Genomic DNA, 72,089 nt, shown 5'->3' with positions numbered 1-72,089 from the left:
ATTTCCGACAACGGATTTTGTTGTCGGAAAATTTTATCTCCTGCTCTCCAACTTTGTGTGTCGGAAAATCCGATGGAAAATGTCCGATGGAGCCCACACACGGTCGGAATTTCCGACAACACGCTCCGATCGGACATTTTCCATCAGAAAATCCGACCGTGTGACCGTGGGGCATTAGAGGCATTAGAGGTAGTCTGGTCTCTTCTCATCGGGGCTCACAAGAAACTTCAAGGGCCATGGTGGAATCCCGCAAGCACACAGTGGTGGCAGGGGAGTGGCTAGTTGCATGCACCCTGTCTAAAATTCACAAAGAAAGCTTGTGCAGCTCATTAATCTGGGAACAACCCAGGTTTCACGTCCTAATCATGCCACCCTAGCAGACCTGTACATAATGCCCCATCACTGTGTCTCAGAGGCTCAACTCAGAATAGAGGCTATTTGTGATCCACTACAAGCAGCCATGTCTTGGGCTTATATCAGTACTTGGATGATATCATTATTTTTATCAAGACCTTTGAGGTTCACATCAAGCACATGGATTGGGTGTTGGTGAAAAATACCAAAAACAGAGAGGCAGTAAGCTAGAGCCCAAGTGGGAACATACTTCCTATCAGGGGAACAACAGCCCTTTCCTCCAACTTCAGTATGTGACCTGGTCTCAGAAGGACCCAATCCCGTCAAGAGATGTCTGCACTGCAACCTGCTGAGGTCCTGGGTCACTGGTGAAGCTATCTGATTGGATGCTGCAATCCCATGTGGCTAAGGCAGTCATCTTGGGTCAGGCAGAGCCTATTTAGGGCTCTTGCTCCCAAGCTTGGCGCATTGGATATTTTGTGTGGGTAGTGTAGGGATATGTCACCCCTCTGGCAAGAACAGTGATGAGCAGCAGGGTGAGGTTCTAGATGAGTACGGAAAGGATAAGGACATGCCATCCTTCCTGGAGATCTCCCAATTTGGGGATGGACTGGCTAGGCCGCATTCTGCCCCTCAAGACAGATGCTGTCGGCACATCTGAGACCTGCTCTGCTACACACTTCGGTTTTTGTCAGGGTTCCTGGCTGGGCTCTTTCCCTCTGGGCTTGTTGTGAATTATGGAACTTTGACATTATAACAAGTTCTAAACTCTGCAACGGGACTCTGAGTGTTTACTGCCGCCGCACCATGCTGCATCTCCCCACATGTTTCTCGCATTATAGCCTTCCTGCAAATAGTTATTGACCAGAATCTAGCTCTTATCACCCTAAAAGGGCAGGTGTCATTCTTTTCAATCATTTTTCAAAGGCCTTTGGCTTCCCATTCTCTTGTAAAAAGCTTTATTCAAGGTGTTTCTTGTGTTAGGCTCCACTTGCAGCACCATTGAACACATCAGGGATATTCTGTCAAATATGTTCTTGAATTGGCCACCCTTTCCTGTAAAAAGCCTTTTTTCATACCTGTATGTACTTGTACCCAAGACCATTCTTTCTTCCAAAGATTGATCAGTATTCCATCTCAATAAATATATTGTTCTACTATCCTTGTGCCCTGCTTGTAAGTATCCAAAGGATGTCTCTCTACATTGCGTTGACATGGTCAGGGACGTTAGATTGTACCTAAAAGCTGCTGCTTCCATTAGACTTCAGGATTTCTTGTTTTTTCTTTTCTCTGAACCTTGGAAAGGGAACTCTTTCTTCAAAATCCACCATTAGAAGAGCCTATGCTCTTAAAAAAACTCCTCCTGTGCTGTTATGTGCCTGCTCCACCAGGTCTGTTGGAGTATCCTTAGGCTTTTTACACCAAGCCTCTGGTGGCCAACTGTGTAAAGCTGCCACCTGGTCCTCTGTTCATACTTTCTCAGAGTTTTACCAGGTGGATATCCAAACTTCTGTGGAAGCAACTTTTCACTGCAAGGTTCTTGCATCACTCTGAACTTGAGTCTTTAACCCAGGGCCGATCCTAGGGTCAGACGCCTGGGTGCAGAAATATTTCTGGCACCCCTGCATGGGCGTGGTCATCTTGCTAACTCCTTCCCTTTACAAATGTTTCTATGGCAATGACTCAAACACAGAGATGCTCCCCTAAGAAGTCTTTGTTACCCTGGGATCTTCCCATGACCTTTTAACAATAAAGAAAATACAGGAAGAGAATACACTAATGGGACCTGGAGGGGAGTCTCTCTGATGCACACAGAGAGGGCTTCTGTTAGAGAGTCTGTTAGAAAGAGCCTCCAGACATACTGCAGACATAGTACAAGAGATGTCAGAGACTGCAAACATACTAAAGGAGAGGGTCAGAGACTGCAGACATACTACAGGAGAGGGTCAGAGACTGCAAACATAGTACAGGAGATGGTCAGAGACTGCAGACATATTACAGGACATGGTCAGAGACTGCAGTTCCTATGGATGCCAGTAGATAATGGCTGACCGACCCTCTCACCTGACCCAGCGATACAGCAACAACGGTTCTTCTGATCAGGAGTCAGCTCACTCTGGGTTGCCCGTAGCGACTCTGCTAGGTAGCGCTCAGATCTACATTCTGGCAATGACTCATTCCTTTCTTCACCAGGGATGGCGCTAAGCTGTGTGGCTTTCCCTCTAGTGCAGGGCAGCGAGGTTCTCTCTCTGATGGCGTCCCCTCAGCACTGTCCTCTCCCTGGAGTCCTGGGTGCATTTCCCTGAAAACTTTCCCGAGCTCCTGGCTCTCTCTCTCTCCCTCTCCAATTCTGCTGGGCATGCTGTGTGAGCCACCAGTCCTCGGGACTATATGTCCCACAATCCTCTTCTCTGCTCTTTTTTTATTGTATTTCTTCCCTGTCCAATATGAAGGCGGGAGAAGAAACATAGTGGGTGGCTGTGCTGGCAAGTGCCGCTCTCTAGTACAGCAGCGCGAGGAGGAGAAGGAGGGGAGAAAGAAGAGCCTGCGGCTTCTCTCTCTCCACTCGGAGACACGGCCGCTCTGATCTCCGACTGCTTTGCTCTCCTCCTCTGACTGGAGGAGGGAGGGGGATGGGCAGTAAACACAGAGAGCCCTCTTCCCATTGATAACAGCGGCAGCACAGTTTCTCCTCCTCTGAACCGCTCCTGTCAGTTGCCGGCAGAGAGAGTAAGCGGGATGGGGACCCGCAGCACCTTCTACATGCACTCCACTTCTGGACACAGATAATGAGAGGAGGAGGGAGGGGAGCACTCTGGAGCTTCGGGCGCCCCCACCTCTGCGGCGCCCAGGTGTGATGCACCACCCTGCACACCCACCCAGGATCGGCCCTGCTTTAACTCCTGTTGTGTTTTGGGCCTGTTGGCACAGTTCCGTTTGCTTACTTGCTGCCCACCCTTCGTATTCATTGCTTTAGAACTCCCCATGATGTATGAATAAGTTACCTGTTACCCTGTCCTGCAGGGTACAATTAACATGATGGGAATTTTGAGTGTCCTCGAAAACTTGCGGGTGTCAAATCACCTGAAGGTACAAGCCTATAATCCATGGTGTATGAATAAGTTGCCTGTGCCCTGTGCATTACTCCAAGATTTGGAATTTACAAGTCAGAATTCCTCCTATCTGACACCAATATCTCCCCCTCTGCCCCAGGCAGATTTGCTTCAAGCTTACCCTAATACCAATCGCAGAGATATATGACAACATTGCATGACAATAACTGGTTAAGCCCTCATCTTGAAGCATCCAGAGGATGGATAATATTATTCAGTTAAAAAAAAAAAAAAAAAGATGTTATATTGCATGTTGAAATTTATACTACCAAAATAGTTTTCCTCAGACCTTTCTTTTCCAGTCTAAATAAATCTCCCATATTGTATATAAAGTGCTGGAGATGGTCACTTATCAGTGCAGAGGAAACGCACAGCTGTCGGAGATGTCCTCTGTCATGGACGGATTTCTGTTCCTCATTGTCCTCTCCGGGTTGGTCTTCTTCCTACAAGGAAATCATTTCATTGCCTCTACAACTGCTGTCTATGTACCTGTGTGCCGCCTCTCCCCTCAGCAGCCGTTGTTTGAATATGAGTATTACCGGCTAGGAGATGTGATCATCGGAGGACTCTTCTCTGTGCACAACTCCATACAGAAGATACAAGGAAGAAATTGTGTACATGATTTTCTGTATCACTGTGAGAAGTAAGTATATTGTCATTGTATTCTTGTTTTCATTAAGAGATTATCTTAATAAATACCTTGTATACTGTATGTATTTCTCTCTCTTTCTCTAAATGTATGTACTATGAACCAAGGATTGGTAGGGGCTGATCTGCACTGACGGTATGAACACTAGAGTTGGCACCTCATCCCTTTAAACCCGAACACCTTTGAATCACACGGGTTCTGAGGCTAATTAAATGCAGATAAGGCATCTATTTTAATTACCACCTTAATCAGCCACAGAACCTGTGTAATTAATATGTGTTCGGGTTTAAAGGGATGAGGTGGCAACCATAATGAACACACGTATGTCAGATCATAGTTGCAGACTTCATTCGGGTGTGTGGTGTACATCATGCTGACTGTCCCAGCTTCAGATACACAAAGAGCTGACAGATCAGGGGGGAGAAGATTAGGGTGCTGAATATTTAGGTTATAATGGTATCCTCTCTATTATATAACACAATAAGTCCCCTCATTAATAATTGTATCACCCGTATAATAAAACACTATTATCCCTCCAATAATAATTGTATTCCCTCTATAATATAACACAATAATCCACTCATTAATAATTGTATCACTCCTGTAAAAAACAAAAATCTTATTATCCCTCCAGTAATAATTGTATCCCCTCTAAAAGAAAATCATATTATCCCCCCAGTAATAATTGTTTCCCTTAATAATATAATCCTATTATCCCCATAGTAAAAATTGTTTCCCTTTTGAATAAAGAATACATGAATAAAATAAAAAAAAATTGTTTCCCTTAATAATATAATACTATTATCCCCACAGTAATAATTTTACCTCCCTATAACAAAACCCCTAGTAATATTTGTATCCTTCCTATAATAAAACCCCTTTATTCCCCCCCAGTAACAATTGTTAATAAAATGCTATTATACCCCGTTAATAATTGCATCACCCTATAATAAAACTCAAATTTTCCCGCAATAATAATTGATTCCCCCTCTAATAAAACCCAATTATCCCCCATTAATAATTACACTATATTACCAAAAAGTATTGGGGCGCCTGCCTTTACACGCATATGAACTTTAATGGCATCCTAGTCTTAGTCCGTAGGGTTCAATATTGAGTTGACCCACCCTTTGCAGCTATAACAGCTTCAACTCTTCTGGGAAGGCTGTCCACAAGATTTAGGAGTGTGTCTATGGGAATGTTTGACCATTCTTCCAGAGGCACATTTGTGAGGTCAGGCACTGATGTTGGACGAGAAGGCCTGGCTCCCAGCCTCCGCTTGAATTCACCCCAAAGGTGTTCTATCGGCTTGAGGTCAGGACTCTGTGCAGGTCATGTAAGTTCCTCCACCCCAAACTCACTCATCCATGTCTTTATGGACCTTGCTTTGTGCACTAGTTCAAATAATTTGGTAGAGGGGGATTATGGTGTGGGGTTGTTTTTCAGGGGTTGGGCTCGGCCCCTTAGTTCCAGTGAAGGGAAATTTTAAGGCGTCAGCATACCAAGACATTTTGGACAATTTCATGCTCCCAACTTTGTGGGAACAGTTTGGGGATGGCCCCTTGCTGTTCCAACAGGACTGTGCACCAGTGCACAAAGCAAGGTCCATAAAGACATGGATGAGCGAAGTTGGGGTAGAGGAACTTGACTGGCCTGCACAGAGTCCTGAATTCAACCCGATAGAACACCTTTGGGGTGAATTCAAGCGGAGGCTGAAAGCCAGGCCTTCTCGTCCACATCAGTGCCTGACCCCACAAATGCGCTTCTGGAAGAATGGTCAAACATTCCCATAGACACACTCCTAAACCTTGTGGACAGCCCTCCCAGAAGACTTGAAGCTGTTATAGCTGCAAAGGGTGGACCAACTCAATATTGAACCTTATGGACTAAGACTGGGATGCCATTAAAGTTCATGTGCGTGTAAAGGCAGACATCCCAATACTTTTGGTAATATAGTATATATCCCCCCCTATAATAAAACCCTATCAATCCCCAATAATAATTGTTATAAAAAAAACTGTTTCAGGGGTTGTATTTTAAGGTTTTCATGGCTGCTCTGGGTTTTTATATGGCCTTTGGGGTGATCAAAGCAGAGCATTCAGTTATCGGCCTCTTGTTCTCAGAGATGCCCTTTGTTTGCGTTATTTGAAGAAACTGTGCACCTAAACTAAATCGCATTATATTACACACCTTGTCCCTATAGATAAAATAAAAGTTAGGCATACATAGGTTAGTTCTACTATCCCCAATTAAATCTGTCCTGCTTTTGGCCAATTTGACACTGCTGTATCCTTGGCATATCTTAAGTCTTATAGCAGAGCCCCAGCCTAAGATTTTTGTCTCTAGTACATTTAGGCCTAGCCATTCTCATTCAAACTGACCTGCTACAGGCTAATTTTACACTGTTGTGTCATTTGTATTTTCCTAATTTTTGTAGTAAGTAAAAAACCCACTTGTACTCTTTTTCTCTAGTAATTTTTGGCCGATTCTCCCAAATTCAAATTGTCCTGTGTTTGGCCAATTTTACATTGCTTTATCCTCTGCATTATCTTAATTCTTGTAGCAGAGCCCCAGCCTGAGCTTTTTGTCTCCAGTACATTTGGGCCCAGCCTTGCTCATTACAATTGTCTTGCTACAGATAAATTTTACACTGTTGTGTTATCTTCAATCTCTTTTGTGATAAAATACCTGCTTGTACTTTTATCCTCTGAATTATCTTAATTCTTGTAGCCCCAGCCTGAGTTTTTTGTCTCCTGTACATTTGGGCTCAGCCTTGCTTGGATAGTGGCAGGACAGTTTTGCATCGGTGAGAACAGAGGCAGCCACAGTGAATTGACCAATTTCTATCCACCAGTCAAAGTGGCCCTATTACCAGCTAAAAAAAAAGTATGTTGCCGCTAAAGCAACTGGGAAAAAAACCTTTTTTTTCAAACTGCAATAAATCAGTTCAGGAAGCTGCGGCTGAATGGAAGCCATGTTAATTATAAAAGAAAACAAATCAATTCCACAGTCAAATATGCAGTGCCGGTACTAACTGCCATTGAGACTGTTTGTGAGAATCGTACTGTTCAATAACACCACATACCGCTTTAAAGTTAATTTCCACCTTTGCAGCCAAATTTGATTAAAAACTACTTTGTATGCTGTAATGTTAAGGAGAAAGCTCGGAAGTACATGTTTGCCATAATTAACCCTGCCTGTACTGTGCTGGCAGATCTCATGAACCATTGATAAGCTAGATTTCAACACTGTCAGTCCTAACAAAGTGGTAAAGATCCTGAGGATTAAATTTAGCATTTTATGTTAGGAGTAGGTATGAGGTGAACAAACAGTATCTGGCTTCAGTTCGCTTACTATAAGGTTACTTAAGTGTGGGTGAGGAATACAAACCTTCTTGAAGTCAATGGGTGTCACATGGTAAAAAACAGTAGTGGTGTGTAGGCTAATAGACAAGGCATTGCCAAACAAATGGCATGGAGGGCCTAGATAAAGGTCTTGCATATTGGGGACCCCCTCAAAAATAGAGCAGGTGGGGTTACCCCCAAAAATACATGCCAGACCCTTATTATCCTGATATGGCTGTCAAGAGGGAAGTGATATTTGAAAAAAAGGTGTGGGGTTCCTCGAAGTCCATATCAGACCATTTGGGAAAGTGAGGGCCTCTTCCCCACAATCCTGGCTTGCACCCCCCCCCCCACAGCCCCCTTTAACCCTTTCACTACTTTCACTACAAATGTAGTAATAAGCAAAACAATCTGATCAAAAAAATTCAAAACAGTCGGATTGACTCATCGTTCACGGAACAAATGTAAACATCTGTAAGCCACACCAACATTTTTTTTTTAGCTACAGAAGGAGCTGGCACCATGGAAAAATCTTGGAATTTATTGAATAATGATGTACACAGCACAGACTAGTCATGATTAAGGCTATTTGAAGCTGAAACATGTTGACTTTCTGTGCTGCGTACACCATTATCTATAACTTTTCAAGCTATTACTGTGGTTTACCATGGTGCAATCTCCTTCCGTTCCCCACTCGGTCTTTATCCTATACACAGTTTAGCAGGGCTGGTGCGAGGAGCAGGACAGCGAAGGCCTCAAGGGGTGGGCAGGATGACATCACACAGTCTACACAGGGCGACGAGCGGCCCAGGAGACGGAAGCCGTGGGAAAGGAGAGCAGCAAGATGCCAGGAACAGCGGGCACAACGTCCCCGGCGCCTCCCAGAGAAAAAGGACGGGCATGAAATGCAAGCAGCCAGGGACCGCTACACATCACATCATAGATCCGATCATAGATCATAGATCCGATGGAAGGAACAGAGCACCTCCTGTCCTCACCCAGAATGAAAACGGGTCTTGCCAGCTGCTGGCCAACATGGACATCTTATTGGTATGCAAGGGACCGTACTGGGCATTACACACACCACTGGGACATAGGAGCACTTGAGGGACTGCAGACAGGGCTAGGGGGTCCCTCTCTCTGACCCCCCATCACCCCTCTCTGTCACCCCCTCTCTCTCTGTCACCCCTCTGTATTTTTTCACCTCCTCTCTCTCTGTCATCCCCTCCTCTGTCTCTCTCTGTCACACTCCTCTCTCTTTCACCCCCTCTGTCTCTTTCTGTCACCCCCTCTCTCTGTCACCCCCCTTCTCTATGTCATCCTCCTCTGTCTCTCTCTGTCACCCCCTCTGTCTCTTTGTCACCCCCTCTCTCTGTCACCCCCTTTTTCTCTGTCACCCCCTGTCTCTCTCTGTCACCCCCCACATGTATGCAGTCACTTAGAGTCTCTTGTGCCATGTCCGCAGTCTCTTAAAGTCTCTTGGGCCATGTCCGCAGTCTCTTATAGTCTCTTGGGCCATGTATGCAGTCTCTTATAGTCTCTTGAGCCATGTATGCAGTCTCTGACAGTCTCTTTGGCCATATCTGCAGTCTCTGACCATCTCCTGTTCTACATTTGCAGTCTCTGACCATTATAATGTGATAATGACATTGTCAAAAAGGTTCAGAGCATGGGTGACCTTAAAATTATGCCCCCCCCCCCCCCCCCTGAAAAAAGTTCTGCGGACGCCCATGGCCATTTAGTGAACCGCAAACAACTAGAGTTCATTGACATGAACCCAACCAAAAGCTCATCCCTAGACACAAGTTTTATAATCCATTTGCTCACTTCACCAGCTTTCTACAAAAGTATTAAACCTAACAAAGGGACCCTAACAGATCCTGAAACCTTCCATCTTTCATAACTTAAAGAGGAACTTCCCTTAAAAGGGGATGTGCAGCTTGTTAGCATCCCCCACCCCTTCTCTTTAACTATTGGCAATTTTTGGAGGAGGGGGTGGAGCAGGTACCTGTTTTTTTGCCACGGCAATCCGAGCGGAAGTTCGGATCCCCTCCATCCCTCTGAGCCTTCTGGTACACATTACAGGTCCCAGAAGACTGCAGGACCATTCACAAAGTGCAGCAGTGGGAAGCCAGATGTGAAGTCTTAAGGTTTCACTACCGGTTCCCCTTAGTTAAGATACCGATGCCTGGACCCTGGATTGAAGAATCGGCTCGGGTAAGAACAGTGCTGGATCCCTGGACAGGTAAGTGTCCTTATATTAAAAGTCAGCAGCTACAGTGTTTGTAGCTGCTGACTTTTAATTTTTTGGGGAGGAGACTGAAGCTCCTCTTTGAATTAGCCAACGAAGGGTATCACTTAAATTGCAATCTTCCTGCAGAGAAATATTGGCAAAGACAAAAGTGCTAATTTTGCTGAAAAATCAATTTACTCATTCCTAGTCTTTTTAAGATAACCTAAAGCTAATGGAATTTCCCAACAATGAAGATATAAATGTTAAGGGATATGTAAAGGTTTGTTTAAAAAAAAAAAAAAACATGTCATACTTACCTATTCTGCGCAGTTTGTTTTGCAGAGAGTGGCCCCGATCTTCCTCTTCTGGGATCCCTCAGCAGTGCTCCTGGCTCCTCCTCTTCTCGAGTGCCCTGTAGGAGGGCCGCTCTCCCTCGGGCACTCGCGCAGGACAGCAGGACCCAGCCTCGCCCCCGCGTCATTGGATTTGATTGACATGCAGCGGGATCCAAGGCTGCGCTGCTATCAATCTATCCAATCAGGACCCGAGACACCGGCTGGAGCTGGTGTGCTCGTCCCCATCTCGGGAAAGATCGGGTTCAGGTAAGTAAAAGGGGGGCTCTGGGGGGCAGCTGCATCAAAGGAGGTTTTCACCTTAATGCATATAATGCACTAAGGGGAAAAACATTGAGGGTTTACAACCCCTTTAAGCAATATTAACCACTTCCCACATGGCGACTGTATATATACGGCCGGGTGGGCGCTCTCTCCTGAGTGGACGTTCAGGAATGTCCTTCAGAAGAAGGGGGATTATGCGCGTGCCTGCCCGCGCAGCGGCGTGATCCTGATGCGCTCGTGTCACCCAGACACGACGCATCTCCGATCGGCAGGAGGGCTCTGTGATTGGCCCTCCTGATCATGGCCGTGTCCAATCACAGCCATCATGTGATGCAAACAGAGAGTCGGTTGCTAGGCGATTGGCTCTCCTCTCCTCACACAGAAGTTGTCGGTGAGGAGAGGAGAGCGGATCGCTGCAGCCGGCTAGTGATCAGTGAGTATAAGCTGTTTTTTACAGCTTTTTACACACTGATCACCAGCCCAATGTCCCCACACATTTAAACACACAAAGTCCCCAAAACACATGTCCCCACACAATAAAAACACCTTTCCCCCACATATGTAACAGTAAAATCACATGTCCCAATGATTATCTGCACACACATGTACGTGATCATTTGCACACACGTGTCCGTGATCACACGAACCAATTATTATACACTTGACAGGATTTTTTTTACCAAAGACATGTAGCAGAATACATTTTGGCTTAAATTTATGACAAAATTTGATTTTATTGGATTTCTTTTAAAATAGAAAGAAGAAAATATTGTTTTTTTCTTTCCAAATTTCCGTTCTTTTTTCGCTTATAACGCAAAAAATTAAAAATGGAGTTGTGAATAAATACCACCAAAAGAAAGCTCTATTTGTGCGAAGAAAATGATAAAAATGTCATTTGGGTACAGCATTGCATGACCGCGCAATTGTCATTGAAAGTGCGAGAGCGCTAAAGGCTGAAAATTGGTCTGGGAAGGAAGGGGGCGAAAGTTCCCAGTATTGATGTGGTTAAGAGCTGTACAGCCCCCCCTAAAATTCTTCAGCACATAGAGCCCCTCGTTAAAGTGTAACTTCACTTTTTTTGAAAAAAAAAACACATTCCCCTCTGGGTGATCTATGTATATTACAAACTTTGTTGCAGATTCCTACCTTTTGTCATTTTACACATTTGTTCCTCTGTGCGGAGTGGGTCTAATGGAAGTGGTTTCATTATTATCAATCAGCTGTGCACCTGCAGGGCTCTAATGAGGAAAGCTGCTGGGCCTGCATCCCTTTAGACGTGTTCCTATTGGGAGTATCTCACTAAAAATTACATTTTTGTTGCAGGGGATGCCTGAAATCTGTCTTGTATCTTAGTGCAGATTTCTGGGAAAATCAGTGAGCCAATCACACAAGCAGGAAATTACGTTTTGGGGGGAGTTCTGTACACATTCTGTGCACAGAACACCTCCAGGTGGCAATATTGCATTTTCAGAAAATTACAGCGGCTGCAGATTGAAAAGGAAAGGTATTTTTTAACCACTTCCGGACCGCCGCACGCCGATATACGTCCTTACTTTGAGGAGGAATATCGTTGTTATGGCAGCACCCCGTATCCTCTTGTTCGGCTGGCAGTCCGCTACAAGATAAAAGTGGCCTCTGTGGTGGATTTGCCGCGAGATCACTTTTATCGGCGGCGGGAGAGGCCCCCCTCCCGCCGCACCCCGGTGCGGCCCGCTTACCAGAGCCGTCGGCAGCGGCGGAGGTGATCGGGTCCTCTCTGTGGCTGTGCATGGAGACGAGTGAGGGGAAGATGGCCCCCACCCGTCTCCATGACACTGCAGGGTGTAAGTGACGTCAGAACGTCACTTTCGCCCATATATCTTAAAGGGCCATTTTTTTTAAATGACAAATTTTTTTTGTTTTATTGCATTTTAGTGTAAATATGAGATCTGAGGTCTTTTTGACCCCCAGATCTCATATTTAAGAGGTCATGTCACCTTTTTTATTACAAGGGATGTTTACATTCCTTGTAATAGGAATAAAAGTGACACAATTTTTTTTTAAAGAACAGTGTAAAAATAAAAAATAAAAGGTAAAATAAGAAAAAAAAAATTTAAACGCTCCCTGTCCCACTGAGCTCGAGTGCAGAATCAAACGCATACGTGAGTAGCGCCCGCATATGAAAACGGTGTTCAAACCACACATGTGAGGTAGTGCCGCGATCGTTAGAGCGAGAGCAATAATTCTAGCCCTAGACCTCCTCTGTAACACAAAACATGCAACCTGTAGAATTTTTAAAATGTCACCTATGGAGATTTTTAAGGGTAAAAGTTTGTTGCCATTCCACGAGCGGGCACAATTTTGAAGCGTGACATGTTGGGTATCAATTTACTCGGCGTAACATTATCTTTCACAATATAAAAAAAATTGGGCTAACTTTACTGTTATCTTATTTTTTAATTCAGAAAAATGTATTTTCATCCAAAATTGCGCTTGTAAGACCGCTGTGCAAATACGGTGTGACAGAAAGTATTGCAACGACCGCCATTTTATTCTCTAGGGTGTTAGAAAAAAATTATATTTATATATATATATATATATATATATATATATATATATACACACAAATCTCATCTCAAAATCTCAAATCTCAAAAAGAGGCCCGGTCCTTAAGTGGTTAATAACATTCCAGTAGGACTTGTGTCGCAACTGTACACACTATCGTATTTTTTTTTTATTTGCTATTTTATTCCCCACGAAAGTGGAGTTACCCTTTTATTGTTAGTGATAGGTTTGTATTCTTTCTCAGGTAATTCAGATAATGCTGAGTAAAATTACGTTGCTAAAAAGGGAAATTTAGCAACGTGGGAAAGTAATTAGTAAATGGTATGTTTATCTTTTTTTTTCCTCTAAGCATTTTACAGTTTGTACAACAATAATTTTAAATGTGTGCACAGTCCATCATATGTGAGATTTAATGGTATACTTTCTACAGTTTGGATACAGTAGAATATCAAATCTTGATGGCATTTCTCTTTGCAATTGATGAGATTAACAAGGATCCCCATCTCCTTCCCAACATTACTCTGGGCTATCACGTGTTTGACACTTGTGGGTATAATATGAAGGCGATAGATTCCATTATGAAGATACTCGCTGGTTATAAGCAGAGAGCTCCAAACTACTCTTGTATGGAAATCCCTGAAGTCGCTGGTTTTGTAGGCGATTCCACTTTCCCACCAACACTTGCTGTGGCTGAACTCATGAACATTTACCAATACCCACAGGTAGATTGTCTCTGCCGAAAAATGTCTTGAGCATGATTTATTTAGAACAGTATGGTCATGCAGGATGTATCCAAACAGAAGAGGGTTTCGAAAAGTCTTTGCTCAAATATGTGGCCTCTCAGCGATCGGGGCCCTTGGCGCAGAGGGGCTGCATATTTGCTTGCATTAGCGCCGATTGAGCTGTGTTGAGAACATGCACCCTGTGCGCTCCCGGCATGGTGACCGGCGGCTTACCTGCCCCTTGTATTGCACAATGGCCACCTTTTCACTCTCCCTTACTTCCTTCTCCCCCACTTTCTTTTAATGTATTCTCTTTGTGTGTCACTTTTTGTATTTTTGTGTTGTACACGTTTTGCACTGTGTGATGAGTAGGGTTGCAGGTCCTCGGGCCTGCCCTGAAAGTCTTGGGAGGGGGTGGACATGGCCTTCTGGCTTGGTTCACCCTCTCTCATGGGGTCTCCCTTCGGGGGAGCCCCACCGTGTACTTGGGGGGGGTTTGTTTCGGCAGTCCCTAAAGAGAAAGGGGTCCGTCTGGTTTCGGCCAGATGGACCAAGTGTAAGTACCCTTGTCCCCGACAGGAGCCTAACGCCCCAGGGGATTCAGGGCAAGGTCCTCTGATTTCAGAGGACTTGTGTACCCTTTGCACTTTTTTGTGTTTCACTCTTTATGTGTGTGCACATTTTTTTGGCACCAGCTGAAGTTTTTGAGTGTGTTTCACGCACCATGGGCTTTAAAAAAAAAATAAAAAATGGTGACCGGCGGCTCGCAAAAATCTCTCGATCACGTCTTACAATCCAGAGTTTTCCGATGGTCACAAGCCCCGCCCTGCCTCCCTGAATACCATACCCCTTAAAGGGCCAGTGGGAGCCAACGCCAAGGGGTTAAACAACATTCACCCTTTGAAAATTCCATCAAACAAGATTTATTAGTGTGAAAATTGCATCAAATAAGATTCACCCAACATCTGTTCTTCAATAGAAAAGTGTTGTGCTGTACATATCATCCTATTTATCACTCAGTTAATGCAGATTTTTTTTCTGAAATTCACCCAACATTTGCCAGTTTTTCACCTTCCACTAAATGTAAACTGTTCCCTGGTTTGGAGTGGGTTGGTAATCCCATAGCAAAGGAGCAGTAAGCATTGAAAAGCTGAATGGCCTCCCTGCTATGTTTATACCAGCACACATGCACTTCATCATTAGGATTGTTTGAATGGGGTTCCCCCAAAACACCCCTTCCCGAAGCACTGGTGCAATGGACTCATTGGTACCACTAAATCCCAGAAAGGGGTGCAAGCAAAATTGAGCTTATATAATATGGGCAAGTACGTAGTCACCCCTTCCCTGGTGAACTGTTTTATGTTTATCTGTCCCTAACTAGTACCCTGTACATGCAAATATCATTAACCACTTGCCTACTGGGCACTTTCACCCAGTGGCGTCTCCAGCTTTCATATTTGGGGGGGCACATGGGGGACGGTGAAGGTGGGGTTTATGTGCCGCAAATATTAAGCCTTAAACGTCTGAAAGATAAACAAAAAATAATGGTGTGCTGTTCCTTTAAAAATGTGAACAAGCCCTGGCCTCAAGCCGATTTGGTATCGAGCTGGCTCTAGTGTGACCCAAACGACAGGGTCTCTTATTACTTTGACCTGACCATTGTGCCTGCCATTCGCACCACTCCCAGAGGTCCCAACACCAACCCGGAAGTTAGCTCACACACTTTTCTGTGCAATCATTTGGGCTATCGCGCTAAACTGGCGCTCTCCTACAGTGCCCTGGACCCAGGTGCTCCAAAGAATGGAAGCCATAAGATTAATGGAGGGTATACATCATGCCATTCTTGATATAATGCATAAATGGGCAAGCTGGGAACCATATGGGAAATTGATAACTATCCCACAATAATACCCCCAGTGGCACGAACTATAGGTTTTGCACAGTTAAATGCATATTTCTCTTTTTTATTTTTACTTGGTTTATTAGGAAGCCTACTTGGCTTGTTTGTTTGTTTTTTTTAAACTGAGTTTTGTTCAGTTTTCAGAAAGTACAGGGAGCAACAAAGGAGATGTGATAGTACATTCCCAAAATATAGGGGGTCATTTACTATAGCGCATAAAAATTATCCTGCAGTGCCAAAAAATAGCCCTCAAATAAGGCCAATTAAGACTTCAACTCTCAGAAACTCAGCGCTAATGCAAATGGAAAGCAGCGCTATTGCCGGCAATAATGCCTGTCAGATCACATATGCGGGAATAGTGGAAGTCAATGGGGCTCGAACCTGCAAAATCCAAAGTTCTCACTGAAGGCTTATATGCACGTTCTTTGCCATAAAAAGTGTATGGGGACCTGGGTCCTGCCCCAGGGGACATGTATTAATTGGAAAAAATGTCTTTAAAAACGGACGTTTTTTTCAGGAGCAGTGATTTAAATAATGCTTAAAGTGAAACAATAAAAATGAAAAATTCCTTTGAATATCATGCCTGGGGGATGTCTATAGTATGCTTGTAAAGTAGCTCACCTTTCCCATGTTTATTACTGTACTGCAGCAAAATGACATTTCTAAAGGAAAAATTGTCATTTAACCACTTGCCGTCCGCGCTATAGCCGAATGACGGCCACAGCGCGGACCTGAATTTCCGGGAGGCCGTCATACGACGGCCTCCCCTTTGCAAGCTCCCTGCGCGTGCCCTGCACAGTCACTGAGACTCGGGTGATCACAGATCCGAGTAAGGGTCCGATCCGGGCCCCTTACCATGTGATCAACTGTCAGCTAATGACAGCTGATCACATGATGTAAACAAAAGCTTGGTAATTGTTTTTTTTCTTTCTCCTCATGCTGACAGCGTGAGGAGAAAAAAAAAGCCGATCACCGGCTTATGTGCAGGGGACATCGGTCCCGAAGAGGAAGAGGCAATTCTGCCTCATCTGTGCCCACCAGTGCCACCTGCCAGTGCCCACCAGTGCCCCCTATCAATGCCCATGAGTTCCACCTATCAATGCCCACCAGTGGTGCCAATCAATGTAACCAACCAGTGCCGATCAGTGCCCATCACTACCACCCATCAGTGCCCATTACTGCCACCTATCGGTGCCCATCTGTGCCGCCTCATCAGCGTACCTCAATGAAGGAGAAAAATTACCTGTTTGCAAAATTTTATAACATAACAAAACAATTTTTTAAAAAAATTCGGTCTTTTTAAATTTTTTTAGAAAAAAATAAAAACCGCAGAGGTGATCAAATACCACCAAAAGAAAGCTCTATTTGTGGGGAAAAAAATGATAAAAATGCAATTTGTGTACAGTGTTGTATGACCGCGCAATTGTCATTCAAAGTGCGACAGCGCTGAAAGCTGAAAATTGGTCTGGGCAGGAGGGGGGTTTAAGTGCCCAGTAAGCAAGTGGTTAAAATTGCTCGCTGAAGAGATTTGTTCAGAATAACAAAAGATCTAGCTATCACTGCATATGCCGATATAGGTTTTGTGGGAGACCTTAATATTCTCTGTGCCTGGTGAGACCACCTAGGTGGTCATCTGCAGTCAGTAAGGAGCCTCTAATACCAGGAATATGCAATTAGCAGATCTCCAGCTGTTGCAGAATTACAAGTCCCATGAGGCATAGCAAGACTCTGACAGCCACAAGCATGACACCCAGAGGCAGAGGCATAATGGGACTTGTAGTTTTGCAACAGCTGGAGGTCCGCTAATTGCAGATCCCCGCTCTATATTTACTCGGGTGTGCTAGCAATTGGGATATTGGACCTGTCTGTACCATACCTTCTGGATTAGCATGTTCACAATGTTCATGGACTGTTTGTTTTTTTAATTTTTGCACTGCTTGCGATGGGACTTTATATATGTTTGTTATTTTACTATTTATGGTGGTAAAAAGTGCTTGAATGATACCTATTGATTTATCTCAGTTGATATTTACTCACCATTTATGATTTATCACACATTTTGTTTTTCTGGTGTGGCAATTATTTCATGATATCGGGTGTCTTCTGCTGGGTCTCCTCCGCTTTCTTCTGCTCTTTTGCCCACTCTTTTGCTAGCTCTTGCCTGGTCTTCTCCCTTGTCTTCTTCCCTCTGCTCTTCTTCTGATGTTGACTCGACGCTCTTTCCCGGCAGAAGACACCGGACAGTGGGAGAAGAACCGGAAAGAGCGGAGAAGAGGCAGGAGAGGGGAGAAGGCAGAAGAGACCCCCGGAGCTGCCTAATAAATTACTTTAAAAACCTGTGTAGTGTGTTTTATTGTTGACACTTTTTTTTTTCAGGTGAATGGATAGGGGTACAATGTACCCCATACTCATTCACATAGGGTGGGGGGCCGGGATCTGGGGCCCCCTTATTAAAGGGGGCTCCCAGATTCTGATACGCCCCCCCCGCCCGCAGACCCTGACAACCAACGGCCAGGGATGTCGGGAAGAGGCCCTTGTCCTCATCAACATGGGGACAAGGTGCTTTGGGGTGGGGGGGCGCAGGGCCCCCCCTGCCCCAAAGCACCCACCTCCACATGTGGCCTGGTACGGTTCAGGAGGGGGGGCGCTCGCTCGTCGCCACCCCCTTTCCTCATCTGCCGGGCTGCGTGCCCAGATAAGGGTCTGGTATGGATTTTGGGGGGACCCCCAAGCATTTTTTTTTTTTATTTTGATGTGGGGTTCCCCTTAATATTCATACCAGATCCGAAAGGGGGGGGCCTTGTGCAGTTTTTTTTGCAATGTTTTTGGCTGGCATTTTTTTTTACTTTCAGTGGGGAAGCCGCTGATAGCTAATGACTCATTGGTTGTTAAGGACGTGGCAGCTGGATTCCCGGCCCCTGGGTTAGCAACCAGCTATATACAATGTTAAAATAATTGCAAAACACATCAAAAATCACATCAACAGTTGCGTTTCTGGTGCGTTCCATTGAAATCTATTTTACCCGCAAGTTGCGTGAAAAAAGTCCCTGACCATTTCCAAAAACGCACTGCCCACAAAACGCATAGATATGAGCTAGTACCATAGGAAACCATGTTAAATGGACTGTTTCTGCAAACTGAAAAACGCACTAAAAAATGCATAGGTGTGAACCTAGGGTCAGGGCCAGTTCCCACTGGAGTGATGTGTGAACCCTGCAAATCCAGTGCGGGTTCCTGCATCGCATACAACTCTCAGGCAGTTCACATTCCCATATGGGAACTGCTGGGGGTATCAGTAGAAAGCTAATGACACCCCCAAATCAGTTTGCATATCGCAGAGTGAACTGCAGTTTCAGACAACACCCATGCGATCCAATTCTGCTGTGGACCAAAAAAAGGGTCATTGAGCCATGGGTCCCAGATTCTGTAGAAATGTTCAGTGGTAAGTTTAGTTTTGGAGAAGCCGTATTCCATTGTTGTTTAGAATTGTGGTTAAGTCTTGTGCGAATTTACGAATCACCGAAATAACGAATACCGCATCTATACGAATGGAACGTACCAAATTCAAATTTTTCAGAATTTACAAATTTATTCGAAATAACAAATTTCGATCATAAGGAATGATCCGAAAAACTAAAAAAAAAAAACAACAAACGAATAAAACAAAAACAAAAAAGAACTACGTGCACAGGTCTAGTAGGTTCAGTTTAGACAGGAGCCAGTTAACCTACCAGAATGTTTTCAGTTGTGGGAGGAAAACCACACCAGCACAGGGAATACTTGGAAACTCCAAGAAGATAGTGTCCTGTCTGGGATATAAATCTAAGACCCCAACGCAGCAAGGGAGCAATGCTACAGTGTCTTGAAAAAGTATTCACACCCCTTGAAATTTTCCACAATTTGTCATGTTACAACCAAAAATGGAAGCGTATTTTATTGGCATTTTATGTGATAGACCAACACAAAGTGGGACATAATTGTGAAGTGGAAGGAAAATGATAAATGGATTTCAATTTTTTTTTACAAATAAATATGTGAAAAGTGTGGGGGGCATTTGTATTCAGCCCCCTTTACTCTGATACCCCTAACTAACATCTAGTGGATCCAATTGCCTTCAGAGGTCACCTAATTAGTAAATAAAGTCCACCTGTGGGTAAATTAATCTCAGTATAAATACAGCTGTTCTGTGAAGCCCTCAGGGGTTTGTTAGGGAACCTTCGTGAACAAACAGCATCATGAAGGCCAAGGAACACACCAGACAGGTCAGGGATAAAATTGTGCAGAAGTTTAAAGCAGGGTTAGGTTATAAAAAAATATTCCAAGCTTTGAACATCTCACGGAGAACTGTTCAATCCATCCTCCGAAAATGGAAAGAGTATGGCACAACTGCAAACCTACCAAGACATGGCCGTCCACCTAAACTGACAGGCTGGGCAAGGAGAGCATTAATCAGAGAAGAGCCAAGAGGCCCATGGTAACTCTAGAGGAGCTGCAGAGATCCACAGCTCAGGTGGGAGAATCTGTCCACAGACAACTATTAGTCGTGTTCTCCACAAATCTGACCTTTATGGAGGAGTGACAAGAAGAAAGACATTGTTAAAAGAAAACCATAAGAAGTCCCATTTTGCAGTTTGCGAGAAGCCATGTGGGGGACACAACAAACATGTGGAAGAAGGTGATCTGGTCAGATGAGACCAAAATTGATCTTTTTGGCTTAAAAGCAAAACACTATGTGTGGGGGAAAACTAACACTGCACATCACCCTGAACACACCATCCCCACCGTGAAACATGGTGGTGGCAGCATCATGTTGTGGGGATGCTTTTATTCAGCAGGGACAGGGAACATGGTCAGAGTTGATGGGAAGATGGATGGAGCCAAATACAGGGCAATCTTAGAAGAAAACCTGTTAGACTCTGCAAAAGACTTGAGACTGGGGCAGAGGTTCACCTTCCAGCAGGACAACGACCCTAAATATACAGCCAGAGCTACAATGGAATGGTTTAGATCAAAGCATATTCATGTGTTAGAATGGCCCAGTCAAAGTCCAGACCTAAATCCAATTGAGAATCTGTGGCAAGACTTGAAAATTGCTGTTCACAGACGCTCTCCATCCAATCTGACAGAGCTTGGGCTATTTTACAAAGAAGAATGGGCAAAATGTCACTCTCTAGATGTGCAAAGCTGGTAGAGACATCCCCAAAAATATTTGCAGCTGTAATTGCAGAGAAAGGAGGTTATACAAAGTATTGACTCAGGGGGGCGCCATACGAATGTACCCCCCACACTTTTCACATATTTATTTGCAAACAAAATTGAAAACCATTTATCATTTTCCTTCCACTTCACAATTATGTGCCACTTTGTGTTGGTCTATCACATAAAATCCCAATAAAATACATTTACGTTTTTGGTTGTAACATGACAAAATGTGGAAAATTTCAAGGGGTGTGAATACTTTTTCAAGGCACTGTAAATGTTACCTCAAAAGTGAGCGAATGACAGACAATAACTGTAGAATGATGAGAAAATTAGAATAGTTTTATTCAGCCATGTTGTGGATTTTTCGCTACTTTCTTTCCACTATTACATGTAAATATAACACTTCAATAACATTTAAAACATTAACAATACGTACAATACTGTGCCTAGGAGTATGTGTCTTGTGTTTCATTTACACAATGATATACACACTCAGAGATCACAAAACTGATTTAAAACAATTGCGGTTTGCATAACTTTTAAATGTGAAATATTTCCTGTCTTTTGCCTCTTGAATGGTATATGGCTGCTGACATTTTACGTGTCCGTATACTGCATAGCCAAATACAGCATAACACAAACTAAGGCATAACCTCTGCATCTATCAGATACACAAAATAAATTATATATATATATATATATATATATATATATATATATATATATATATATATATACACACACATACATATACAAACAGTAGGGACGGAAAGTATTCAGACCCCCTTACATGTTATATTGCAGCCATTTGCTAAAATCATTTAAGTTCATTTTTTTTCCTCATTAATGTACACACAGCACCCCATATTGATAGAAAAACACAGAATTCTTGACATTTTTGCAGATTTATTAAAAAAGAAAAACTGAAATATCACATGGTCCTAAGTATTCAGACCCTTTGCTCAGTATTTAGTAGAAGCACCCTTTTGATCTAATACAGCCATGAGTCTTTTTGGGAAAGATGCAACAAGTTTTTCTCACCTGGATTTGGGGATCCTCTGCCATTCCTTCTTGCAGATCCTCTCCAGTTCTGTCAGGTTGGATGGTAAACGTTGGTGGACAGACATTTTTAGGTCTCTCCAGAGATGCTCAATTGGGTTTAAGTCAGGGCTCTGGCTGGGACATTCAAGAACAGTCACTGAGTTGTGAAGCCACTCCTTCGTTATTTTAGCTGTGTGCTTAGGGTCATTGTTTTGTTGGAAGGTAAACCTTTGGCCCAGTCTGAGGTCCTGAGCACTCTGGAGAAGGTTTTCATCCAGGGTATCCCTGTACTTGGCCGCATTCATCTTTCCCTCGATTGCAACCAGTCATCCTGTCCCTGCAGCTTTAAAAACACCCCCACAGCATGACGCTGCCACCACCATGCTTCACTGTTTGGACTGTATTGGACAGGTGATGAGCAGTGCCTGGTTTTCTCCACACATACCACTTATGCCGCGTACACACGGTCGGACTTTTCAGCTACAAAAGTCCGACAGCCTGTCCGACAGACTTCCGGCGGACTTTCGGCGGACTTGCGGCAGACTTTCTAACGAACGGACTTGCCTACACACGACCACACAAAAGTCCGACGGATTTGTACGTGATGACGTACACCGGACTAAAATAAGGAAGTTCATAGCCAGTAGCCAATAGCTGCCCTAGCGTGGGTTTTTGTCCGTCGGACTAGCACACAGACGAGCGGATTTCGGGGTCCGTCGTAGTTACGACGTAAAGATTTGAAGCATGTTTCAAATCTAAAGTCCGTCGGATTTGAGGCTAAAAAAGTCCGTTGAAAGTCCGGAGAAGCCCACACACGATCGGATTACCAGCCAGCTTTAGTCCGTCAGCGTCCGTTGGACTTTTGTAGACGAAAAGTCCGACCGTGTGTACGCGGCATTAGAATTGAGGCCAAAAAGTTCTATCTTGGTCTCATCAGACCAAAGAATCTTATTTCTCACCATCTTGGAGTCCTTCAGGTGTTTTTTAGCAAACTCCATGCAGGCTTTCATGTGTCTTGCACTGAGGAGAGGCTTCCGTCGGGCCACTCTACCATAAAGCCCCGACTGGTGGAGGGCTGCAATGATGGTTGACTTTCTACAACTTTCTCCCATCTCCTGAATGCATTTCTGGAGCTCAGCCACAGGGATCTTTGGGTTCTTCTTTACCTCTCTCACCAAGGCTCTTCTCCCCAATAGCTCAGTTTGGCCGGACGGCCAGCTCTAGGAAGGGTTCTGGCCGTCCCAATCGTCTGCCATTTAAGGATTATGGAGGCCACTGTGCTCTTAGGAACCTTAAGTGCAGCAGAATTTTTTTGTAACCTTGACCAGATCTGTGCCTTGCCACAATTCTGTCTCTGAGCTCTTCAGGCAGTTCCTTTGACCTCATGATTCTCATTTGCTCTGACATGCACTGTGAGCTGTAAGGTCTTATATAGACAGGTGTGTGGCTTTCCTAATCAAGTCCAATCAGTATAATCAAACACAGCTGGACTCAAATGAAGGTGTAGAACCATCTCAAGGATGATCAGAAGAAATGGACAGCACCTGAGTTAAATATATGAGTGTCACAGCAAAGAGTCTGAATACTTAGGACCATGTGATATTTCAGTTTTTCTTTTTTAACCACTTGAGGTCCAGGCCATAGCCGAATGAAGGCCACAGCGCGGACCTCAATTTCCGGGAGGCCTCATGGGACGTCCTCCCCTGTGCACGCGCACCGCGTGCACCTTGCAGGGCGCGTGGTGCGCACACTGTGGTCACCGAGTCACGGAGACTCGGATGATCACAGATCCGAGTAAGGGGCCGATGCCGGCCCCTTACCATGTGATCAGCTGTCAGCCAATGACATCTGATCACATGATGTAAACAAAAGCTCGGTAATCAGTTTCTTTTTCTCCTCACGCTGATAGCGTGAGGAGATAAAAAAGCCGATCACCGGCTTATGTCAAAGGGACATCGGTCCCGAAGAGGAAGGAGGCACATATGCCTTATCTGAGCCTGCCAGTGCCATCTGTCATTGCCACCTATGAATGCCCACAAGTGCCACCTATGAATGCCCACAAGTGCCACCTATGAATGCCCACAAGTGCCACCTATCAATGCCCACAAGTGCCACCTATCAATGCCCACAAGTGCCACCTATCAATGCCCACCAGTAGTGCCAATCAGTGCAACCTAGCAGTGCTGCCATAAGTGTACGCAATCTGTGCCCATTATTGCCACCCATCAATGCCCATCACTGCCACCCATCAGTGCCCATCACTGCCACCTATCGGTGCCCATCAGTGCCGCCTCATCAGCGTATATCAATGAAGGAGAAAAATGACCTGTTTGCAAAATTTTATAACAAAATATAAAAAATATATAAATTTTTTTTTTTTAAATTCCGTCTTTTTCAATTTTTTTTTAACAAAAAATAAAAACCGCAGAGGTGATCAAATACCACCAAAAGAAAGTTCTATTTGTGGGGAAAAAATGATAAAAATTTCATTTGAGTACAGTGTTGTATGACCGCGCAATTGTCATTCAAAGTGTGACAGCGCTAAAAGCTGAAAATTGGTCTGGACAGGAGGGGGGTTTAAGTGCCCAGTAAACAAGTGGTTAATAAATCTGCAAAAATGTCAACAATTCTGTGTTTTTCTGTCAATATGGGGCGCTGTGTGTACATGAGGGGAAAAAAATGAACATAAATGATTTTAGCAAATGGCTGCAATATAACAAAGAGTGAAAAATTGAAGGGGGTCTGAATACTTTCCATCCCCACTGTATATACATCCAGTTGTACATCTATTATTTTAGGCCTATAATAGAAATTATGCAAACACTTTTGACTGATTTTAAAGTTTAGTACTTTTACATCTATTGTGGATCTTTCTCTACTTTCTTTCCGCTGTTGGCCAGAATGTCACTTCCCCCCTCGTTAAAGTGTCATGCGCCACCTACAGGTTGCTTCCAGAACATCTTTTACAGAACTCACACTTTATAATAAAAAATAAAAAAAGTTGTATGGTGTCTATTTTCCTAATTCAACAGTATAATTTCCAGTCTGTCACATAACCACCGAACCACTTATAGGTCCCTTATATTGTGTTTCTTTAGATCAGCCCTAGAGTTACTGACCCTCTATTGAGCGACAGAGAGAAGTTCCCAAACTTTTACCGCACTGTTCAGAGTAGTTGGGTTTGGTATGAGATGGTTATAAAGATCCTGAACATTTTTAGATGGAATTGGGTTGGAATCATCACATCCAGCGACGGCACCGGAGAAACGGAACTGCGGGGGCTGAGAAAAGACATGACCAGACATGGGATCTGTATAGAATTTGTCATCTACCTGACTAACAAGGTGGACGTTAACAGACAGAGGATGATGGGCATTGAGATGTCAACTACAGATGTTGTCGTGGTATGTGGCCATTTTATTTTCACGTATATCATCTTTTTTGAGGAATTAAGTGCTCTCAGACAAAATATCACATTCATCCTCAATGAGTCATGGAATGTCTTTTCATATTCAGAGAAGAGCTTAAGGAAAACATTTAACTGCAGCTTAGTACCTCTCCATTTTCTTCGGGACGTTCCTAGATTAGATGTTTATTTGGATAACGTTCATCCATCCAAACACCTAACCGATCCACTGCTGGAGGATATTTGGCTCAGTAAGTTTCATTGTCTTTCTTCGAACCGAAGAAAAAATAAGATTTTTCGGTCATTTGGCCTTGTTCCCAACATCACCTGTACTGGGACAGAAATGATGGACAACCACTATAGTAATGAGCATAACTCAAATTTTTTTTTCACCTACATTGGAGTATATGCGCTGGCTCATGCTTTGAACAATATGAAACTAAGTGGAAAGTCAAAGTATGGATTACGACAAAAAGTAAGACTATTTCCTCCCATTCATGTATAGAAAAATGTAATGTCTGGAGAAGACGTATATGGTTTATGGTATTCACATCCCTTGAAATGTCATTTGACAGTGTATCCAATTGGTACAGAAGATGTCTACACAAAAGTTTTAAAGTGGTTCTAAAGGTAGAAGTTTTTTTTTTAATGCATTCTATGTATTAAAGCGATGTTGCACAAGATACTTAGCTGCCCGGGATTCTCCCTCCTCATTGACTGAGGTGCCATTGGCTCCCACTGCTGTCAATCAAAGTGAGGAGAGAAAGGGGGCAGGGCCAGGCCGCGGCTCCGTATCTGAATAGATACATGGAGCTGCAGGTTGGCTCGGGTGCCCTCATAGCACACGCTGCTTGCTGTGCGTGAACTCAACAGGAGGGAGGGGCCAGGAGCAATGGCAGGGGACCCGAGAAGAGGAGGATCTGGGCTGTTCTGTGCAAAACCAAGACCTTAATATCACTTTAACCGGTTCCCAACCAGCTCACGCAGATTTACTGTGGCAGAATGGCTCCCCTGGGTGAAACCCTGCACGGGTACATCCTTCTGCTTTTCAGCCACTAGAGGGCGCGCGCATGCACGAGCGCCAGTACGGGGATTTGTGTGTGAAAACACAAATCCCTGTGCTGTCAGGGAAGAGGAAACATATTGTTTGTTCCTACTAAGTAGGAAAACTTATATGTCTCCTCTCCTAGTCACTCCCATCCCCACACAGAACACACCTCGAGGGAACACACAGTTAACCCCTTGATAACCCCCTAGTGTTAACCCCTTCCCTGCCAGTGACATTTATGCCCCGTACACACGGTCGGATTTTCCGACGCAAAATGTGTGATAGGACCTTGTTGTCGGAAATTCCGACCGTGTGTGGGCTCCATCACACATTTTCCATCGGATTTTCCGACACACAAAGTTTGAGAGCAGGATATAAAATTTTCCGACAACAAAATCCGTTGTCGGAAATTCCGATCGTGTGTACACAAATCCGATGGACAAAGTGCCACGCATGCTCAGAATAAATAAAGAGATGAAAGCTATTGGCCACTGCCCCGTTTATAGTCCCGACGTACGTGTTTTACGTCACCGCGTTTAGAACGATCGGATTTTCCGACAACTTTGTGTGACCGTGTGTATGCAAGACAAGTTTGAGCCAACATCCGTCTGAAAAAATCCTAGGATTTTGTTGTCGGAATGTCCGAACAAAGTCCGACCGTGTGTACGGGGCATAACACAGTAATCAGTGTAATTTTTTGGGGATATTTATTATAGCAAAAAGTAAAAAATATTGTTTTTTTTTTCAAAATTGTCGCTCTTTTTTTGTTTATAGCGCAAAAAAGTAAAACCGCAGAGGTGATCAAATACCACCAAAAGAAAGCTCTATTTGTGGGAAAAAAAGGACGCAAATTTCGTTTGGATACAGCATCAATGGACCACGTTATTGTCAGTTAAAGCGACACAGAGCCAAATTGTAAAAAGTGCTCTGGTCGGGAAGGGGGTATAATCTTCCTGGGGGCTGAATCGGTTAATATTTGATTTCTTATAAAATATAAAAATATTTTTGCTTCTTAACCACTTCGGCTCTCACACCTGTTTACCCCTTATGGACCACAGCAATTTTCACCTTTTTGCTATGAGCCTATTTATTCTGTGATCATTTTGTAATTACTTAACATAACATTGTTTTTTTTTTTAATGGCAAACAAAGATTTCTTTTGTGAATTGTCCTGCAACAATATTTTTTTTTCTTAGACAATTAAACATAATAAAACTAAACAAAAGGCTTTTTTTAGCAGTGTTAGTTTAAACATAAATAGTGTTACTGCACATACTGTAAAAAGTGTGCATTTTATTCTGTAATTTATCCAGTTTAAAACACTAAAATTATGATTTTGGTACAAAGCATTGCAAAGTTATGTAAATATATGTAAAAGGTGTAAAATTGCATTGAACAAAGCAAACAAAAACAGAAAAAAAAGTTTAAATATCAGTTAATAAAATAGAAAAAAAAAATCACCAGGAAAATTACAACTGAATGGAGAAGGAGAATAAGGAATTTATTAGTGCTAATTAGAGTTAACAAAGGGGTTATTAAGATGTTCAACAGAGGAACATTTAATTAGAAAAAATAATAATAATTTTTTTTTTTTACTTGTCAAGGTTGAAGAACAATTTACAATATTTCAATGTAACTTTCTGTATTCCCGTCTGAGCAATGTTGTTGATAAACATTGCCAGACTGCTTTTTTTTTTTACAGCTCCTGCTGCCGGGACCTTCTCTGTGTACTCTGCAATGCAGCTGTGAGTAATTAGTTTAATTGCATTACACTGAATGAATGAATGAATAACTTGTATAGCGCTACATATGCAAACTAAATCGCCTCAAGGCGCTTTGCCGCCAGTGTCCATCTGGGTCTTAACAAGAGATGGGTCTTGAACTTCTTCCTGAAGGCCAGATGGCTTTCTTCCAAGCGGATGTCTATGGGTAGAGCGTTCCATAGCTGTGGTCCTTGGACTGCGAACCTTTGTTCGCCTTTTAATTTATAACAGGTCTTGGGTATGTGGAGGAGGTTCTGGTTAGTTGACCGGAGAAGGCGACCTGGGGTGTAGTGCTTTATTTTGTTGAAGAGGTATTGTGGGGCTTTTCCTTGTGTACATTTGTAAGTGAGGCTGAGGGTCTTAAATGTAACCCAGTCTTTCATGGCTAGCCAATGGGGGGTCCTCAGGGCCGGGGTGATTGATTCCCAGGGTTTTTTTCCAGTTACCAATCTGGCTGCTGTGTTCTGGACGATTTGTAGATGTGAAATTTGGTATATTGGAAGTCCTAGGTAGAGGGAATTTGCGTAGTCGAGTCAGGAATTGATGACTGTTCCAACTACTGCTGCTGTATCTCCTTCCGGGATGAAGGGGATGAGTCTACGCAATAGGCGAAGAAGGTAGTGGGATCCACTGACTACTGATCCTATCTGTGCATCCATCATCATGTTTGAGTCAAAGATGACTCCAAGGCTTTTGGCTTTAGTGCTGGGGGTGATGGTTGTCCAAAGATGGTAAGTGGTGTGGACATCGTGTCAGGGTTTTGGCTTCGGTTTGCATGGAGGAAGAGGAGTTCTGTTTTTAATCTGTTGAGTTTAAGGGAGCTCTCTGTCATCTAATCATCGATCAATGAGAGACAGTTTTCCATTGCCTGGTATTGGTCTTTTTTGTTGGTGATGCATAGGTAGAGTTGGATGTCATCCACGTAGGAGTGATAAAGTAGGTCCTGGTTGCTGATTATTTTGAGGAGTGGGCGGAGATAGATGTTAGAGAGCACGGATGACAGGGGTGATCCTTGAGGGACTCCGCATGTAATTTTTCATGCTTTCGAAGTAAAAGCTCCTAGTTTCACTTTCTGAGATCAGTTCTCTAGGAAGTCTGCGAACCAGGGTAACTCTGTGAGACGAGTGAGCAGGGTTTTGTGGTCTACTGTGTGGAAAGGTGCACTGAGGTCTAGCAGCGCCAGGAGACACGATTCTCCATCATCTGCTGCTTCGAGGGTGTCATCCCAGATTTTAAGGAGTGCATTTTCTCTCCCGTGGCCAGGGCGGAAACCAGATTGTAGTGCTTTCTCGATAAATTTGGAGATGGTGTTGAGGCTTGTGACAGGTCTGCGTTCGTGAAACTGGGACAGGGAAATCCCAGCAGCAGAGCAGAAGATCTAGACACGCCCTGTGTAGACTGATGACATGTTTTTGGGCGTATCTAATATGCCCAGAGTCTGCAACTGGTTAAAAACAGTTTCATATTTCAGTTTCATCTTTCTAGAGCAATATTTCCAGCAAACATGAATGCATTTTCCCAATGCAGTTACAAATCCAGATGTATCAGCATCCAGTATACACATATCCTTATATCTTATATCAATATTTTTATACCAGTGTTGGCTTTGCCACGACGTTTCCCCACGAGCTTAGTGAGTGAGGTGAAGTTCTTCTGGCTTCTATTATCTGATCATGTGCAGAAAACAAATGCATTTTTTTTCATTTTTCTAGCATGTGATTGGTTATTCTTTGCAAAGCGAAAATTCACCTCTTTCACTAAGCTCTGGGGTAACGTCCCTTGCACTCAAACAGCCTATTTGTCTTTAGTAAATCAACTCCATTCATGTGCTGGAAAGTTGACTTTGATTTTCAATGATAAATATACACTCACCGGCCACTTTTTAAGGCACATCTGTTCAAATGCTTGGTAACACAAATTGCTAATCAGCCAATCACATGGCAGCAACTCAATGCATTTAGGCATCTAGACATGGTGAAGAAGACTTGCTGAAGTTCAAACCGAGCTTCAGAATGGGGAAGAATGGGGATTTAAGTGAGTTTGAACGTGGCATGGTTGTTGGTGCCAGACGGGCTGGTCTGAGTATTTCAAAAACTGCTGATCCACTGGGATTTTCACGCACAACTATCTCTTGGGTTTAAAGAGAATGGTGGGAAAAAGAGAAAATATCCAGTGAGCGGCAGTTGTGTGGAGGAGAATGGGCAGACTGGTTCCAGATGATAGAAAGGCAACAGTAACTCAAATAACCACTCGTTACACCCAAGATATGCAGAATACCATCTCTGAATGTGCAACACATTCAACCTTGAAGCAGATGGGCTACAGCATTAAAAAGCCACACGGAGTGCCACTCCTGTCTGCTAAGAACAGGAAACTGAGGCTAAAATTAGAAAAATGTTGCCTGGTCTCATGAGTCTCGATTTCAGCTGCGACATTCAGATGGGAGGGTCAGAATTTGATGTAAACAACATGAAAGCATGGATCCATCCTGCCTATCACCGGTTCAGGCTGGTGGTGGGGGTGTAATGGTGTGGGGCATATTTTCTTGGCACACTTTGGGCCCCTTAGTACCAATTGAGCATCGTTTAAATGCCACGGCCTACCTGAGTATTGTTGCCGACAATATCCATCCCTTTATGACTACAGTGTCCCCATCTTCTGATGGATCCTTCCAGCAGGATAATGCACCATGTCACAAAGCTCCAATCATCTCACCACTGGACAATGAGGTTACTGCATTCCAATGGCCTCCACACTCACCACATCTCATCCAATAGAGCACCTTTGTGATCTCGGGATGGATGTGCAGCCCACAAATCGTCAGCTACTGCATGATGTTATCATGTGACTATGGAGCAAAATTTCTGAGGAACGTTTCCAACACCTTGTTGTATCTATGCCACGAAGAATGAAGGCAAAAGCGGGGTCCAACCCGGTACTAGCAAGGTGGACCTAATAAAGTGGCCGGTGAGTGGAAATATGCTTTTCGGGACAGACAGTCATGCAAATTAAACATATCACATTTAAACAAATGCTATATGCTTGATTTGCACAAAAAATTCTATTTACTAGAAATGTTTTGGTTTGTAGGTGTTTTTTTTTTTTTCCTCCCTATCTATTTTCTCCAAAATCTCATGAGAAGATGCTCCAGCGCCATACAGGAAGGTCTTCATGCATGTCCCCCTACCCGGAAGAGCCGGATCACGTATATATACGCAGCCTCCTCCAAGGGTCCCCCAAAATACAGAGCAGACCCCAAGCTAAATTGATCCCTGCCACAGGAAGCACCTTTTTTGAACATCATCAGAACTACTGTGGGCTTAGTTTGAGTGTTTAGCAAACTTCAAAAGACTTAAAATCAACCGAAGCCAAATTTGTTAAATCAAAAGTGCCTACTTTCTGAGATAATAGGCAAAGGGTTGTAAAAAAATAACATGGGGGATTTGCACTGCCGTGGGAAACTTGTGAAATGTAATTAGGTTCCCATTAATTTCATTGGGGTTCAGGTTTGGAATCCAAACCTGAACTCAATTTTACCAATTTTTTTTTTTTTCTTTAAACCAGCAATAAAATGTAATTTCCAAGAATTTCAAACTGCTATGTATTCCTTTTTTGGGTGGGGGGAGGAAGCCTTTGGTTCTGTGCGCCAATTTTATTAACCACTTTCACCCCCTTCCTGCCCAGGCCAATTTTCAGCTTTCAGCGCCATCACACTTTGAATGACAATTGCGCGGTTATGCAACGCTGTACACATATGACATTTCTATCATTTTTTTCGAGAGAGATAGAGCTTTCTTTTGGTGGTATTTAACCACTTGCCGACCAGCCGCCGCAGTTGTACTGCAGCCACATGGCTCGGCTGCGCGAATCGCCATCATGTTACATCGGTAACATAGACGGTAACATAGACGGCCCCCTGCTCGCCCACAGAGCTGATGCAAAACGCACAGTTTCCGGTTCTCTGAGGGGAGAAGAGACAGATCGTCTATTCATACAGAGTATGAACAGTGATCTGTCATCTCCCCTACACAGTCTCCTCCCCCTTTCAGTTAGAACACACAATAGGACACACTTAACCTCTTTACTGCCCCCTAGTGGTTAACCCCTTCACTGCCAGTGAAATTTTTACAGTAATCAATGCAATTTTATAGCACTGATCGCTGTATTAATGCCAATGGTCCCAAAAATGTGTCAAAATTGTCCATGTCCGCCATGTCGCAGTTCTGATAAAAATCGCAGATCGCCGCCATTACTTGTAAAAAAATGACTAATAAAAAAGCCATAAAACTATCCCCTATTTTGTAGACGCTATAACTTTTGCTCAAACCAATCAATATACTCTTATTGCAATTTTTTTTTTTTTATTACCAAAAATATGTAGAAGAATACATATCGGCCTAAATTGAGGGGAAAAAAAATGTTATATATTTTTGGGGGATATTTATTATAGCAAAAAGTAAAAAACATTTTTTCCAAATCGATGCTCCTTTTTTGTTTATAGTGCAAAAAATAAAAACCGCAGAGGTGATCAAATACCACCAAAAGAAAGCTCTATTTGTGGGGAAAAAAAGGATGTAAATTTTGTTTGGGTACAACATCGCACGACTGTGCAATTGTCAGTTAAAGCGAAGCAGTGCCGAATCGCAAAAAGTGCTCTGGTCAGGAAAGGGGGTAAAATCTTACAGGGCTGAAGTGGTTAAGGATGCACAATAGTGCTGCATGATAAGGAGTGAAAAATGTGGGTAGAGCTCCGCTTTAACCAGCAGCTGATGGGAGAAACTGGAAGGCTGCACAACAGTAACATAAATGTAAAAAAAAAAAAAACAAGGTAGAAAAAGTTTTTTTTTTTTTTTAAGTGTGCAAAAGTTTTCAACCTTTATTTGAATGCCAAAAAAAAATAAAAAATGTAAATGAAGAGTAAATCAATAATTTCTATACCTACACCAAACTATGCCAACTGTGAGCAGGTGAATTGGGAAGAAATATGTTATATCAAATGTTTTTTTTTTTACCCATGAAAGCTGCACAGATACATCCGGACAATTCACTACAACGGCCCCACCGGTGAGGAGATCTTCTTTGATGAAAGAGGAGAGGTACCCTCTGAGATGCTTTTGGTAAATATCATCTATGAGGATACTACAATGGAACAGTTTACTCTCAATGGACAATCTTTTACAACCAGCAAAAGTCTAATAGGAGTCAGCAAGCCAGAGGATTTTAAAGTAGAGCTCCATTGGAAGCATGACAAAGTAAGAGCTTTCTGTTATTTCTTTCTCTTTGATGCATTTTGGATCCACAATCCAGATAAAAATAAAATGACTACCGATAGAAGACATAAAAATAAAAAAAAGGCTGTATTTTACACAATGGAACAATCTTCACAAATGTTTTAGACATGAAACCGTTTTTGACCATTAAAACAGTTACAGATCTCAAAACTTGGAAATAAAAAATGATAAACTAAAGCAGAGCAATGAAAGTTCAATGTCAACATATACTGTATATGACTAGTGATAGGCCAGGCTCTGATACAACATTGGGAAAAGATATTGGATGGCTCCTGAAAGTGGACAAATCTCTACCATTGACACAGTAGGGGATAGTCCTCATTATTTTATGAATCTTTTACGGAAAGTTTAATCTTTCACTTATCCCCACTATCAAAAACTAAAACAAAAAAAAGATAAGTTTGCCAAGTGTACCAAATATATTATTAAATTATTTTAAATTATTTTTTTTTACATTATTAAATTAAATTAAAATTAAATAATTATTATTATTTAATTATTAGTATTATTATTTAATTATTATTATTATTATTATTATTATTATTATTATTATTATTATTATTATTATTAGTAGTATTATTAGTATTATTTCATTAAATATTATTATGTAATAATAATATAAATATATAAATATTATAAATATTATAAATATATAAATAGTTTTATTACATTATTATGTCTTTAAATATTTATAATAGTAATAATAATAATTAGATTAATTATTTCATTAAATTATTATGATAATTATATTATTATAACAATTATTATTTATTTTATGTCAAGAAATGGTTTACTGGGTAAATTATTTTTGTCTGTCAAATGTCAAATGTCTGTATACTATATAAATCGAGCCACATTACGTTATACATTGGCCCTTTGACGTTGAATACTGTTATGGCAGCAGCTAGCTGCCATAACCCCAGTATCTTCAACGGCGGGCAGTCCGTTTTCTGATAAAAGTGGTGTCTGCAGCGGATTCACTGCAAGATCAGTTTTATCGGTTGGCGGGAGAGGAGACCCCCCCTCCCGTCGCATTCCCGGTGGTCTCCCCCGCTTACCGGATCCGCCCGTGGCAGCAGAGGTGATCCGATCCTCTCCCCTGAGAGGCAGGAAGGTCGATGTGAATGTTGGCCCCCACTCGACGCCATACCATTGGATGACAGAACCGACGTCAAACGTCACTTCCGCCCAATGGTCTTAAAGGGACCAATTTTTTTTTATTGAAAACAAAAAAAAGAATTTTTTTTTTTGCATTTTTGTGTTGTCTTTCTGACCCCATATCTCACATTTAAGAGGTCCTGTCATGCTTTTTTTTTATATTACAAGGGATGTTTACATTCCTTGTAATAGGAATAAAAGTTACACTTTTTTTTTTTTTTTTAAGGGACATTGTAAAATAAAAGGTAAAATAAAATAGTAATAGTTAATAGTAAAATAATAGAAATTTTATTTATTTATTTTAATTTTACTAAATAATAGTAAACATTTTTAAAGCGCCCCTTTCCTCTGAGCTCGCGCGCAGAAGCGAATGCATACATGAGTAGTGCCCGGATATGTAAATGGTGTTCAAACCACACATGTGAGGTATCGCAGTGATTGTTAGAGTGAGAGCAATAATTCTAGTAAAAGCCCTCCTCTGCAACTTAAAACTGACAACCTGTAGAAATTAAGGGTTGCCTATGGAGATTTTTAAGTGTCAAAATTTGTCACCATTCCACAAATGGGCGCAATTTTGAAACATGACATGTTGTGTATCAATTTACTTAACGTAACATTATATATATATATAGATTTTCTAGTAAAAAAAAAATAATTTTAACTTGTAAACATCAAATGTAAAAAATAGACCCTGTTCTTAAGTGGTTAAATCTATAAAAGTCTGATTAGGAGCAACCTCCCCATTCTCCTTTTTGTCCTCAAGATAACTGCCCACAGACTGTTGCATTCAGGATAGTTCTTACCTGCCAACGGAGCTGGAATCTGTCTGGGTTTGGCCTCTCCTAGGCACAGTCCTGCATCTTAGGTTGCTAAAGGTACCAATAACATGGGACCAGTATTTGAGCCAGTATCCCTCTTGTGGCCTGCTGGCTTCTCATCCAAACCCAGGTTCGGAGCTGCAGGGCTTTTGTTTTTTCCCCTGGCTCACTTTCTTTCTTTTGGGTCTTATCGGTTCTGCCTCTCCTCTCCCGTTTTTCCCCTTCTACCCTCTGCTCCCAAATCCCATAGTGAGCTTGCATTATTCTTTTCCCCTTTTATCTTTTTGCTCCAGTATCTGTTCCTCCATGTTTCCCTCCTCATTCCACCTAGGGTTCACACACTCTTTTCCCTTTTTAAATTGGCTGCTGCACACCTAAGGGGTGACTGCGGTGGCCATCTTGGGCAGTACAAAAGCTGCCCTGTGGATGATTTTTTCTCACAGGGTGGTGGGGGTGTCTGAAGGGGGTGAACCATCTAAGGTGCCCTTTTTAAAAAGGATGACTCTTGTACAGGGTCCTTTTTGCTCCTGGGGCCTCTAGGTCTTGCATCCTTCTGGAAGACTTGCTATTCTCTTCAGCGTTAGGTGATTTCCATTTGTGCAGCTTATTCCCCAGTCTGGTGGGGAGGGGGGGAATGGATTCTGAGTTTTTTTTTATGATTTTGTTTAAGTGCCTTTTCCTTTTTTTCCCCCTTTTCTGTCACGCAGCTCCTTGTGCTCTCCTTTATTGCTAGAATTAACCTACCATCACATTCTCAAGACCACTGCTTCATCAGGTAATCGCCTTTGGGTACTTTTGAAGAAGACCGGTAATAGAGTACTTTTGCCCTGACGAGCAAGGTTTCTTACTATGTTACAGCCCAGCTCGCTCATGCTCCTATTCAAGAAAGACTAGAGGATCCCCAGTCCGTCATAGCATTCCCAGGGCAGACAGTGATTCCTCCAGTCCTGACAGGTCCCATCACAGAGGACGCAAGAGTTCACACAAGCGCAAATGCTCAGCATCTCCAAAGAAAACACAGCGTCCCAAAGGCAATAGGTGTTGGTCATGTGGGGTGGACCCCATGCCAGACAAACTAGCATGTGAAGTCTGTTTCGAGCAGCTTGCCAGAGACAGAGAGTTTGTGTCAATAGGTGTCAACTCTGTTCAAGCAGGTAGTCTGGGGCTCCCTGTTGGAATTTTCTGGCCAGCTTAGGCAACCAGGACCAGAGGTCCTGAGTGCATCTCTCTCACCAGGGCCAAGCCAAACACTGCAGCTCTCGCTACTTAGAGAGATACTAGGGGCAATTCAGGAGTGGCACCGGCTCAGCAGGATGATCAGGCTGACTCCCCAGGAATCGGCTGTGTACCAATGTTCAGGAAAGTAATGTACCTGAGTCTTCCGGCTTTGAGTTCATGCATGGTACAGACTTTATTAAAGCTGTTAAGGCAGCTTTAGAATAGGAAGACCCAGAGCCTCCTCCAAGAAAGTCCAGAGACTAGAGAGAAAGATGCTATGGCTCTAGACAACCCACTGTCAGTAGACAGTAGACATGGCAGTTATTAGACTAGTGAGGAATGTCACACTTCAGATGGAAGATTCTTCTTCATTTCAAGATATTCTAAATAGGCGCATTGACATGGATTTGCACCTACCTAGCAGCGGGTGTTGGCTCCGCTGCAGGAACAAGGTCTAAGAGTCCATCACTATTTAGATGACATTATCCTTCTAACCCAAAGTCAGGTCCAGCTACTGGAGCAGAGGACAATTCTGTTATCCACCTTACAGACCTTTGGTTGGATTGTGAACCTCCAGAAGAGCCAGCTCGAGCCAACTCAAAATATCATGCATCTAAGAGCATAGTGCAATACCCAAGCAGCCACGGTCTCCTTGCCACCACAGAAACTCCCCAGTATCAGAGAAATTCCAGCAAGCTCTAGATTTGTCAGTGATGACTGTCAGGGCTGGGCTTAGCCCTTCCTTCTCAGAGCTCTGTGCTCAACTAGCAGTAAATTGCCAAAGACTCTTCCTTCCACAGTGACTCATCTGGTCTTCATTTCCTGCTCGTCAGCTAGAGCTGCTGGTTATATAAACTCCTTGGATCAGATCTTCTGTGCCTTTGCCTTGGTCAACATATCCGGACTCTCTCTGCTGTGTTTTCCTGTGAAAGACTTTTGCTTGGATGACTTCCCTTCTGGTTCCTGATCCTGTTTGCTGCACACGAATTCGCTGATCTCTGGACTCCTGTTTTTCTGGCTTGTTCTGACTACCCGTCCTGTTTACCGAACTCTGGCTATGTTTTGACTACGTTTGCTCTGTTTATACCATTTTACCATTTTATTAAATAGTGTGATTTTTACTGCACTTCTGTCTCAGTCTGATTCATGGTTCCTGACAATGACAGCAACAGTTTATTGGGGACTATGGTCTCCTGCATCCAGATCTTCCCTTGGGCTCATTGTCAGTTTAGGACTTTCCAAGTGGGCTTACGAGCACAGTGGAAGAAGGTTTGTCTCTTTCAGCTGATCGGAGTCTACACTCTGATGCGCCAGAGTCTCTGGTGGTGGACGCGTCAGGAAACGCTTTTGCAACACCACCCCTTAGGGTCATTGTTACTACCAATGCCAGCTGGACAGGATAGGGTAGCATCTGCGAACACCTCAAGATTCAAGGCAGGTGGGAGTTCCCCTCTGTCAGAGAACTCACAGTGCTAATGCCTGTCTCCATGCAGCAGTGGCTAATCCCTATTCCGCTAATGCCAATGGCCATGCGCAGTGTGCCCGACAGAGGCGAACGAGTTACGGAACGAACGTGCACACTCGCGCACCCACACGAACGCGTGCGCACACTCGCACATCCATGTGAACGCGTGAGCGTACGCACATTTACGTCCACCAATCCTGGCATATGGCGCCCTATATAAACACAGTCTCTGCCTGATACCAGTGCTGGATCATCTTCAGCTTGTTCCTGAGTTCCTGATTGCTGTTTGACCTGTTACCTTACTTCTGACAAACCCGGCTTCCTTGACCATTCTCCTGGATCACCCCTGCCTGTTATCTACCTTTACTGCCTATACAGACCTTGGCTTGGATTCTCTACTACGGCTCTGCTTCCTTATTCTATACCTCGCTGTCAGCCCGTTGCCAACCTCTGCCTGTCCTTGACTATGAACTTGCCTTCCATTTATGTACCTTGTTGCCAGCCAGTTGCCAACCTTTGCTTGTTTCTGATGTTGCAGTGGTTCCTGAATCCATACTTACCTGCCTGCCTTCTGCTGAACAGTTCTGGTGATCAGTCTTCACACCTTCCTCTGAGAGGATCCTGTATATCCAAGCTCCAGCCTTCAGCCAGCAGGCACCTGCACCCTTTCGTTGCCCCAGCACTCCCTGTCCTCACTACCAGGGGTGTTGGGACCGGAACCGTGCAAGAGGCCACCCTCAGCATTTCGGACTCCACAGTAATGTACGTGACACCCACTCAGGATCTAGACTCCAATTGTCCTGGAGCTTCGAGTGGAATTCATGGCATTAGTCTCCCTACTGCTGCACATTCAGGGATATCCAGTCACGCTACATATGGACAATACAGCAGTGGTGTTTGATATTCAACCGCAAGAAGGGACACGCAGCCAATCACTGCTGAAAGAGGTGGAACCAATCATGGAGCTGGCACAACAGAACCTTCTAGAACTTGGGGCTATATCTATATATCTTCCTAGTTGTCAGAACACCAAGGCAGATTGCCCTTCCAGGCAGTTTTAGGATCCCAACAAGTGGTCTCTTCACCCGGAAGTCTTTGCACAGATTACCCAAGAGTGGGGTCGCCATCAATATCAGAGGATGTTTGGCCCATGAAACCCCGGAGAAAGTTGAAATTGCTGATACTTGAACACAGAGAGAAGACAGGAAGATATCCAGTCCTGTTTGCAGGAAACCTAAAACGTCCTGAACTGCCGGAGTACTATAAGAGTTGGACCTGGAGGACATATGGCTTGTGAATTTTGCCCAAATCCTTTCATATACCCGATTGGTACTTCTTTTTGCACTGAGGAGAGTGAGAATGACCTCTTCAGGGCAGCCTAATGCTTCTAACCTTCCTCTCTCAAAAACCAGGCCCTTAAGCACAGGTGATCCAGGCAGGGATGTAGTCTCGAGCCCTGAGACAGAAGATCTGGTTTGAGTGGCAAGGGAATCGGATCCCGGACACTGAGGAGCATTAGGAGGGGAAATCAGGCCTGTTGGGCCAATAAGGAATTATGGCTATCACCTCTGCTACCTCTGACCTGAGTCTGCGCAAGAACTGAAGAATGATGGAGGTTGGAGGGAAGGCATAAGCTTTGCGAAACCACCATCGCTCCATCAGGGCATCCACTCCATAGGCCTGAGGATCCCGGAACCTCGAGTAGTACCTCGTCAGCTTCTTGTTGCAAGGGGAGGTAAAAATATCGACTTCTGGGGAGATCCCCAATGTTAAGATCCAACTGAATACCTCTTCGTGGAGAGACCACTCATTGTTGTCTAAAAGGACTCGAGAAAGGAAGTCTGCCTGGACATTCTGAATCACGGGTACATATGTTGCTGTTAAGTTGCACAGGTTCCTCTGAGCCCAGGTCATAATTGGTTCTACTTCTTGAAGTAGGGACAGACTTTGAGTACCCCCTTGTCTCCTTATGTATGCCACCACCGTCGTGTTGTCTAGTCTGAGTAGAACCGAGGTTCCTGATAGCAGATGATGAAATCCAAGAAGTGCCTGGAATGCTGCTCTCAACTCCAAGATGTTTGACACTGTTCCTCTGGAATGAAAGTCCCTGGTGCCCTGCACCACTTCTGTCAAGCAGTGGGCGCCCCAGCCCTTGTTGCTGGCATCTGTTGTTATTGTGACCCATGTGATGGGAAGAATGGAGTGGCAGTTGCATAGGTTTTCCCTCTGGAGCCACCACGGAAGGGAACTTCTCATGGTCAAAGTAATGCAAATAAGCTGGGCTTTGTTGCCTGTCCATGGATGAAGAAAATCTTTTTGGAAGGGCCTCATCTTCCAACACGCCCACTTCACCATCGGAATTCTGGCCACCATGGTGCCGACAATCCTCAGACACTGGAGGGCATGGAAATGAGAAACAGAGAGAGCCGGGCGAATTCTGTCTCGGATTATCGAGATCTTCTCTTCGGGTAACGAGATGGTGCCTCTGATTGTATTGAAGTGGGCTTCTAGGAACACACAGAGACTGAGACGGGTCCAACTGACCCTTCTCCAAGTTCAGGATCCACCCAAATTCCTGGAGGGTGGAGATGACCTGACCCCTGTGTACTAGGAGTCGATCCTTGTCTTGAGCCAACAGTAGAATATTGTCTAAGTAATGATGGAGTAATGATGGAGATGAATCCTCATGGTTCTCAGGAGAGCCACAACGGCCAACAAGACCTTTGAAAAGACACGTGGAGAAGTCGATGAAATGAAGCCTGCGCACGGAGAAGCAGAGAAATTGTTGAAAATCCTCTGCTACAGGAACATGAAAATAAGCATCTTTGAGGTCTATGGAGACCATCCAGTCTCCTGCTGGATTGTGGACAGCGTCTCCATCTTGAACTTTTCTTTTTTGATAAAACGGTTCAGATCTATGATGGGCCTCCATGCTCCATTCTTCTTTTGGACCACAAAGAGAGGAGAATAAATTCCCATGCCTCGCTAGTTGTCTGGGACAGGGATAGCAGCCCCTTGAACCAATAAAGATTCTACAAAGGCTAAAAGAATCAGCCTTTTTCTTCTGAGGCCGGAAGAGAGGTGGGGACACACCTGAGTCTGGGAGCGTCGCTGAAGGTCCAGGTCCTGACTGTCCAAAAGTCCTGAATTGAGGCCACCCAGACGTGCCGAAAGTGGAGAAGACGAGCCCCCACCTGGCCTGTCTGAGTGGGCCCAATCTCAAAAAGATTTGGTCAGATCCTCTCCCCTGTCGAACCGCTCTTGGCAGACTTCTTGAAGGATGACTGTCTTGCCTTCCATGACCTGGAGAATTCACGGCCCAGCCTTTAACTACAAGCTTCCCTGGCTCGTTCCTGGTACTGTTTCTTCGAAAAAGATCTTCTCTGGCCTTGCAAATGCCGATCTTGAGGAAGGAACCCCGACTTCCCACTAGTGGCCCAGGTTATGGCTTTATCCAATTTGTTGCCAAAAAGAGAAGACCCTTCAAAGGGAATTCGGCACCATACCTGTTTAGATGCTGGGTCAGCAAGCCAGGGACGGAGCCACAGGGCCCGCTTGGCGGTAACAGCTAAAAGCATGACCCGAGCCACCAGGCGGATGATATCGATTGAGGCCTCCCCCAGAAAAGCAGATGCTAGCCTCAGCTCCTGAATAGGAGAACTCTTTGCTACATCTTCCGAGATGTTTCTGAGTGTCTCATCCAGGTTATCAGTCCAGACTTCCTTGGCCTTGGACATTGCAGCCAGAGCTAACGCTGGCTTACAGGCCATACCTGCTGTAAGATAAACTCTTTAGATCAGAGTCAATCCGTCTATCTAAGGGGTCCTTAAAGGAGACTGTATCTTCCAGCCTCATCACGGCTGCATCCACCAATGGAGCCGCCTCCAAATGCTGACCTCTTCCTCTGTGAAAGGATAGAGCTTTAGAACTTTAGATAGCATGCAGTTCTTTTTCTCCACCTTGCCCCATTCTTCTGTACTGACTTCACCAATTTCAGCGAGGAATGGAAAGTTGACACGTTCCTTCTTCAATTGTTTGAAGTATTTCCTTTGTTTGGAAGGGGTGGCCACAGGATCCTCCCAATTTAAGGCTTCTCTAATGGCCTTAACCAAGGATGAAAGCAGAGAGGACTTCCAAGTGTCTTGAATTTGTGTCTCCCTTACTGGAGAGCGTGGCGGCTCTGCAGGAGGAATATGGGTCTGGCTGGTCTCGATACCCCTAAGGGAGTCCCTAACGACCCTTTCGCCAGGGATTTTAGCTGCTGGTCGGCAACCCCTCTTTCGCTACATGCTTTGGCGTAACAGAGGTCACATAGGGATTTTCCCACAGGTACTTGTGACCTACACCCCCAGCAGACACAAACAGCTGAGCAACTAGAGTGAGCCATGGAAGGACGAGAACGTTCCTCGCTACGGTGTCCCAATCTTGAGGTGAACCGTGGTGCTTAGACCTGGGAGAGGAGTGCCAGTGATGCGATCTTAAAGAGGCACTTCCTCTGTGAGAGCTGCTTCATTGTTCTGACCTAGAAGTGCTGACAAAAAAGAAAAAACAGGGAACACAAGAGTCAGGGGAAACACTGGCCAGGACAACCAAAACAAATTCCCTCCCCCCCAGCTGATTACCCAAGAGGAGAAAAAACACCTCTAAGTACCTGCTGTGTGAGGGCTGGCCACAGGCAGGCGGTGGAAAGTCCATGTTTCTAGGGGCATCCATCAAAGCTGCAAAGACAGACAGATAAATACCAGGGACAGGAAAGCATCTGCCCACCTGTCCCCAGAGAGCCACCTACCAATAACCTAGAAACAGGGGCCAGGGGAAGTCGCCGCAATAGCCCGAAAGCATTCCCAAAGCTTGCAGGCTTTTTCCCTTGTTTAAATAAGGCTCCCCTGTGACATCACTGCCACGCCGTACATGGCGCCCGTGCGCATGCGCGATTAGAGTCATTTTGCCACTGTCGTGCGTGTGCGAACCAAGCCCCGTTCTCGTACTGTACTTGCGCATGCGCTGTGCAGCCGCGGAACGAAGCAGGAAGTAAATGCCTGTAGCCACGCAACTAACGAAGGATAGAAGGGGAAACATACACAGGAGATAAGGAACAAAAACTGCTGCCATGACCAGTAAGGAAAAATCTCACCACTCCCACCACGATTGTCTCCTGGGCCGAAGGTAAGAAGAATACACCGGACTTCTGGAAGGCAATAGGGTCACCTGCTAATAGCTGGGCTATACGTCCAATGCGTGGCCTGCCAGTGGCTAGGTTTCTGACTTTTTCCAGCGCCACTTCCAGTGCCCACTCCATACCTCGCTAGTAGCTAGGGCTTAACGGAATAATGCGACTTTCCATTCCCAAAGTCACAGTTAGGCCAATCCTGATCGTGGGAGAGAGAATCTTTGGATAGGAAGACCACCATTAGGTCCTTCGGAGAAGGACAAAAAAAGAACACGGCCGCTGGCAGGAAGCATAGCTTTATGGGAGTAGTATCCTATGAGGTAGTAGAGGCGGGACTAAACCCATATGTTGCTGCCATGGAGTCTGTCAGGAAAGTCTGTTTTTGCAATACAGACAAAACTAAATTCAAGTCCCATGGGAACAATGGTGACCTAACTGGTGGATTAATACGCGTTACCCCTTGCATAAAGGCCCGGACCAAAGAATGTGCAGCAAGCGGTTTTTGAAACAATACTGATAAGGCCGAGACCTGACCTTTGATAGTACTCAAGGCCAGCTTCATTTCTACCCCCAATTGCAGAAAGGCAAGAATTCTACTTATGACATACTTCCGAGGATGCCAACCCTTGGATTCGCACCAACATATGCCCTTCAGACTCTAATATATGACTCTGGAAGCCGGTTTCCTCGCATTAATCAGGGTAGATACCAGTGACCCTAAAAGCCCCCGATTCTTTAGAATGCATTAATAGCCAAACCGTTGAAAATAGAGTTTGAAAGGAAGGGTGGAATACTGGTCTCTGTGAGAGCAGGTCTGGACATGGTGGAAGGGTTCATGGGTCCCCTACGGCCATCTTTATGATCTCTGCATACCAGGATCTTCTGGGCCATGCTGGGGCTACAAGAACCACCAGCTTCCCTTCCTCCTTGATCCTGCAAAGGATCCGTGGTAGAAGCTGAACGGGGGGGGGGACGCATAAATCGGTGAAAACTGATCCCAAGGGGTTACCAACGCATCCGTCTCATATGCGAGTGGATCCCTTGTCCTTGACACAAAGTTGTCCAATTTCTTGTTGAACCTGGACACCAATAGATCTATGTCCAGGGTCCCCCATCTTTGGCACATGGCCAGGAAGATGTCAGGGTGAAGAGACCATTCCCCCAGGAACAACTGCTGGCGAGTCAAGAAGTCTGCCTGCCAATTCCCTATTCCTGGAATGAAGACTGCTGAGAGGCAAGGAATATGCCTCTCTGCCCAAGCCAGGATATAGTTCACCTCCCTCTGGGCTGCGTGACTCCTGGTGCCCCCTTGGTGATTGATATAGGCCACTGCTGTGGCATTGTGGGATTGAATCCTGACAGGACAATCCTGCAACCTGAACGTCCAGGCCTTCAGAGCCCGAATTTCCAGGATGTTGATGGGCAAGGTCTTCTCGGTTTTGGACCACCTCCTCTGGACAGGAGCCTCTTCCAGGACTGCACACCAACCTGAAAGTCTGGCATCTGTTGTTACTTCCTTCCTGGTAACTGGTATGAAGGATTTCCCCTTCTGCAGATTCTTGGTCACCAACTGAGGCTCTGGCGCACCCTTAGGGTCAGACACATTGGGAGGTCCAGAGCTTGGACCTTCTTGTTCCAAGCGGATAGGATACTGTTTTGCAACAGTCTCTAATTAAATTGGGCATAGGTAACAGCTTCGAATGAAGCCACCATCTTCCCTAACAACCTCATGCAAAGGCAAATGGAGGGACTTTTCTTTGTCTTGACCAGTTCTCTTATGGCGCTGACCTTTGCCTGGGGCAAAAACACTTTCCACTGGGCTGTGTCTATGACCAGACCTAAGTACTCCAGGCTTCTTACTGGTTGCAGGGATGATTTTTCTAGTTTGAGAATCCAACCCAGGTTTTCCAGATACTTGACTATGCTGACCAAGCTTTGGTCCAAGCGGGCGACCGACTGATCTACCAGCAGCAGATCGGCCAGGTATGCCATTACTGTTATACCCTGAGCCCTTAGTCTGGCTAGAAGCGGGGCCAGAACCTTTGTAAATACCTGGGGTGCAGTAGCTAGACCGTAGGTTAATGCTACAAACTGGAAATGGTGCCACTCTACTTTGAACCACAGAAATTTCTGGTGAGCGGGGAAAATAGGCACATGCAGATATGCATCTTTGATGTCGATTGACGCTAGAAGTTCCCCTCCACATAGGGTAGAAACTACCGACTGGATTGAATCCATGGGAAAGGAGCCGATATTTAGCAATCGATTCTAGAATGGGTCTGACACATCCATTTGGTTTTGGTACCGTGAAGAGATTTGAATAAAACCCCAAACCCTGCTCTTCCATGGGAATCTCTATGATCACCCTTTGAGACATCAACCGGTCTAGTGCCAGGAACAGAGATTTTCTTTTCCCTGGATCTTTGGGAACGCTTGATCTCAGAAAACGAGGCGGTGGAAACTCTCGAAATTCTAGTTTGTAACCTAGAGATACTGTGGAGATGATTCATCTGTCCTGGATCTCCTCCCACCAAGCTCCTGAGAACTGCAGAGGCCTTCCCCCCACCCGAGCGAGCGGGGGCACCCCTTCATAAGGAGGCCTTGGGACTCTGTTTTGTAGGTTTCTGCCCCCAGGACTTCTACTTTTCCTGGGCTTGACCTTGAGGTTTACCTCTTGAATCTGACGGCGGAGGCTGTCGCAACTGCCTAGAGGCTGTTGCCCCTGGCCCTGGAAGGGAAGCTCGCTTAAATGAAGGACGTCTACTCCTACTGGTAAAAGAGTACTTTTCCCACTTTTTTTTTGGATGTATTTGTCCAAATCATCCCCGAACAGCCATTCCCTGTGAAATGGAAAACCAGCCAAAAGCTTTTTGTATGGCGCCTCGGCTGACCAGTTTTTCAACCACAGGATCCTACGCTAATGCAACAACAGGAGCACAAAGCACGATGCCTGATGAACAGAATCCTTACTAGCATCAACTGCAAAACATAACGCCCTCGGTAGCTCAGCTAAGTCCCTGCTTGCTAAACAGGAACAACCTTGAGAACCTGCTTCACCTGGTCTTTTAGGGATTGACAAATGCCTATTGCTGCTACTGCAGGTTGAGTTACTGCACTTGCCATAGAAAAGGAGGTTTTCAGTAAAGATTCCAGCCTTTTATCCGTTGGATCCCTAAACATCTGAACATTGTCCACCGGACAAGTTACACTTATATTCACACAGGAGATAGCAGCATCAACTGCTGGTACACTCCACTTCTTGGTGAATTTTTCTTCCATGGGATAAAGCGCTGAAAACTTTTTAGGAGAGAGAAAATGCTTATCTGGGTGATCCCAATCAGCATATATAAGCTGCTCCAACAATGGATGGACAGGAAAGGCATGTTGAGCCTGCGGGGGTTTTAGAGAACCCAAAGATACAGGCCTTCCGGCTGACTCGGTTAGGGGAACTTAACACAGAACGGACCATTTCTGTAAGGGATTGCACCAGTAATTTCTCAGATTGCGAGGCTGAAAAGGGTTTTTCTACAGTTGATCCCTCAGAGGAATCATCGGTCTGTCCCTCTTCCCGGTCCCGAGGGTGACTCATCCTCCTCTGGCCACTGCTGCTCCCTCGCTTGAGGGCTCGGGGCAGGGGAGGGAGATCTACCGCATTTCCTCCCACTCTGGGAAGATGATGCAATTAAAGCAGTTAATCTTTCTTCCAACCCTACCAGAGCTGAAGAAAAAATGTCTTCAGTGACATACGCAGGGGCTGACAGGCTGGAAACAGCTGCGGCACCTGACAGGCTCAACCTGGCCAGCCACATCTGGTCTTTCTGGGGAGGATAGCACTGTAGAGGCATGACTAGGATCTGCAGAACCTGATGGTGATGCCTTTGGGGCCTGTTTTGCAGGGTTTGTACCCGCCTTTTTGGAAGGCATAGTCCTAAGCACAAAAGCAGAGGTACTAACACAAAACGCATCCAATGCTGAGCTATAGTCCAGCAAACAAATGTTGCTATTAATGTTCAGCCTAATGCTGTGCAAAATGTGTCTCTGGGAATGCCTGTATACACCAGTTTACATTCCACCCAAATCGCTGCTGTGTACCTCCTTCAGCCAGATGCTCCTTGAGACAGAGGCTTTATAGACTGGGCTGCCCTGCGCCTGTGCCGTGTAAAACACGTGGACGCTGAGCCATGCACCAGGCGCCGCGCCACGCCATACCCCTCTACCCCTCCCTGAAACGCCTCTACTTTTGACACCAAATTCCCGCACGCGCATACCAGCGCCGCTTGGGATACCAGTGTGGGGGGAGAGAGAAGGAGGAGGAAGGGAGAGAGCCATCCATGACCCCCGAGGGGTCTTCTTCCCCGAGGCCCGGGTACCATCCACTTTGGCCTCAATGGCACTTTGAATGGATCCAGTTGCTTAGCTTGCTTGATCCAGTAAGGATAGCTTGCTTGATCCAGTAAGGATCCTTCCAGCGGAGCTGTTCATAGCACTTCTTTTACCGTGACCAACACCTTAGACACTGGCAAAAAAACTGAGGTACTCCCTGTATGGGAGGGGTTATATAAGGGGGGGACTTCCTGTTTTGGGTGTGCAGTGTCCATCACCTGAAGGTGGCCTATAACCCACATAGTTATTACTATGGTGCTCTGTGTACTGTGAAGTACGAAAAATAAATGGGTGGAGCTATATCATATGTATGTTGCCATAGATTGGTGTCAGGAAAGGAAAATTACGGTAAGTATTTAATACAATTTTCCATTTTCTTTCAGGTTCCCCAAGCTCGATGCAATGATCCGTGTCCTCTGGGATACAGGAAAGGTACAACTGGAGGAATCCATGCCTGCTGCTATCGCTGTGTGCCGTGTTCTGATGGGGAAATCTCCAATGCAATAGGTAATAAATACTAATGCATCATTATTTAAAGACTGGTGTCTGATATGTGTCATGGTATTGATGTTTTTAGACATTTTTATGACTTTGGTTTCTAACACACAGTTTTCTCCCATAGACAGTGACATTTGCCACAATTGTCCTAATGAACAGTGGCCAGATGAGAGCAAAGTGAAATGCATTTCTAAAACATATGATTATCTCTCTTATGAGATGGACATAATCTCTCAAGCTTGTTATGCTATCTCTATATTATGTTCGGCTGTAACTATCCATATACTGACATTATTTATTATATTTCGGGACACACCAATTGTAAAAGCCAACAACCGGGCCTTGAGCTTTATTCTTCTGACCTCCATCTTGCTGAGCTTCCTCTGTGTCTTCTTGTTCCTTGGACGTCCTGTGGATATAACCTGTATGCTGAGACAAGTGTCATTTGGGATCTTCTTCTCCATTGCAGTCTCCTCTGTTCTGGCCAAAACTATCACAGTCTGCATGGCCTTCAAAGCCTCTAAACCCGGCGTGTACTGGAGGAAGTGGGTGAGAGAGAAGATTGCTAATTTTGTTGTCATAATCTGCTCCTCTGTCCAAGTTCTTTTCTGTGTTATTTGGCTGTCATTGTCTCCTCCCTACCAAGAGTATGACATGGACTCCTATCCTGGGAAGATCATCATTCAGTGTAATGAAGGGTCAGTTATCGGGTTCTACTCTATGTTGGGTTATATGGGGTTTCTGGCAGCTGTGAGTTTTGTTCTGGCTTTCATGGTGAGGACATTACCGGACAGTTTTAATGAGGCCAAGTACATCACCTTCAGCATGCTGGTGTTCTGCAGCGTTTGGATTGCCATGATCCCGGCCTATCTGAGCACCAGAGGGAAATACATGGTGGCTGTGGAGGTATTCGCTATACTGGCCTCCAGCGCTGCATTATTAGGATGTATATTTTTTCCTAAATGTTACACTCTTATCATTAAACCTAAGAGAAATTCCAAAAAACATATATTAAACAAAGGGAAATCATAGTATACTAATTTAATAATTTTATAATGCAAGGATATGGACTAGTATAGCATGATTTTGAAGCATAGGTGGAATAAGTATACTTGACCTACCTAAAGCTTCAATGGGCTTAAAAAGTTCTGACATTTGACAGGTCAAATTGTAAACCATCAAATACACCAACGGACATGATTTTTTTTTTTAAGTTTTATTTAAAGGAATTATTTGATTTAATTGAAATGAATGGGGTTTGCTGTTTATCAGTTAGGAGCCATTAGATTTTTGGGTCTTGCCTTTCATGCACAGCCAGGCAACATTAATTTTTTAGCACTCGCATAGTAGTATTGTTTTTAGCTAATTGAGGAATGAACTTGGATGGGTAAGGGGAGATATTGGATGCCCAGTACTGCGATTTGAATGCAAACTGAGGACTTAAAGCGGTCTTCTGGCTGCTAAAGATCTCTATGCTGTCCTGACATAGAATAAACAGATCCATTGAACTAATAGCAGAGATATTCCAAACACTGAATGCAGGTGCTCTCTTCCTATGGAAAAGGCTGATGCACCTGACTGCACCTTAGATCCCCCAAGCAAGAGGTGTAGGGTAGCTGTACTGGCTTTAGGTGGCTCAAAGCTGTCCCTTGGTAGTAAGCAAGCTATGTATTGCACCTTTCTGATTCTCCTTTATCAGGCTCTGGGGTGTAGTGGTTAAAGCTACTCACTCAGTCCCTTTGGTGAATCCTGAAGCTCAAGTGACTACTGAACAGGCCTTCTGCTGAACAGGTCCTGACCTTGGCTCCCAAGATGGCTTCAGCTAAGCCTCGCTGAGGCTGAAAGGGTGTGAGGCTTCATCTGCTTCTCATCTCTCTCTCTTTCTCTCTTTTCCTCTGGCTCCTTCCTTCTGCCCAAGGGCAGAGCCCCCAGCACAGGGGTCTCCTCCAGGCAACTGCACCCTGGACTCTGCTCCCACATGACCAAGGTACAAAATATTTATGATCCATCTCTCCATCTTCCAGGCCGTCCCCAACCAGGGATTGGAGGAAACTCCATAAATATTCAGGCCTAATCTCTGCTCCTCTACCCTCTAAGTTCTAGAACCCTCCAGCAGTTTCAGAAGCCAGGGGAAGGTAGCAAAGACTCAGCCCTTGAAGCTCTGCCAGCTAACTCTAAACCAATCAACCCCCAGATGCTCTGCCTACAGAGGAGCCCAATTAAATTTTCCAACACTGTACACAGAAGGTGCTACATCAGCAAACCTACCTCTTGTATTCAATTTAAAATTACAACATGGTGATTGGTCACTATGAGGGTTTATTTAATAAAGGCAAATAGGTTGCTTAAAGAAAAAGCAGTACAGCGCATAAAATAAAATAAGAAATAAAATAAACAAAGCTAAAAGTCCAATATAAACAGGTTGCAGGCAAAATCCAGTGATTCCTCCAGTGACACTAGTGACATGAGAAAATTGCAGGGTGACTGTGGTGATTGTGTACGTGCCCTGATCGTGACGTCACCCGCGCTCCGCTCGTCCATCCTGTATGGGACATCCACTCCATCCATGCCTTTATCCCTCGCACTGGGGCACAGTGCATCTTATTGTGAGTTATTCCGCATATTTTATTAAATCATTTTGAGTATTATTCAGAGAGCACTAGATTCTTTCCAATTTTTTACATGTGAATACTGCCTGTATGCTGGCTACTGAAAGCTGCTGCTGCTGATGCCTTATCGTGTATACATCTCCTCCTGGTATTATCCCTGTGAGGGAACTGCTGTTTTGACCTGACTGATTTACTCAGGGGTCCATCTATTGAGGTGAGCGGCTAGTATCACCGAAGGTGGAGGTCCACGTTTGTCACCACAGTCACCCTGCAATTTTCTCATGTCACTAGTGTCACTGGAGGAATCACTGGATTTTGCCTGCAACCTGTTTATATTGGACTTTTAGCTTTGTTTATTTTATTTCTTATTTTATTTTATGCGCTGTACTGCTTTTTCTTCATGCAATTTTATGGGATTTGATAATTTTACCCTCAGTATCACAGCTGCTGTTTGGCTAGGGTTTGTGGTTTGCGCTGGTTGACTTTGTTTAAATAGGTTGCTTGCTTTGCAAAGGGAATTTACCTCAGAGCTTAGTGAATGAGGTGATGCTCTACTGACTTTCATCATCCAATTATGTGCAAGTAAAAAGCTGTTTTTGTTCCTCGATATTCTTTACAAAGTGAATCCATAACACATTCACTGTGCTCTGGGGTAAATTTCCTTGCATAGTGCAACTTTATTAATTGTGAGATCATTGATGACAAAGTTTAATTGCTAAATAGCATTTTATAAAATGGATTGCTTAATGAACTGAACTGCAAATACAGCTTGTAAAATACATATTGAGAAGAATAAAATATGGACATGGTGACTCATAACTAGTGTTACATGAATCTGCCAACATTTGGCTTGGGCAAAATATTGTAAACACAAGAAATTATTAGACAATTTTTAATACAAATTGCTTTGAAGTCACCTATGTGACTAAGCCCCAGTGGGAAGAGCTAAATGTATCAGAGGGGTGTGGCTTAGTAGAAGTTCAAGGCTGTGGTCGTTGACATTCCTCTACACCTGTTGAGCTAGTGGTGTGCGGTGTCACTCATCCACTCATGCCTTGAAGTCACTGTTGGCCCTTTGGAGGGCTGCTAGACAATCATTATGACCCAAAGCGGTTGATTTACTAAAGCTGGAGAGTGCAAAAATGGGTGTAGCTCTGCATAGAAACCAATTAGCTTCCTGTTTTTATGGTCAACGCTTAATCGAACAAGCTGAAGTTAGAAGCCGATTGGCTACCATGCACAGCTACACCAGATCTTCCACTCTTCAATTTTGGTAAATCAACCCCAAAGGGTCAAAAAATAAAAATGGACCTCTTCATATATGTTCAAGAGTGACACAGAACAGGATTTAAAGGATTAAAAATCCTTTAAATGACAGATATGGAGATGTGCACTGCACCTCACTGTTATGCCCTGTACACGCGGTCGGATTTTTTCAGACGGAAAATGTTCAATGGGAGCTTGTTGTCGGAAATTCCAACCGTATGTGGGCTCCATCGGACATTTTCCATCGAAATTTCCGTCACACAAAATTTGAGATCTGGATGCGTTGTCGTAAATTCCGATCGTGTGTACACAATTCCGACGCACAAAGTTCCACGCATGCTCTGAATCAAGCAGAAGAGCCGCACTGGCTCTTGAACATCATTTTTTTTGGCTCGTCATACGTGTTGTACATCACCGTGTTCTTGACGTTCGGACTTTCCGACAAGATTTGTGTGACCGTGTGTATGTAAGACAAGTTTGAGCCAACATCAGTCGGAAAAAATCCATGGATTTTTTCGTCGGAATGTCCGATCGTGTGTACAGGGCATAACTGTTAAATTCCCCGGACAGCTACCGTATATACTTGAGTATAAGTCGACCCAAATATAAGCCGAGGCACCTAATTTTACCACAAAAAAAGCGGGAAAGCGCATTGACTCGAGTATAAGCCTAGGGTGAGAAATGCGCAGCTACTGTAAGTGGATAAGAGGGTCAACAATGCCCATTTGCAGCCTCATTGTGCCCATTTGCATGCCTCACTGTGCCCATTTACAGCCATAGGTCCCCCAAACTTCAAACTCGGTAGTTAAGGGTTCCTAGATGCCCCCTAGCTGCAGCCAAAATTTGGGGTCTCTGGACCCAAAGGGTCCCGAAATGACATTGCTGCAGACGGGCACAGTTGACCAACTTTGAGGCCCCGTATCTTGGGGGCCACTTAGTGCTAGGAACCCCAAATTTGGTGTGCAAACCCAGCAGAACTAGCAGCACAATCTGTGGTTCCTAGCACCAAACGGCCCCGAGATACAGGGCCCCAAAAATCGGTTCACAAAATGTCAAGCACTTTTCTGCAGCAGAGAATGACATTTTCCGAACGGGATTTGGGGCCTGTATCTCAGGGCCAGCTTTGGTTATGTTGTGGTGCTAGCTCCACTGGGTTTGCACACCAAATTTGGGGTTCCTAGCACCAAGTGGCCCCGAGATACGGGGCCCCAAACTCGGTTCAGAAAATGACATTTTTTGCTGCAGAAAAGTGCTTGACTCGAGTATAAGCCGAGGGGGGCACTTTCAGCACAAAATAATGTGCTGAAAAACTCGGCTTATACTCGAGTATATACGGTAGATAGAAGTTTTCCAAATTTTGCCACTAATCCCTTTTCACCTCACTGGCCAAAGACTTCTTACAAGTGGCTTATTTGTTAATAGATCAAGGTTAACACTGAGTATTGGAAAATTATTTTGCCTGTATATTGAAGGGTTATTTTCCCAAAGACTGAATCATTTTTTAAAGCTGCACTTTAGGAGGTAGTAAAAGGATAATCAATAATAAAATGTACAAATAGATTTTTGTTACATCTAATGTTATCCATCTTCAAATAAACAGTGACAAGACTGAAATTGTGCTTATTGGAACCCCCAATCAATTATGTAAGGCCAGACCTGATAGCCTATTTATTGATGGCACTGTGCTTGAGCTTCAGTCTAAATTGAAAAATCTAGGGATATTTGATACTAGTTTAAACTTTGATCAACATGTCATGTCAGAACATCTTTTTTCCACTTGAGAAACATTGCTGGGCTGCGTCTTATGCGATCATACACTGGAGCTGAAAAGATGATCCATACATTTGTGTTCTCCCCGACTTGACTACTGCAATGCTCTACTCTCTGGTGTACCTAAATCCACCACTATTCAACTTTAATATGTACAAAATTCTGCAGCCAGAATCCTGACCTAGGTCTGGTACAGATGATCATATTACCCCTATCCTGGAGTCCTTGCACTGGCCTCCCATCAGGTTTCGTATAGACTTTAGGATCTTCTTGCTCACCTATAAGGCTCTTTGTGGCTTGGCACCCTATTATCTCTTTCACTTTTATCAACTTACCCCCCCCTGTAACCTTGCTCATCAAATTATGGTCTTCTGTGTATCCCCCCTACTCACCTTGTATATTTCATGCAAGACACAGCCTTCTTCTGCTATGCCCTAACCCTCTGGAATCCACTTCCGAAGAACATCACAGAGTCATCTTCTGTAAACTCAACTCACATCAAATATAAAAACTTTTCTTTAGACAAGCTTTCACCTAAAGGAGAAGTACAGCCAAAGCTCCTATGGATCACAGGAGCGCAGTTCATTCTGCACTCATGTGCCCCCCGTTTTCAGCAGACAGCGGAACTAAAGCCCACTGTTGGCTGACATCACAGAGTTGGTTCAGGCTTGGACAAGATTGCAACAATGAAGCAGGGATCCACCCACATGCCTGGACTGGCACCCAGCTCAGCCTCTCAGTGAGCCGCTGAGCGCCTGAGCCGGATGGTCCGCCTCCCTTACAGCCCAATACTTCAGTGAGCCGGGGGGGCAGAGCAGACAGCAGTGACTGACAGCAGCTCGCTGCTCAGGGAGCTGTGAGAACAGAGATCGGTGGTGTTTGATCGCTCGGTTCCCAGTGTTAGAGCCGGCAGGGAGCAGATGCTGCACAAGTCTGATTGGGGGAAAAAAAAATCTCCTACTTCTCTTTTAATTGTCCCTTTTTTTCCTGTGTTTTTCCCTTATATATTTATTGTGTTTTCTTTGTAAAGCACTTTGAGAAGCCACCTTTAAAGGCGCTATATAAAATAAGTAGAAATAGAGAAAATTGTCCCGTGCCTTGGATTCCTGCTAAATTACTTTAATTCAACTTGTGCATACCTCGAACATACAATGAGTCAAAATTTAAAAAAAAACACACGCTAAAGGCCAAATGGTGAAAAGCTGCTAGCACAATACTTAGGTAAAAAAGTATCACGATATAGAACCAAAAAAGTTCAGCACTTTTACTGATTTATAACATGTGAAATCTAAACAAAGCACTAAGCGTAGCAGTGCTGATTGTAACATGATTCAATACATCATGACGGGTGTAACAATGATTCAATAGCAATGTGACTGCCCCAAAAAAAAATGAAATAAATACACTAAAAACATTCCCTCAAAAAACAAATGACAGTGAAATCCATAAAAGTGTTTGTGCGAAAAATTGGACCAATTGTGTATCATAAGTGAATTCATCAAAAAGGTAAAGTTAACTGAGGTGCTAGTGAGCCAGACAAAAATATATAAATAAACTAAAAACTTATCATCAAAAACAAGTCAACAACAACAAAATCATCAATTAACAATACAATATGTTAAAGTGCTTGTGCATAAAGAATGAACTGAATATAACATGTAACAGTATAGTCCTTATCACCAACACTGGAAGAATGGCTGCAGATGGAATGGACTCCAAAGGTGAAAAATAGTTCATATAAATGGATGCAGAGGTATCACCAGAGAAAGGAAATACAAAAGATGTCCAAACACCCAGAGAGAAAGGTGGTCATGCTCCCTAGTGTAGATAAAAGGGGGGCTTTTCCAGGAAGCTTTTGACCTCTTTAGAGCTCTCAAAATTTAGAGTTGGGACTGCAGATAATACTGGGGTGCCGTGAAGTAGCCCTGCAGCAGTGCCGGTGCGTCTATAAGGGGCGCACGGGCGCAGCCCCCTCTCTCCTGCCACCTGTCTATCACCAATAGATACATGAATCTATCTATGGTCGCCGCCGCCACCCCCTATTCAGGCGCCCGACCCCTTTTCAGGTGCTTATTTTTTTTTAAGCACCTGATTAGAGCCATAGGCTCTAATAGGCGTCAAAAAAGGTGAACAGCGAGCGCCATGCTGGGCGTCTGTCACGTGATTGGCTGAAACGACAGGCGCTGTGATTGGATGCCTATCAGGCTTCCAATCATAGCAGAGGACGGGAAGAGAGGACGGGAGAAGACATTGAGGAGCGTGGAGGACACCCCTGCCATGACCCACTGCCCCACCGAGACAAGGTAAGTGCCGGGCAGGTGGGTGGGGGATGCACACTAGCAGCATGTGATGGGCACAGTAGCGGCAATTGATGGGCACACTGGCAGCAAGTGATGGGCACATTGGCAGCAATTGATGGGCACACTGGCAGCAAGTGATGGGCACATTGGCAGCAATTGATGGGCACACTGGCAGCAATTGATGGGCACACTGGCAGAAATTGATGGGCACACTGGCAGCAATTGATGGGCACACTGGCAGCAAGTGATGGGCACACTGGCAGCAATTGATGGGCACATTGGCAGCAATTGATGGGCACAGTGGCTGTGTTTGATGGGCACAGTGGTGGCAAATGATGGCACAGTGGCTGCGTTTGATGGGCACAGTGGTTGCAATTGATGTTTTTTTTTCAGTTTGTTTGCACCACCCAAAAATTTTGAGCACCAGCCACCACTGCCCTGCAGCTTACCCATTTATTTGCAAATGTGTGCAAACTAAACCCCTGTTTTTAGTGCATACTGTTAGACAGGATAATTTGGTTGGTTGCAGGTTGGTCCGAACGAGTAATCAGGATTGGAGCTGGTTAACGGATGATTATATCCACCAAGGTGTATTTTGACCACCTTATTGGGATCAAAAGCTTCTGGTAAGCCCCCCTCATAAGTCCCAAAAATCTTCCCAGGTGAATAAAGTGATGGTGTTCTTTAAAAACTTAGAACTTGGTGCTTTATTCCACTTGTGCATGTAGTGTTTTTAAAGTTCGCTCAGCTCAGCTTTGTAGCCCGATAATACCACTCAGAGGGAAATGATGACAGGAAGAAAGCTCATGGTGTAAAATCGCTTGGTACATTTATTCAATGGAGGGTTTAAAATACACTAACTGGTTAAAGTGGCAATTTGACCTGGCACCTGGTGTATACAGCATTTGTTTGTATGTAAAGGATGCAGGCCGTCCTGCTTCTGTAGTCAGAAGTGAAGCTCAGGTCCCCGTCCAAAGATGGCGTCGGTGGAAATTGCATCACGATGACGCAAGTATAGCTTAAACGCATTTTCACCTGGTCGTCCTCAGGAAGCTTGATTTCTGCCATTTTAGTTACTGGATTTATACCCACACAGATATTAATTATGGATGAGCCGATGTTTGAGTCGAACGGGTGTTCGCCGAATTTAGAACATTATGGGGCGTTTGCTGGAAATTTGAGCGCCTGCTTAACGCCCCATAATGCACTGCGAGATCACAGTGCATTGACGGCTGCTGATTGGCCAAAGCATGCACCTGACCTGCATGCTTTGGCTAATCACAGCACGTTCTACTGTGAGAGCCATGATTGGTCAAAGGTAGGGTTGCGGCTGTAATTTATTGCCAGATCCCGGCAATATACATAAAAATCATTGAAAAAAATGTTGTGAGTCTCCTCCCAGTCCATACCAGGCCCTTCAGTTCTGGTATGGATATTAAGGGGAACCCCGCGCCAAAATAAAAAAAAATGGTGTGGAGGGTCCCCCCTAAAATTCAAACCAGGCCCTTCAGGTCTAGTATGGATTTTAAGGGGAAACCTGTGGGAAAATAAAAAAAAAAATGGTGTGGGGTCCCCCCCAAAATTCATACCAGACCCTTATCCTAGCACGCAACCTGGCAGGCAGGCCGCAGGAAAGGGGGGGTGAGAGAGTGCCCCCCCTACTGAACCGTACCAGGCCACATGCCCTTAACATGGGAAGGGTGGTTGTGGGGGTCTGCGGGGGCAGGAGGCTTATTGGAATCTTGAAACCCCCTTTAATAAGGGGACCCACAGATCCCAGCCTCCCCATATGTGAATGTGTATCAGGGTACATTGTACCCCTACTCATTCACCAAAAATAGTGTCAAAAAAGTAAAAATATCAGGAGACAGCTTTGGACAATTTCTTTATTAAAAAAAAGTGTCCCGCGATGTAAATCCATCTTCATTCATGGCATCTGACGGTCCCGAGAAAAAAAATGGAAAAACTCCGCCTCCATAGGAGGCTCCCGCTGACTGCAGCCTTTTCGCAATGACAGCTGTTATATAGCTGAGGGTGGAGCCACCTGGTGACATAAACGGGTGACCCCGCCCCCTCTGATGTCATGTGACGTCACATGCCCTCAGCTATATAACAGCTGTCATTGCGAAAAGGCTGCAGTCGGTGGGACGCTTCCCATCGAGGCTGAGTTTTTCTGTTTTTTTTTTTGCTGGTTTTCTTTGGTCCGTTGGCGCTGTGATTGGAGATGGATTTACATTGCGGGACACTTTTTTTTTTTAATAAAGTAATTGTCAAAAACTGTCTCCTGTCATTTTTACTTTTTTGACACTTTTTCTGCTGAATGGGTAGGGGTACAATGTACCCCTACCCATTCACATAAGGGGGACGAGATCTGGGGGCCCCCTTGTTAAAGGGGGCTTCTAGAGTCCAATATGCCCCCCGCCCACAGATCCCCACAACCACCGGGCAAGGGTTGTGGGGAAGAGGCCCTTGTCCCCATCAACATGGGGGGGACCCCAAAGCACCCTCCCCATGTTGAAATCATGTGGCGTGGTACGGTTCAGGAGTGGGGACGCTCTCTTGTCCCCCCCCCTTTTCCTGCAGCCTGCCAGGTTGCGTGCTCAGGTAAGGGTCTGGTGTGGATTTTGGGGGGACCCCCACATTTTTTTTTTTACATTTTAGTGCAGGGTTCCCCTTAATATCCATACCAGACCTGAAGGGCCTGGTAATGGACTGGGGGGGGGGGATGCCATTTTTTTTGCCGGGATATATACATTACAGCCATGAGCAGTTTTAGTTTACATTTTTTCCTTTAGAAATGTCAGTTTGCTGTGGTACTGTTCTAAGCTCGGGAAAGATGCGCTACTTTACTGGCAGACCAAGGAGACCCCCCCAGGAACGATATTTAAACTCTAAACTTACTTTAAGCATTATTAAAAATCACTGCTCCTGAAAAAAACTGCAGTTTTAAAAACTTTTTTTTGCATTGATCCATGTCTCCTGGGGCAGGACCCAGGTCCCCAAACACTTTCTATGGCAATAACTTGCATATAAGCCTTTGAAATTAACTGTGTTCGCACAAATTTTTTGCCTGTTTGCATGTTCTGCTACGAACCGAGCCGAGGAGTGTTTGGCTCACCCCTAGTATTAATCCTTAATCGTAATTTGTAATTAAGATGCACTCTATTGGCAATCAAACTTATATTTCATAGTTAAGTGGCTGACAAAGCTCTTCTTCCTCCTCCCTGAAGCAGATCAGCCAATTGTCTGGAAGAGCTGCTAGTGCATTATTTTACTCTTCCTCCTTTTCTGCTTATCTCCCCATAACCCTGCAGATGGGCTATGACAACTGACAGGGATAACTTGCAGAGAACTGCAGGGATTAGCCATTCTAATCTATCTGGCAGTAGTGCCCCACAGGTACAGGCCGCTGCTATCTCCAGGGTTGGTCCACATGTAGGGCAGGTGGGTGACACTCCCTCCATGTTCCCCTCCTCATTGGGTGCCAAGCAAGGGTCACATAAGAGCCCTAGCCCAGGGGTGGGCTAGGCACTTTGTACAGGGTCACTACCTTACACATGGGGTACCTTTGCTGGAACAGATGACTGACTTGAGTAAACTCTCTTGATGTACTAAATATCAACATGATTACTTATGCATTTAGGAGTGGCATGCAGAGCCCTTGTCCTCTCCACCTGTCCAGCATATATACGCTACCTCACTCCCAGTAACAGTATGGGGTTTCCGCCATGCACCTAGCACTGACTCCATGCGTGCACTTCACTTAACTCTTCCTCTACCATACCTATGTACAGGCTGAGTGCCCCTGGCAGTGCCAAGCTGGCATAATGGAGCTGAGCATTTAGGGAATATGTGGACATTTTTTCTCCCACTAATGTTATGGAAAACTGCAGTCATTGGTGAGTGCTGCTGTGATTTTCAAGCTTCACTCTTAGGAAAGGCAAGTAGAATATGACTGATGGACTGTATGCATCGTTTTTGCTGTTGCCTGCCTTTCCCTTGTGGTCTCTAAAGAGAGATCCACAGAAAAAATACCAATAAGAACTGAAGGATGGAATGAGTCTGTGAATATTGGGGCCACCCAGACCAGGAACTGGGGGAAGAGGACCGTTTCCAGTTCTTTTACCATGTATGATTCAGGGGCACATTGAAGTAGGAGGTGGAAAACAAGAAAGGTGAGGGTTGAGGATGGGGAGGAGGAGGAGTAGGAAAGTGAGGTAGAGGAGGGGGTCAGCCTTTGAAGCATGACCAATTGACTTCCAGCACGTTAGTTTGGCACAGAAGAGTTGGTAGGTAGGCAGCTGACGATAGGATAAAACTTGCATCCCTAGGTACACAACTTGCCTATCAGCCAGAACTCATTAATGAATCTTAGCTGTACACAGGTATTTTTATATATGAGCTGATGGGTGCTTAGTGCCTTCTCTCTCTCTCTCTCTCTCTCTCTCTCTCTCTCTCTCTCTCTCTCTCTCTCTCTCTCTCTCTCTCTCTCTCTCTCTCTCTCTCTCTCTCTCTGTCTCTCTCTCTCTCTCTCTCTCTCTCTCTCTCTGCTGTAAAAAGCCAGCTGCTGGGTGAAAAGGCTGCCTACTGACAGAATGCTAACAAAGTACATGTGTTACCTGATTTTTTGAACCCATTAGAAGGGACCCCATTAGTCTGGAACTAATATATGTTTAATTAGTAATTTGGATGAGCAGATATTTTGATTGCCTTATGCTATGAAATTGTTGTGTACAAAGTCCTCCTGTATTACTGTGTTGTTTACTACCTTGCTAAATAAAATTACAGGACAGCTCCTTGGTGTCTCTGTCTTGCATAGTTCACTGCTGCCACTGCAAGTTACAACTGTCTCCTTTATTATTATTATTATTATTCATGATTTATATAGCGCCAACAGTGTGCAGTGCTTTACAATGTAGAGGGGAGGCAGCACAATTACACTACAGTTCAATACAGAAGGGACAGGAGGGCCCTGCTCATGGAGCTTACATTCCAGAGGGAGGGGGAGGTGGTACAAACGGTAATAGCTGCGGGGAATGACTTGATAAGGAAATGGCTCAGGTACAGATCTTAGGTGGGTGTGGGATAGGCTTCCCTGAATAAATGAGTTTTCAGGGATCTCCTAAAGGTGGACAGGGTAGGGGCTGATCAGACATACCAGGGCAGGGAGTTCCAGAGGATGGGAGAGGCTCTAGTGAAGTCCTGTAGGCGAGCATGGGAGGAGGTAATAAGGGAGCGGAGCGGGCAATTTGGGAGATATCTGCAGATGAGGTTGGTGATGTAGCCTTGCGCGATGTTGTGGATGGCCTTATATGTTGTGGTTAGTATTTTGAATTTTATACGGTAGGGTAGGGGAAGCCAGTGAAGTGATTGGCAGAGAGGGGCCACAGTCATGGATCGGTTAGTGAGGTGAGGTGAATGAGTCTAGCAGCAGCATTCATAATAGACTGAAGGGGGGATAGCCTGCATAAGGGTAGGCCATTAAGAAGAGAGTTGCAGTAGTCAAGGTGGGAAATAACCAAGGAGTGAATAAGTTGCTTTGTGGTGTTGTTAGTCAGGCAGGGGAAAATTCTGGAGATGTTACGGAGGTTAAGGCGGCAAGATTTAGCCAATGATTGGATGTGGGGGCTGAAGGAGAGGTCAGAGTCGAGGATTACACCCTGTACCCTGGCATGTGTGAAGGGACTAATGGTTGTGTTGTTGATCTTGATGGTAAAGTCATGGGGAGGGAACCAGGAAGGAGGAAATATAACAAGCTCAGTTTCAGAAAGACTGAGTTTGAGAAAGTGGTGTGGCATCCATACCGATATGTCATTCAGTAAGTTTGTGATGCGTGAGGAGATCGAGGGGGTGAGTTGAGGAGTGGAGAGATAGATCTGGGTGTCATCGGCATAGGGGTGGTATTGAAAACCATGAGAAGTTATCAACTGGCCCAGGGAAGAGGTATAGAGAGAGAATAGGAGGGGCCCAAGGATGGAGCCTTGGGGTACCCCAACAGCAAGAGGAAGAGGAGCGGAGGAGATGGAGTTGTAAGTGGCACTGAAAGTGCACTGAGATAGGTAGGAGGAGAACCAGGATAAAGTAGAATCACGGAGGCCAAGGGAGTGGAGTTTGCTGAGGAGGAGCAGGTGGTCAACTGTGTCGAAGGCAGCAGAGAGGTCCAAGAGTATAAGTATGGAGTATTGGCTGTTGGTTTTAGCAGTTAGTAGGTCATTGGTGAGTTTTAGTAGGGCAGTTTCAGTGGAATGTTGTGGGCGGAAGCTGGACTGTAGGGGATCAAGAAGGTTGTTGTCAGTGAGGTAGCAACTCATTCGGTCAAAGACAAGGTGTTCCATGAGCTTGGTGGCAAACGGTAGCAGGGAGATGGGTCTTAAGTTATTCAAACAGGTGGGGTGTAGTGAGGGGTTTTCAAGTATTGGGGTAACCAGTGCATATTTGAGCAGGGAGGGAAAGGTGTCCATTGGAGAGGGAGAGGTTGAAGATGTGGGTTAGAGTGTTTAGGATGGAGTGGTAAGGTGGTCGCAGTAATTGTGAGGGGACAGGGTCCAGGTGACAGGGGGTAAGGTGGGCAATGGAGAGGAGTTTGTCAACTTCCTAGACGGTAACAGAGCTGAAGGAGGAGAGTATTGAGTGTGGTGTTGGACCTGATGTGTTGGTTAGGGGAAGTTGGATGCTGGATATCTCCTTGTGAATTGTGTCAATTTTGCTTTTGAAATGGTTGGCAATCTCCTGAGCATTAGGCAAGTTGGTGGGTGGGGGCAGTGGAATTGAAGTAAGGAGTTAAGGGTAGAAAAGAGTTGACCAGGTTTGGATGAGAGGGTTTTGATGAGAGTGTTGTAGTAGGTTTGTTTAGCAGTGTGGAGGCAGGAGTTGTATTCGAGAAGGGCAGATTTGTAGAGGGTAAAGTCTTGCAGGGATTTAGATTTACACCATGCTTGCTCAAGAGCACGGCTGCATCTCTTGAGACTTCTGGTGTTGTCTGTTTGTCAGGGTTGTGGCAAATGAGGCCTGGTTCTGCATGTAGAAACAGGAGCAAGCGTGTCCAGGGAGGATGACAGTGTGTTGTTGTAGATGGAAGTGGTTAGGTCTGGGTAGGACAGGGGGTGCGATTTTGTTGTAAAGGCCATCAGTAGCAGAATGAAGGAGGGAAGGGTTGAGGTGGCGAAAGTTTCTGTGGGTAGTGGTTTGCAGGTTGGCAGCATGGGAGGTAGAAGACAAAGAGAGTGTGAAACGGATAAGTTTGTGATCAGAGAGAGGAAAGGGGGTGTTAGAGAGGTTGCAGGGAGTGCAGTGATGGTAGAATATAAGGTCAAGGGTTTTGCCGTTGGAGTGAGTGGTGGTTTGTGTCGATTGCATTAGGTTAAAAGAGCTTTACAACTTAGTACTCTGATACAGACTACACTGTGCAAAACAGACATCTACTATTGGACAAAATGGGTGAGTTTGTAAAACAGCTCATATTGGCAAATGAAAGCAAGACAATACAAGCTTCACTGCCCAACAAGCACAACAGTTGAGGCTCAACTGGTCTCCTTAGAGGAACAGCATAAAGTGAACCTATCTCTACATGAGTAGATATTTGCCCTGTTAGAAAGGCAGATTTCGGCACAGAGACCAACTTTTACATCTGGACATCTGTTACAGAGTACTTTGCAGACATTATCTATAAATGATATCTCTCAACAGCCTGCCTTTTCCACCCCTTCTATGTTGGCCAAAAACACACCCACATGTGCTATAAACTGCAATCAAAATTTTAAGAGGGTATGAAAAAACACTCCTATGGTTTATTGTGACTGCTACTATACACCCCATGTGTCCAGTATTATGAGCATATATCTACAGGACACAGAGATCGTTTGAACAATGAAACGTTTCCTGAGGCCATATTGATACCATCCTAACAGTGGAAGTAAACATATGTAAGATAATACATTTTGGCCCCTAGCCTGAGTGGGGTTTCAACCTGGTCGTGGTCCGGTTCCTTTTTTTTGGTCCCAGTATTCCCCCCAGTATTTACCCCAGTGGATTATTCCTAATGCAGCTGGCCAGGCACTATAGCTAGCTTCTGTGTTCTTCACATATAGCAGCTCTCTCTTTCTCACACTTGGTTGCCCCCTGGACTTATAAACAATGCTATAGTGCCTGGCCACCATTCTGAGGCAGGTACAAACTGAGGAAAGTGAAGTGGTACATGAACTAAGCACAGAGAAGAGGTACTGTGGTTGGCAGACAGGCAGAGACATGCTCAGTGACTGTGTGGCCTAAGGGTGGGCTGAGTTCTGAGCATAATTGATATATGGTCCGAGGTCATCAACAAGGGAATCCAAACTAGCAGGCACATGAACAGGTTAGACAAACAGGGAGGTTGAATAACATGATAAACACTCACAAGCATGATTCTGCAGGCTTGGCTGACTTAAATCAGGTTTGAGCTCCACCCAGAGACTGGCTACCTTAATCACCTTGCAGGTGGTCAGACAGACAGGGAGAATGTATCACAGCCAAAACCGGGATGCAGGAATGAGATCAGAAGCTATCAAGGAGCAGGAGTGCTACACATTCCTGACACACTTCCATCCATCTCAGATGTAATTTTGAAAACTGTGATTACTATTATCTCCTCAGTTAGTCCTTTAGAAGGCACCAAGGTTTTATGAGAAACACACTGACTTAAGGGGATCTACCATCATAAGTTATGTGATGTTTGTACATTACATATTATTCAAATGGAATTTAGAATGTAAATTTGATAATACATGTTGTTAACCAAGAGTAGATATGTTAAATACATGCGCTATGGTTTTAGGAATCAAGGTAGTCCGTATATTTTTAAGCAATAATAAAGTGATACATAAGATTTTTATAAAACTTGAGCGCTATCTCTTTTGTACCGGTAAAGTCTGTACCAATCCTGTTTGGATGTTGGGAGAGAATTTTTTGATGTCGTACAGTGGGGCAAAAAAGTATTTAGTCAGCCACCAATTGTGAAAGTTCTCCCATTTCAAAAGATGAGAGAGGCCTGTAATTGTCATCATGGGTATACCTCAACTATGAGAGACAAAATGTGGAAACAAATCCAGACAATCACATTGTCTGATTTTTGAAAGAATTTATTTGCAAATTATGGTGGAAAATAAGTATTTGGTCATCTACAAACAAGCAAGATTTCTAGCTCTCACAGACCTGTATCTTCTTCTTTAAGAGGCTCCTCTGTCCTCCACTCATTACCTGTATTAATGGCACCTGTTTGAACTTGTTATCAGTATAAAAGACACCTGTCCATAACCTCAAACAGCCACACTCCAAACTTCACTATGGTGAAGACCAAAGAGCTGTCAAAGGACACCAGAAACAAAATTGTAGAACTGCACCAGGCTGGGAAGACTGAATCTGCAATAGGCAAGCAGATTGGTGTGAAGAAATCAACTGTGGGAGCAATAATTAGAAAATGGAAGACATACAAGACCACTGATAACCTCCCTCGTTCTGGGGCTCCACACAAGATCTCACCCCGTGGGGTCAAAATGATCACAAGATTGGTGAGCAAAAATCCCAGAACCACACAGGGGGACCTAGTGAATGACCTGCAGAGAGCTGGGACCAACGTAAAAAAGGCTACCATCAGTAACACACTACGCCGCCAGGGACTCAGATCCTGCAGTGCCAGACGTGTCCCCCTGCTTAAGCCAGTACATGTCCGGGCCCGTCTGAGGTTTGCTAGAGAGCTTTTGGATGATCCAGAAGAGGATTGGGAGAATGTCATATGGTCAGATGAAACCAAAGTAAAACTGTTTGGTAGAAACACAACTGTCGTGTTTGGAGGAGAGAGAATGCTGAGTTGCAACCAAAGAACACCATACCTACTTTGAAGCATGGTGGTGGCAACATCATGCTTTGGGGCTGTTTCTCTGCGAAGGGAACAGGACGACTGATCCGTGTACATGAAAGAATGAATGGGGCCATGTATCGTGAGATTTTGAGTGCAAATCTGCTCCCATCAGCAAGGGCATTGAAGATGAAACGTGGCTGGGTCTTTCAGCATGACAATGATCCCAAACACAACACTCGGGCAACGAAGGAGTGGCTTCGTAAGAAGCAAGGTCCTTGAGTGGCCTAGCCAGTCTCCAGACCTCAACCCCATAGTAAACCTTTGGAGGGAGTTGAAAGTCTGAGTTGCCCAGCGACAGCCCCAAAACATCACTGCTCTAGAGAAGATCTACATGGAGGAATGGGCCAACATACCAGCAACAGTGTGTGGTAACCTTGTGAAGACTTACAGAAAACGTTTGACCTCTGTCATTGCCAACAAAGGATATATAACAAAGTATGGAGATGAACTTTTGATATTGACCAAATACTTATTTTCTACCATAATTTGCAAATAAATTCTTTCAAAAATCAGACAATGTGATTGTCTGGATTTGTTTCCACATTTTGTCTATCACAGTTGAGGTATACCTATGATGACAATTACAGGCCTCTCTCATCTTTTTTAAGTGGGAGAACTTGCACAATTAGTGGCTGACTAAATACTTTTTTGCCCCACTGTATAGAGGTGATGGTCTTTATTTAGAACTCTGAATAATGATGTTAAACATACCTTGGCATCTTTGAGAGTTTTGTCAAATGTGAGATGCTAGATAAGGACCCTTTTTTAACAGAGGAGCCCCAAAAGCCCTACTTTGCAACCTCTGCATGCCAAAGAAAATCCTAACCTCAAAGGTAGAATCCTAGCTAGGTTTGGGGTTATTATGGCTATCAAAGTACAGTGCATATTCTTATGGGAATATGACCCTGAGTCTTTCCTGTTTGAACACAGCACCACATTAGGTGTACAGACCCCCAGAGTGTGAATGAGCCGACGTCCCTTGTGGAGAGACATGCTGTTATCAATTACTATCTCTGGGTTTGCCTTCCTAGCTGGCATTCCATGGAAACAGGAAAGCATCAACCTATGGTAAGACTGTTCATCATTATCAAAGGGGTCTAGTGCCGGTTTGGTTCGAACACAAGTTCAGACCAAACGAAATAAAGGAATAAAATCTGCAGTGACCACCAAGTCTCTGCTTTTCTGCCCTAATTCAAGAACGTTCTAATAAGCAAAGCTCCTACACTTTCTGGTAGTGTTAATGCTAGCCATTCCCCCCTGACTTTCATATGGGGCCATATAATGAGCTGTTTCACTGACTGATAGGATAGTGTAAGACCCCTTTCACACTGAAGGCAGTTTTCAGGGCTTTTAGCGCTAGAAATAGCGCCTGAAAACCGCCTCCCATGCCTCCTGAGTGTGAAAGCACAAGTGCTTTCACACTGGAGCGGTGCGCTTGCGGGGCATTACAAAAAGTCCTGCAAGCAATATCTTTGGGGCGGTTTGGGAGTGCTGCATACAGTGTTCCCAAACCGCCCCTGCCCATTGGAATGCATGGGCAGCGCTTCCAAAGAGCCTGAAAAGTGCTTCGAAAGTGCCGTATGGGTGGTTTTAACCATTTCTTCAGCCGTTAGCGGGGGGGGTTAAAAGCACTTCGCTAGCGGCCGAAAAGTGCCGCTTAAGCAATGGTTAAGCACAGCTAAAACGAGCAGCGCTTTACCGCCAACGCGGCCTACAGCTGCAGTGTGAAAGCAGCCTAAAAGAAAGAAAGGGGTGATCAAGCTTTAACAAGGCAGACTTCTGGTCGTCAGAGTGGTCCAACATTCAGGCAAAATGGCTGGAACTTATCTGGTGCTCTAGGTATGTGCAGGAACCTCTAAGTGACCTATGATTAAATGTGGTAGCAGTTTTTACTCTTCCCCATAAAATAGTTAGTGTAAGCTGGTTGTGATTCCATTCACAGATATGTGACGACAGTCGTCAATAACTGGTTAAACCCTTAGCTATGAAGCAACCAGAGGACTGATATTTTTATTAAGTTCAAAAAATAATTTTAGATGTTGGAAATTGTGTTACTGGAATCATTTCCCTCAGACATTTCTCTACCAGTCTAAATAAATCTCAGCTATTGTATATAAAGTGCAGGAGATGTGCCCCTCCGGTGCTGAAGAAGTACATTGGCGTCAGTGATCATCTTTTGTCATGGATGAGATTCTGATCCTCCTAATCTTCTTCCCGTTTTTGTCTGTCCTGCAAGGATATCATTTCATTCCATCAACATATAATATGCATTCTCCTGTGTCTTCGCTCTCCTGCTTGTATCCTTTATTTGAATATGAGTATTACCAGACAGGAGACGTGATCATTGGAGGACTCTTCTCTGTACACGGTTCTATTAAATATTTGCAAGTGAGGGATGGTGTATTTGATTTCAGATACTATTGTTCACAGTAAGTATATTTCCCTTATTTTTAACATCACAAATCCGCAGCCATATATTTGTTTTACTACACACTGCCATCTAAATTAGTGTGGGTGTGTGTGTGTATGTGTGTGTAGCTCAGGCTGGTACTTATACTCGGTTACAGGCACACAATGCTGACTGTTCAAGCAGAAAGGGAATAGGATGGTGCAGTTTCAAATTATAGGGACTGTCCTCTATTATATTGCAAGCAATAGAGATCATTATCTCGGCTATAACTCTGGTAAATACAGTGTAAAATTATCTCCATCATGTAGCTGTGACAATAGAGAGTAATTAATGTTTGTGGGAGAGTGTGTGTGTAGCCCAGGCTGGTACTCGTTCTCAGATTCAGGCACACAATGCTGAGACAGGTTAGGATGGTGCAGTTTAAATCTATGGATACTGCCCTCTATTATATTGCAATGTAATAGAGATCATTATCTTGGCTATGACACCGGTAAACACAGTGTAAAATGACCTTTGTCATGTAACAATAGAAAATAATTGCGCTCAGTGTAGGTTTAGTGTGAGGCTGTTCAGACATCACACGGCATATGGCTTCTGCATGTTTTTGGTAATCAGAATTATTCTGTAAATTTATCCAATTTACTGTACTAATGTTCAGCAGAAGACGCATCCTCATGTACTGTACTAGTGTTCAGCAGATGATGGATCCTCATGTACTGTACTAGTGTTCAGCAGATGATGGATCCTCATGTACTGTACTAGTGTTCAGCAGATGATGGATCCTCATGTACTGTACTAGTGTTCAGCAGAAGATGCATCCTCATGTACTGTACTAGTGTTCAGCAGATGACGGATCCTCATGTACTGTACTAGTGTTCAGCAGATGACGGATCCTCATTAGGGATGAGCCGAACACCCCCCAGGTTCGGTTCGCACCAGAACCTGCGAACGGACCAAAAATTTGCACAAACTTTAGAACCCCATTGACGTCTATGGTACTCGAACATTCAAAATCAAAAGTGCTCATTTTAAAGACTTATATGCATGGTATTGTGCTAAAAAGGGTTTGGGGACCCGGGTCCCACCCCAGGGGACATGTATCAAAGCAAAAAAAAGTTTTAAAAACGGCCATTTTTTGGGAGCAGTGATTTTAATGATGCTTAAAGTGAAAAAAAAAAAGTGAAATATTCCTTTAAATATCGCACCTGGGGGGTGTCTATAGTATGCCTGTAAAGTGGCGCGTGTTTCCTGTGCTTAGAACAGTCCCTGCACAAAATGACAAAAAGTCATTTAAAACTGCTTACGGCTTTAATGTAATGTCGGGTCCTGGCAATATGGATGAAAATCAGTGAGCCAAAGGTCTTGTATGGCTATTAAGGGGAACCCCGCACCCAAATTAAAATAAGGAAAGGTGTGGGGCCACTAGGCCCTATATACTCAGGCGGTGCAAAGAAGACAGGGACTGTAGGTTTGTTGTTAAGTAGAATCTGTTTGTAATTTTGAACGGGTACATTTTTAACGTGTTTAGCTCCAGCCAAAAAATCTTTTTTAAGCTTTTTGGAAAACATAGGGAAGGGTTATCACCCCTGTGACATTTGTTTTGCTGTCTTTCCTCCTCTTCAGAAGATTTCACCTCACTTTCTGTCCCAATGACAAATGTTTTTTGACAATTTGGGGTTTTTAGTGAAACAAGGATTGGTGATAAAGCATCAGTGGAAAGGAGAAACGTTTTTCCCATATTAACTCTTACAGGAAAGAATTTCCCTTCCTAGGGGTAGATTTCATCTCACTTCCTGTTGTCTCCTTCCGTTTGCAAGTAGGAGTCGTTTGTAAGTTGGATGTTTGAAAGTAGGGGCCTGTCCTATATACTCAGCAGAAATTTGGGCCTTAGGTGTTGTTGTGGCCACAACACTGTAAGCCCTCACAGGGCCCTGCTGTAAAATTTTATATCAAGAATTGTAATTACATGTCCCTGTTGAACAGGGGCAGAAAAATTGGGCCTTAGGCACTGGTCCCACAACACTGCAACCCCTCACAGAGACTCTAGTTGGAGCGCAGGAATGAGCCCTCCTGTAAAATATTGCATCAAAAATTGTAATTACACACCCCTGTTAACCACTTCCGAACCACTGCACGCCGATGTACGTGCAAACTTTGAAGGGGGATATCGTTGTTATGGCAGCTAGCTGCCATAACCTCGGTATCCCCGCTTTCCAATAAAAGTGGTCCCTGCGGCGGTTTCGCAGCGAGGTCACTTTTATCGGTGGCGGGAGAGGGGCCCCCCTCCTGCCCCGATCCGGTGCCCTCCGCCACTTACCGGAGCCGTTGGTAGCGGCGGAGGCGATCGCGTCCGTCTCCCTCCTGTGCCTGGAGACGAGTGAGGCTAAGATGGCGCCCACTCGTCTCCATGACATTACGTCACCTCCGCCCACACCTCTTAAAGGCATATTTTTTTCAATGTCATTTTTTTAAATGACTTTTTTTTTTATTGCATTTTAGTGTAAATATGAGTCTTTTTGACCCCAGGTCTCATATTTAAGAAGTCCTGTCATGCTTTTTTCTATTACAAGGGGTGTTTATTTTTATTTTTTTTAAATGGTGTAAAAATAAATAAAATAATGTAAAATAAAAAATAAAAATATAAAAAAAAAATTTTTAAAAACCCCCCATCCCGACGAACTCGCATGCAGAAGCGAACGCATACGCGAGTTGCGCCCGCATATGAAAACGGTGGTCAAACCACACATGTGAGGTATTGCCGTGACCGGTAGAGCGAGAGCAATAATTCTAGCCCTAGACTTCCTCTGTAATGCGAAACATGCAACCTGTAGAATTTTTTAAACATCGTCTATAGAGATTTTTGAGGGTAAAAGTTTGACGCCATTCCACGAGTGGGCGCAATTTTGAAGCGTGACATGTTGGATATCAATTTACTTGGTCCAACATTATATTTCACAATATAAAAAAATATTGGGCTAACTTTACTGTTGTCTTATTTTTTTATTCAAAAAAGTGAATTTTTTCCAAAATAGTGCGCTTATAAGACCGCTGCGCAAATATGGTGCAAAAAAAAGTATTGCAACGACCGCCATTTTATTCTCTAGGGTGTTAGAAAAAAACATATATAATGTTTGGTGGTTCTAAGTAATTTTCTAGCAAAAAAAACTGTTTTAAACATGTAAACACCTAAAATCCAAAACGAGGCTGGTTAAGTGGTTAAACAGGGGCTGAAAAATTGGGCCTTAGACCCTGGTGCTGGTGCCACAACACTGCAACCCCTCACAGATACTCTAGCTGGAGCGCAGGAACAAGCCCTGCTGCAAAGTATTGCATCAAAAATTGTAATTACACGCCCCTGTTAAACAGGGGCTGAAAAATTGGGCCTTAGCCACTGGTGGCGGCGCTCAGAGCCAAAAGCTATCAGCATGAACATTGAGGAGGAAGAGGATAGTCACTCAGCATAACAGGATAGTCACTCAGCATCAGCATAGGCAGTCTTGAAGGGATCTGACATTTCAAAAAAAATTATTTGGTTCCATCAGCATCAGGTGCTTGGTAGCTGGTGGTGATCCAAGACTGATTCATTTTTATGAAGGTCAGTCAATGGACCGAGTCGGTGGACAGGCACACCCTGTGATCGGTTACAAAACCTTCAGCAGCACTGAATGTGCGTTCCGAAAGAACGCTGGATGCAGGACAGGCCAGTAGCTCAATTGCATACTGTGCAAGCTCTGGCCAGTGATCCATCCTCAAGACCCAGTAACCAAGAGGATTTTCGGTGGGAAAGGTGTCCAAGTCAGATCTTGGTAGGTATTCCTGCACCATGTAAAACAGACGCTGGCGATGGTTGCTGGAACCAATCATACCTTGGGGCTGCGGACTAAAAAATTGTCTGAATGCATCGG

General features: G+C 44.3%; 1 protein-coding gene across 1 annotated transcript; it reads left to right on the top strand.

Annotated features, from left to right (window-relative positions):
- The first annotated feature begins 46,418 nt into the window (after positions 1-46,418).
- Positions 46,419-48,969, top strand: LOC141129755 (vomeronasal type-2 receptor 26-like). Its single transcript, XM_073617866.1, has 3 exons — positions 46,419-46,610; positions 47,823-47,946; positions 48,062-48,969. Exons 1-3 carry the CDS (start codon positions 46,419-46,421, stop codon positions 48,967-48,969), a joined length of 1,224 nt encoding a protein of 407 aa, XP_073473967.1.
- Positions 48,970-72,089: the final 23,120 nt, after the last annotated feature.

The sequence above is a fragment of the Aquarana catesbeiana genome, linkage group LG01, assembly GCF_042186555.1.
Source record: "Aquarana catesbeiana isolate 2022-GZ linkage group LG01, ASM4218655v1, whole genome shotgun sequence".
Classification (NCBI taxonomy): Eukaryota; Metazoa; Chordata; class Amphibia; order Anura; family Ranidae; genus Aquarana; species Aquarana catesbeiana.
The sequence above is the reverse complement of the archived record's forward strand: the minus strand, read 5'-3'. Positions and strand labels throughout refer to the sequence as shown.

Excerpts from the sequence above, each read along its gene's own strand:
- LOC141129755 (XM_073617866.1), top strand. The coding sequence starts at position 46,419 with ATGGATGGACAGGAAAGGCATGTTGAGCCTGCGGGGGTTTTAGAGAAC. Across the intron at positions 46,611-47,822 it reads ATCCCTCAGAGGAATCATCG|GTTCCCCAAGCTCGATGCAA; the intron begins GTCTGTCCCTCT and ends ATTTTCTTTCAG. Across the intron at positions 47,947-48,061 it reads GGAAATCTCCAATGCAATAG|ACAGTGACATTTGCCACAAT; the intron begins GTAATAAATACT and ends TTTCTCCCATAG.